The following is a 72,089-nucleotide window of genomic DNA, read 5'->3' on the forward strand; positions in this document are numbered from 1 at the left end:
CGGAACTTTGGAATGCAGTGCTGTGGCTTCCAAGGTGATGCTCCTCGCCTTGCACAGAGCAAGACTCTGTCAAAAAAAAAAAAAAAAAAAAAAAGAAAAAGAAAGAAAGAGAGAAAAAAAAGAAAAAAAAAATTAGTACACTCATCGTGGTTGTGAGTCATTACCGGGGGGCCAGGAGAAGTGGCTCAAGCCCGTCATTCCAGCACTCTGAGATGCTGGGTCAGAAGGATTGCAGTGAAGTGATGAGACTCTGTCTGTAGGAAAAATTTAAAAATAATCTGGGCACAGTGGCGCATGCCTGTGTTCCCATTTACTCTACTCTGGAGGCTGAGGAGGAAGGATCGCTTGAGCTAATGTGTGTCCAGTCTGCAATTCATGAGCTATGATGGCACCACTGCACTCCGCCAGGGTGACAGAGTGAGACGCTATCTCTGAATCAATCCATCAAATCACTGAAAGGACCTCTCTATTTCTTATTTTCAATGGATATCTCTTTAGGTCAGATAGGCATGATGGTTCACCCCAGTAATCCCAGCATTTTGGGAGGCCAAGGCGGGAGGATTAAAATAAAGAAAGGAAAAAAAAAGAAACAGGTGGGGGGAGGTGTATCTCCTTGACTGGTGACCAAAATTACACAAACCCAACAAGGTAAGAACGTGTGTAGGATTTGATAATCGCATCCTGTTTCCTTAGACTAGTGTACAGTGTTGTCATCTTAAAGATGAGTGGGGCTGGGGATGGGGGTGGCTCATGCCTGTGATCCCAGAACTTTGGGAGGCCAAAGTGGGCGGATCATGAGGCCAGGAGTTCAAGACCATCCTGGCCTATACAGTGAAACCATGTTTTTACTAAAAATACAAAAATTAGCAGGGTGCGGTGGTTGGAGCCTGTAATCCCTCTTACTGGGCAGGCTGAGGCAGGAGAATCAGTTGAACCTCGGAGGCAGAGATTGCAGTGTGCCAAGATCAGGACACTGCACTCTTGTTCCAGGTGACAGAGCAAGACTCAGTCTCAAAAAATATATATATATTAAAAAAAAAAAGAGGATGAGTGGACCAGCCTGACCAACATGGCAAAACCCCGTTCGTCTCTACAGAAAATGAAAATGTCAGCCAGGTGTGGTGGCACAAACCTGCGATCCTAGACACTCAGGGAACCTGAGGTGCAAGAATCACTTGAGCCTGGCAGGCAGAGGTAGCAGAGAGCCTAATTCGAACCACAGCACTCTGGCCTTGATGACACAGTGATACCATGTCTCAAAAAAAAAAAAAAAAAAAGGCCGGGCATGGTGGCTCATGCTTGTCATCCCAGCACTTTCAGAGGCTGAGGCAGGTGGATCATAAGGTGAGGATTTTGAGACTAGCCTGGCCAATATGGTGAAACCCCATCTCTGCCAAAAATACAAAATTAGCAGGCTTGGTGGTACACTCATGTAGTCCCACCTGTTTGGGTGGCTGAGGCAGGAGAATCACTTGAACCCGGGAGGCAGAGGTTGCAGTGAGCTGAGCTTGCACCAATGCACTCCAGCCTAGGTGACAGTGGGAGACTCCATCTCAAAAAAAAAAATGATGGAAAATATAGATCTCAGAATTGACAAATGGGTAGATCCAGTATGAGATGCATGTGCAATGGTGGCAAAGTTTGATTTGCAGTTTTCTTTTTTTATTTTTATTTTTATTTGTTTATTTATTTTTTTAGCTCTGTCACAAGGCTGGAGTGCTGTGGTGTGATCTGAGCTCACTGCAATCTTTGGCTCCCTGGTTCAAGCGATTCTCTCACTTCAGCCCCCCGAGTAGCTGAAATTACAGACAAGCGCCACCACACCTGGCTAATTTTGGATTTTCATTAGAGACAGGGTTTCACCATGTTGGCCAGGATGATCTTGATCTCCTGACCTCGTGATCTGTCCACATTTTACTCTTTCTTTCTCTCTTTCTCTTTCTCTCTCTCTTTCTTTCTTTCTAACTTTCATCTTTCCTTCTCTCTTTTCTTTCTTTCTCACAGGATTGCCCAGTTTAGAGTGGGTCATGACTGACTGCAGCCTCAACCTTTCAGGCCTCAAGTGATCTTCTCCTTATCTCAGACTCCTGAGTAGCTGGGAATACTGGCATGCACCACCACGCCTATCATATCTTTTTATCATTTTTATTATTGTTATTATTTTGAGACAGGATCTCACTCTGCCACCAAGGCTGGAGTACCGAGGCACAATCTCAGTTTACTGCAGCCTCTGCCTGCCTGGTTCAAGTGACTCACTGACTGCAGCCTCCTGAGTTTTTGCCATGTTGGTCAAAGCTGGTCTCAAACTCTTGGCCTTAATTTGATCCACCTTCCTTGGCCTTCTAATGTGCTGGGATTACAGGCATGAGCCACTGCACCTAACTGAATTTTATTCACTCTATCTCATATATATTCAAATAAATTATTTGGAAGTTGATGCTAGCATAATCCCCATTGTGCACATATTTCAGGACTGTGGAGACCTGAAACACAGTGATTTTTTTATAGTCACAGAAATGAGAAAAAAAGAATATTCTAATCCAGCTCTGTTCCCTCAAACCTGGGGCGCTGGCTGCATTCGATGTTTTCACACAGTAAGGGGCTTGTCTTTGCATAATTGTGTACAGGAGAAGAATTTACATGGGAGAGGAAGGTGAGTAATCAGCAGCTGCACAGGGACTTTGCATACATTTATACAAGAAAAGTGCTCAGAAGATGATGGAAACTTGAAGAATTAACACACTCCTCTTGTGACAGAACCTGACAGGATTTACAAGTTTGAAAACTAGACATATTCTAGAGACATGTTCTAGAGACAGTCCTGTACCTAGCTCATTTCATGGGAGATGCTTAAGAGGACACTATGTTCTTATTGTATGGTGACATTCCTAAACTGTTGCTTTAGAAGGGTCCAAAGTGAGAGCCTTTTTGAATAATACAGACATTGGCTGAGCCCACATCCTTGATACTTGTGTCCATTTGGCAAAAGGCACCCACAGATAATGCACTGTAGCCCAGGGCAGGCCTGTCCATTCCAGGCTCCTCTTGTCTTCTAATCTGGGAAGCCCCATCTGACCCACCATAACTATGTGTTGCAGGGGGAAAAGGAAAGGTGGGCGCTTTTCCTGACAGTTGTAGGTTGTCAGGTATTGGAACTCTGGTGAGCCTGTCATGTTCACACCCATGTCATCGCTGGTTGAATAAAAAGTTGAGTGTTGGGGACCAAGTGTGTCTACTCAGATGTGAATCCCAAGGCCTTAATCTGTCCTCTGGTTTCCTCACAGGCTGTGGGTCTATGCAGATGCTCCTGTGTGCCCGATATGGGGAGCAGAATTTTTTTTTTTCAGACAGAATCTCGCTCTGTCACCCAGGCTGGAGGTCAGTGGCTCAATCTCCGCTCACTGCAAGCTCCGCCGACTGGATTCACACCATTCTCCTGCCTCAGTCTCCCGAGTAGCTGGGAGTACAGGCTCTTGCAACCACATCCAGCTAATTTTTTTTTTTTTTTGTATTTTTAGTAGAGATGGGGTTTCACCTTGTTAGCCAGGATGATCTCGATCTCCTGACTCCGTGATCCACCCTCCTCGGCCTCCCAAACTGCTGGAATTACAGGTGTGAACCACCATGCCCAGCTGGGAGGAGAATTTCTAATGGGAATATCATCTTGTAGTAAATAGAAGGGAGACCATTAATATTTTTAGGGGGAGAAGTTGGCTTGGCTGCTGGACATTCTCTTTACAGAGCTGTATTAAAATCAATGAGCAGCCGTTTGATAAGTTCAAGTCCCCATCTCCTTGGATAAGGGGCAGGTTTTCCATACCACCAAGCATGTCCCACAGTGAGCTATGGTGAAGGCAGGCACATGGGAGTCTCTACAGACAGGGGTCTCACAAGGACATGATGGGTCCAAAACCCAGACCCAAATATGGACTCTCTCTGGACTCTGTCTTAGAGCTTTTTTCTCAGAGTGACCCAAAGTTCTGCCGCCAAAAACTCTAGCCTTCATTAGTCCCAATGGCAACTTGGTTAGGTGTAAATTCCCTGTTCACATACTTGTAGAAATACCAGAGGAGGCCTTTGTGTTGTTTTTACTTTGCACTAGGTTGTATTTGTTCATGTTGCTACAGTTCGCATTGTATTTACCCCAGGTATCTTCTGTATTTATCCCAGATATCTCCTGTATCTTCTGTATCTTGTGTAGCAGGCAGCTTCACTGTATTGCCAGACTTTCTCTGAGACTTAAAAGCCACCACTATTACTAGGGAGGTTTTTACATAAAAATAGGGAAGAGGTTACATGAAAAAAAGTTTATGTTGTTCCCGGCATTTGTCTGCAATATGTCACCTCAGAGAACTCATCCCTGTAACCCACCAGGGTACAAGCTGTGACCTCACATGCCTTTGTAATGTTCTATAAAAGAAAGTCATTTACCAGAGTGGCTTAGCCTTTCAATAATGGTGGAGCCTGCCATGATAACATTCTATTTCCATTTTAGCTGTAATGCCACAATCCAGTAACATGTACTGAAAGTCTCAATGTAAACTGAGTTTCTCATAATTCTGGAGGCTAGAAATTGAACAACAATCTATTGGCTGAAGTGGTTTCTCTAATGCCTCTTTCTATTTGAGATTAATTGAACACCTTCTATCTCTGTTTTCACAGGGTCTTCTCTTGAGCCTCCGTGTCTTTATTCTTCTTAAAAAGACTCCAGTCATGTTAGATTAGGGTCCACTTTACTAAATTTACTTAATCATAGTTACCTCTTTAAAAATGATATGTCCAAACACACTCTTACTCACAATTTGAGGCTAATTACATTATATATGCCTTAGAATGTCAACATATAAATATTAGAATATCAACATATAAATTTGGGAGAAGGGACACAATTAAGAACATGATATGCATTAATAGTAGATTGCCAGGAAAGTGATTACTGGGTAAAAGAATGTACATGCGTAAAACTTTTAAAGCTACAGCCAGATGACTTTCCACAAGGTCTGTGGCAAGTGCATTGTCATCAAGAGTCCCTGAATAAAGCTGCTTCTCTGAACCCAGCCTCCCCTGGATATTAACTTTTTTTTAAATTTTCTGACAATCTTATGTCTGTGGGGCCAAGAAAAACACATTGTTCCTTTTATTTCCATTTTTCCAACTGATATGTTTAAGTCACTTGCTAGTTGTTACTTTAAATATAGATATGGATTTTCTGTACCTCTATTTATCTCCTCAGATCTTTGACTCTGCCATTAATCCTGGAGTCTCCCAGCATTCATCTTCTTACCAGGTCTGAAAATGTTGTGTCTCTTTCTTAAGACTTTCTTTAACATTAAAAAAAGAAAGGCAAGGCACAGTGCCTCACACCTGTAATCCCAGCACTTTGGGAGGCTGAAGCAGGTGAATAACGAGGTCAGGAGATCGAGACCATCCTTCCTAACATGGTGAAACCCCATCTCTAATAAAAATACAAAAAAATTACCCAGGAGTGGTGGCCGGCTCCTGCAGTCCCAGCTACTCAGGAAGCTGAGGGAGAAAAATTGCATGAACCCAGAAGGCTGAGCTTACAGTGAGCCAAGATCCTGCCACTGCACTCCAGCTTCGGTGACAGTGTGAGACTCTGTCTCAAAAAAAAAAAGGAAGAAAAAAATGTTGATTTAATTCTTTCTAAGATGTCTTGCCCTGTTCACTGTCTCCAAAATGGAGAGGAAATATGGCTTCTCAAGGTTCTTGCACTCAATGTCAGAAGCTTCTGTGTTTCAGGTAATTTAGAGGAAATTTCATGCAGCCCTCTCTGGAAGGTTCTTAGGTCTGACCCATGTGTTCAGCAGCCATTTGAAATTGTGTAGCCTGTGTTTTCTCATCTCTACACTGAGGACGTTTTGGGGGAACTCAGTGGGAAAATGCACTGCATACAGGCTATTAATGCTAATGGATGCTGTTGCTTCACAGTTGACAAAATTACATGAGGATTTCTTGGAGCTAGTAGTGGTTAGATTACCCCCAAACCCATATCAAACTTTTTAAAAAGTCTAAAACTTTTTTTATCAAGGACATGCATGTCCTCCACATTCATGAGAATGAATCTTTGTGGCCAGGTGCAGTGGCTTATGCCTGTCATCCCAGCATTGTTGGGGGTCAAGTCAGGCAGAGCACTTGAGGTCAGGAGTTCAAGCGCAGTCTGAACTACATGGAGATACCCCATTTCTACTAAAAATGCAAAATTAGGCACAGAGGCACATGGCTGTAATCCAAGCTACTAGGGAGGCTAAGGCAAGAGAATCACTTGAAACTAGGAGGCAGAGGTTGCCATGAGCCTAGATCATGCCATTGCACTCCAGCCTGGGCAACGAGAGTGAAACCACATCCCCCCCCGCAAAAAAAGGAAAGTTTGTTACATTTACACACGATGGTTCTTTCTCCTTCCCACTACAACATGGTGCATCTAGGAGTGGACTCCCAACTCCTGGCTTCAGAATGCTCAAAGACATGGTGGTGTACTTTAAATGACAGATTGGTTTGGCTGAGAACAAGTGTAATGAAAGAAAATGACTCTTGAGAAAACGTTTGAGAGAACTTCAGAATTTCTAAGCCCACCAGTTTGTGTCAGACTCTCTCAGAACAAAGCCTCTATGTAAAACCTATGACCAGTGATTATTTTAAATGGACAAGTTTAATGGACATATAAAATATAATATAATCAGCCAAAAATTACAACATATACAAAATATTAGGGTAATACAACAAAATAATAATTTTAAAAAACAAGATAAATACCCAGAAATCTACCCTAAAGAAATAGGTATAAATTACCTAAAAAATTTTAAAAGAATTATCTAAATGGTGCTCAGTGAGCAAAATGTGATCACAGACAATGAAATAAAATCAGGAAAATTAGAACATAATAAGAAAAAAATTAAAGAGCAAATTATGGAGTTGAAGAATATAAAAAGAAAAAAATGCCTGAGAAATTATCAAGCCTAAGTAAAAAAGATAAAAATTAAAATGTTCAACCAATTTTGACTAGGATAAACACAAAAAGATTCCTAATGAGAAAAATTATAAGCAAAGTTTTAAAAGTCACAGAGTAGCAGATAATCTTGAAAGCCAAAAAGGAAAAACTATGTGTCATTTATATGGATGCTTCTATGAGATAATCAGTGAATCTAGCTGCAGAAATCTTGCTGGCCAGAAGGGACATGGGTAATATTGTCAATGTGCTGAAAGAAGAAAAAATTTTAAGCAATAATACTATATCCAGATATACTATTTATCAAAATGAAGAAAAAGTAAATTCTTTTCATGATGACCACATAGTGCAATAGCATATCACCACTAGGAGTGCACTACAAGAAATGCTAAAGAGAGATTTTCTCATTATAAAAATAAAGTGATGATAAATAGCATCACAAAATTAGATGAAAATCCATAACTCTCTGGAAAAGAAATATTCAGGCGCAAAAATAAAATTGTGATGAATTCAAATGATGGTTCATAAAACATATGAAATTATGTAATATAATTAAAAAACAAAAGCCTAAAAATATGCAAAAACAGTTGTTAATGTTATATAATATAAAAATATATTCATGACATCAGTAATATTAAGTTGAGGCTGATAGAAACAGAAAGAATGTTTGCATGCAATTAAAATTAATTTGTTACTGGCCGGGCATGGTGGCTCACGCCTGTAATCACAGCACTTTAGTAGGCTGAGATGGGTGAATCACAAAGTCAGGAGATTGACACCAGCCTGGTCAACATGGTGAAACACCCCATCTCTACGAAAAATACAAAAAATTAGCCAGGGATGGTGGTGGTCCCCTGTAATCCCAGCCACTGGGGAGGCTAAGGCAGGAGAATCATTTGAACTCAGGAATCAGAGGTTGCTGTGAGCTGAGATCACACCATTGCACTCCAACCTGAGCGACAGTATCCGACTCCAACTCAAAAAAAAAAAAAAAAAGGTTTTATGAAATCCCCATGTAATCCCAACATTTTGAAAGGCCCAGGTGGGTGGATCATGAAGTCAGGAGATGGAAACCATCCTGGCTAACACGGTGAAACCTCATCTCTACTAAAAATACAAAAATGTAGCTAGGAGTAGTGACGGGTGCCTGTAGTCACAGCTACTTGAGAGGCGAGGGAGGAGAATGGCATGAACCCAGGAGGTGGAGCTTGCAGTGAGCTGAGATCGTGCCACTGCAATCCAGCCTGGGCGAGAGTGAGACTCCTTCTCAAAAATAAAAATAAACTTTTAGTCTAAACTGTCACAGGAGACAAAGAAGGCCATTAAATAATAATAAAAGGTCTCATTCACTTAGAACTTATGAAATGTTATTATATATGTGTATGTGTATATATGTATACATACATTTTTCACACCAGTGTTTCCAAATGCACAAAGCAAACATTGAAATAATTATTACAATAGACAGAAAAATAATAATAGTAGAATAGTTTAATTCAAACTTTTAATAATAAATAGTAAAGCCAGCCTAAATATTAATAAGGAAACAGAAATTTTGAAAATACTAGAGAAAAATTAGATCTAATGAGAATATACAGAATACACAACAACAGAAGAACACAATTTTCTCAATAGTTCATAAAACATTCTCCTAGATAAACCACCTATTAGGCCACAATACAAGACTTAACAATTTCTTAAGAATAGAAATCTTAAAGACTATTATTTCTGATCAAAATGGAATAAAACTAGAAATCAATAACAGAAGAAAACAAAAATATTATCCTATATGGAAATTAAACAACTCACTTCTGAGCATGCTTGTGTTCAAGGGTTGTAAGGCTTAATATTGTAAAAATGTTCTTAGTTCCTAGTGAACTACAGATTCAATGCAATCCCTTTAAATTAACTTTTTTTTTTTTTTAGAAATAGAAAAACTAACCAACAATTTATATGGAATCTCAAGGGACAAAAAAGGGTCCAAAAATGTTTAAAAAAAGAAATAATGTTATTGATGTCACCTTTTCTGATTTCAAAGCACATTACAAAGCTTCAGTAATAAAAACAGTTTGGTTCTGGCATAAAAACAGACAAGGTTTCCAATAAAACACAATGTAGCACAGATGAAAACCTTGCACATATGGGCAAACGGTAATTGGAACATCTATACCATTCCAATATATCTATTGGAACATCAGTACTCATTGAAGCATTATTCACAAAGGCCAATATTTGAAAGCAAAACAAACTTTCCTCATCAAATAAATGAATAAATACAATCTGTGATATAAAAGTAATGGAAAACTACTCAGCCTTTAAAAGGAATAGAAAATGGAATGGTTTTCATCAGGAGTCAGGTGTTAAAAAACCTGGGTATTATTAGTTTATATTGAGTTTTAGTTTTGCAAAAGAAAAAAGTTTTACAGATATGTTGCATAGCAATGTAAATACACTTAACGTGGCTAAACTGTATAAGAAAAAATAAGATTTTCAATTTTATATTATGTATTTTTGCTACAATTAAAATTAACAGTGACAGCTGAGGGCAGGTGGCTCAGGCCTGTAATCTCAACACTCTAGGAGGCCAAGGTGTTCAGATCACTTGAGATTAAGAATTCAAGACCAACCTGGCCCCATTTCTACTAAAAATACAAAACTTAGCCAGGCATGGTGGTGCATGCCTTTATTACCGGCTATTCAGGAGGCTGAAGCAGAAGAATTACTTTAACCTGGGAGATAGAGGTTGCAGTGAGCTGAGACTGTGCCACTGCACTTTCAGTGAAACAGAGCAAGAGTCTGTCTTAAAAATAAATAAGACAGCTAACAGAAATAGAGTTACAAACTTTCTAAAAAGTTACCTTCAAACTACAAAAAAGTTTCTTTCACACTAAGATATTATAAGATAAAGATGTTGAAATTAAGACAATTTCCATGAATACTCACCTAGACAGAATCAATTATTGGTCACCAGCCAAGAAGAAAAATATACAAATCATAAACAAAATAGGGGTAATGTTTATAAAAGCAAACAAAAACTTAGATAATTATATTGACAAAGGAAGTAGGGCTGATTCATAGTTGACTTTTGCCTCACAGTGTATTAAGATGTACAGAGCTGACAATTGTCAAACAAAATTATAATATATAAATTAAAACTAAAAACAGTAAACTGATTTAAGGTGGCCTACCCTAAAAAATGAAACAAACAGATACAAAATTGCAAGCAAAGTTAAAATTAACATTAACACCCCAAATTCTGATTTGAATACTGCAAATCAAAACTGTAATAAATAGGTAGAAACTAGAAACACAACTTATGTGAAGCAGCCTTCTCTGAAAAATACAGAAATATAAAATACAAAACTTAATGAAGAGCAACTTTAACCCATAAAATCCTCAATAAACGAGATAAAATTCTAGATAACTACAATTTTCAACTCTAACTGTGCATCCACAAAAAACATGAATTTTGAAATGTTTGGTACAGTTAGGGCAGTAACATTTCAAAGAAAACACATTATAATTATTCATAAAGAACTTTGTTGAGAAAGTTTTAAAAAATAAACATTTAAGTAATACTAGAGAAACTTTTAAATTATGCTAGTGATACTTTGATATATTGCTGCTTTGTTTTCCCTTTTTTTTTTTTTTTTTTGAGACGGAGTTTTACTCTTGTTTCCCAGGCTGCAGGGCAATGATCTTGGTTCACCACAACCTCCACCTCCTAGGTTCAAGCTATTCTCCTGCCTCAGCCACCTGAGCAGCTGGAACTACAGACATGTGCCACCATGCTCAGCTAATTTTGTATTTTTAGTAGAGATGGAGTTTCTCCATGTTGTTCAGGCTTCTTGTCTCAAACTTCTGACCTCAGGTGATCCACCTGGCTTGGCCTCCCAAAGTGCTTGGATTACAGGTATAAGCCACCATGCCCGGCCCATTGCTGCTTTTCTTACAAAATATTAAGTCTGTAATTTAGCCTTTAGAAGAAAAGTCTTACATTTCTAAATACAATAACTATATATATTTTACATACAGTATAATAAATTGATACATAAAATAAAATTGGTAATAAGTTGTGCTATTATTCAGGTAAAAGTTGAGGAAACTGGTAGAAAATGCTAATAATAACATTGTGCCTAAAGTCGATGAAACATACAAGACAAATATTTTAATAAATTTTATAATTTATATGTAACATATACATTTGAGGATGTTGTATTATTTTATTTATGTATTTATTTTTTGAGGCAGAGTATCACTCTGCTGACCAGGCTGGTGTGCAGTGGAAGGATCTTGGCTCACTGCCAACTCCACCTCCCAGTTTCAAGTGATTCTCTTTTTTCAGCCTCTCAAGTAACTATGATAACAGATGCATGCCACTACACCTGGCTAATTTTTGTACTTTTAGTAGAATTGGGGTTTCACTATGTTGGCCAGGCTGGTCTCAAATTCCTGGCCTCATTATCTGCCCACCTCTGCCTCCCAAAGTGCTGGGATTACATGTGTGAGCCACCATGCCAGGCCTTGAGCACGCTATTGTAGAACTTCTGAAACCAAGATTGCAGGCAAATTACAGACATAGGACAATTCAGAAAGTGAAAACACAGTCATGATAATCTTCATGTTAAAGAAGACAGAATCACAAAATAATAAGTGAGAAATAAGGTAATAATTGGAAATTCAATGTATGTAGAGCAATGTTTTAATTTCCCCTATGGTAAAAGTTTTTGTAAGGAATCCATAAAATGAGTACATACAATAAGCCACCCTATAGTAGATACTGTTGGCATATAGCGTTTAAATTTTTAAGATTAGGCCCTGATAAGGAAAAAGAATTCTCCATAAAATAATTTTTTATATTTAACAAGATACTTTTGCACATAAAGATTTTCCATCAAATTTTTTTTGTAGAATTATGTTTTAAACCTTCATAAGATGAGAAATTATAAAGCAGGAAACATGTGCCATCTCTCTCTGTGGTATTCCTGAAATTTCTTTTTTTATTGTGTAATCCCATTTATATGAAATATCCAGAATATACAAATCCATAGAAACAGAAAGCAGACTAGTAACTGCAAAGTGAGGAGGAGGAAAGTATAGAGAGTGACTGCTAAAGGGTATAGGATTTTCCTTTATCATCACTGCTTTCCTCACAGTGGTGACAGTCATAACCCTGTTAATAAGTTAAAACCAATGGAATGTATAATTCATTTATGTTTGTTTTTAGAGTCTAAGGTCTCACTATGTTGCCTAGGCTGTTCTTGAACTCCTGCCTTAAGCAATTCTCCACCTCAGCCACCCCAGCTGCTGGGATTACAAGCATAAGCCACCATATCCAGTTCTGATTATACACTTCAAAATTGTAAATTGGATTGTATGATATGTATATCTCAGCTAAAAAAAAAAGGGGGCAGTTCTGTACTGATATGATATAAACTCCAAATATATTAAGTAAAAAAAGAGAGGTACAGAATAGTGTGTGCAATATACTATTATGTTCTAAAAAAATTGTACACCCGTATATATACACTGTGCAGACATAAAACCTCTTAAAAGATATACTGGAAACCAGTAACATTATTTCCTAAAGTAAAGGATCCTGGATTGCCTGTGGATATTGTGTTCTGGAAGGGAAACCTAACTTTTCAACATGCTCTTTTGTACCTTTTAAATTTTCTATAGGGTACAACACTTCCCTTATTTTCTACTTTCTAGAAAGAAAAAAGGAATACTTTGATGCTTTCTCTTTAGTCTTTAGTTTATTTTAAGAGATCATCTACATTTTTTTCTGTAATAAACTTAAAACATATCCACCCATTTTGTCAGATTTATTTATTCCTTAGCAATTTGTTTTAAAATTACAGTTTTTGTCTCAATCCTTAATTATACTATATTCATTATATTTCAGATGTATAGGTTTCTCATGGAGAAAAAGATACACAGGCATAAACCTCTATACTATCCACCTGCTAGTCCTGCAACATGATTTTAATAAAGTGTTACTGATACTTGAACAATTTCTATGATGTCAGCAGAGTAATATCAACAAGAATGATTGTAAGGTAGCTGGTCCTATAAGTCAAGAGTTGTGATATTTGATCCACTGTTCAATCCATTTCTAGATCTAATCTATATTATTTTCTTATTTATTTATGTATTTATGTATGTATGTATATATATATTTGTTTATTTTTGTTTATCTTGAGATGGAGTCTCGCTCTGTCGCCCAGGCTGGAGTGCAGTGGTGCGATCTCAGCTCACTGTAAGCTATGCATCCCAGGTTCACGCCATTCTCCTGCCTCAGCCTCCTGGGAAGATAGGACTACAGGCACACACCAACATGCCCCAGCTAATTGGTTTTTTTTTTTTTTTGTATTTTTAATAGAGATGGGGTTACACTGTGTTAGCCAGGATAGTCTTGATCTCTTGACCTCGTGATCCACCCACCTTGGCCTCCCAAACTCTCAGGATTACAGGCGTGAGCCACTGCGCCCAGCCAATCTGATCTACATTATTTTCTAGCTCTTCCCGTATATTGCTGGGCAACTGATGCACGATTTCTTCCTTGTGGGATATTGTGGCTTCTTTATAAAGAACTTGAATAATCTCACAATGAGTATTGTCTGTTAGAGTCTTCTCATTATAACCCCTTGTTTCAAGTCTTTCGTACAATACATTGGTATCTGTCCTCAGCACAAAAACTATGTGAAACCAGCGTTTAAGGAAGAAATCAAAACCGTGGTAATCAAAAATAACTCCACCTTCTCTCATTTGGTTATCTAACTCATCAAGTACTCTGTCTTCATCTAAAATGGCACAGTCATACTCTTCATCATAGACATCATACAATTGCTCTTCTCAAGATAAATCACCCACATCAATGTATTTCAGTCCTGATACTGATGCAAGTTCTTTGCCTAGTGTGGTTCTTCCAACCCCTGGTGTACCGGTGAGTAGGAAGTTCACAAGCAATGACAGCTTGCCACGACGTCTCCGAGTGCCTTGCTCACATGTCTTTGCACTACTGTTCTTGGAATTTCTAAACCAAATCCCAATGCCTCCACTACTCCCTTCACATACCTTTGACTTGAGACACCACACATTTATTTAAAAATTGCATAACATAGAGGTCTCCAGAAATGCGCATAGATTTCCTCAGATTCCCAAAACTAATGAAAACTAGTCAGACCATGTAGGTTCTTACAGATTCTGAAAGGACTTTGGTTTTCAGTGTGAATGCACTGGAAGATTCTGGGAGGGAGAAAAGAAGCCATAGAAGATTGAAGAGCATAGTAAGCATGCGACAGGAACATGTTTCTCTGTGACAGCAAGAAAAATAAAATTAGGCTTTTTAAAAACAATTTCCATTGGAACAGAGGTGAACAAACCATATTTAAACTCTGGCTTTCTCTAAGACCTTTGGACCTCTCCCATGTGTTACATGCTCATTTATTTTCACCTTGCTTTGTACATGGCTATTGCCTCCTCTCTTTCCACACTGCAGGAATTTTGCTACAGACTATCCACCAGAGATATTTTTTTCCTTCCCCACAATAGTAATTGGGCTCACCATAAAAAGCCTAACTCCCAGCATCTTCCTCAGGACAGAATTAAAGCTGTAGTGTATGTGTTGAAATGTCTGTCCTTTTGAGAAGTTGCCTAATGAATAGATTATTTCCTGACATGGAATGCTGAAGGACATGATGGAGTCATACAGGTGAGAGTTGTGTCTGATGAGAAGAAAGAAAATTGCAGCACTAGAGAAACTGCAATACCACAGACAGTCAACTGGGAAATAAAATAGGTAATCAATCTAAAAACAATGGAAAAATTTCTCTTTAACTGAGAAATACACACAGATCCAGAGAAGACATATCTGAGAATGCATCTGTGAAGCAGATGCATAGCCTGTTTGATTTCTGTCAATATCACCCTTTACTAAGCCAGTTTTTTTTTTTTTTGAGAAATAGTTTTGCTTTGTCCCCCAGGCTGGAGTGCAGTGGAGCAATCTCAGCTGACTGCAACCTCCGTCTCCCGGGTTCAAGCAATTCTCTTGTCTCAGTCTCCTGAGTGGCTGGGATGAGAGGTGCACACCACAATGCCCAGCTAATTTTTTTTTATTTTCAGTAGAGACAGGTTTTGCTATGTTAGCCAGGCTGGTCTCAAACTTCTGGCCTCCAGTAATCTGCCCATCTCGGCCTCCCAAAGTGCTGGGATTACAGGCATGAGCTACCGTGCCCTGTCATGCCAGCCTTTAAATGCTAGATTTGATGGATGTTGTATAATTTTCCAGATCTTATAAAAAATTACAAGGCATATGGAGAAGGTGTAAAATACACTTCACTGGAAGAAACAGAATAAATATCCAGAAGTTGAATCTTAAGAAATGAAGATTTTTTCATACCTGATAAAGAATTAAAAATAATTAAACGTTCTCAGTGAACAAAGATAAAACAAAAATAAACAATTGAATAACATTTAAAAATAATAAATGAATAAAATGTGATATCAACAAAGAGATTAAACTTTTTCTAAAAACCCAACAGAAATTGTGGCATTGAGGGATCCAATAACTGGCATTTACAAATTCACTACAGAGACACAATAGCAAACAATGGAGCAGAAAAAGAATCAGAAAATTAAACATACATTATTCACAAATATTTAGGCCTGGAAATCAATTTTTGAAAAAAAATAGAAAAAGTAAGTGTGAAATATGAGACTTACTGGACATCATCAAGTAAACCAATATATTTAGAGAAAGAGTCTTATAAAAAGAACATACAAAGAAAATGACATAAATGTTATTTGGGAGAAAAAGAGGGCATGCTGAGAAACTTATACATTGCATTGATGAAACAAAAAATACTAATAACCAAGAATAATTGATCTGGAAAAAACTGTACTTCAAAAATTAGAAAAATAAAGCCTTTCTAACTTTAAAATAAAAAATCTAAGGTTGCTTACTACTAGAATGACCCTAGAAAAAAATGCAAATGAGAGTCAATTATGTTGAAACATTAAATGATGCTGGACAGCATCATAAAACCATATGAAAATATAAAGCTCTCTGTTAAATATAAATACATACAAAGATATAAAATTTGCTATTGTAATAATAATTCTGCATAAAATTCTTAAATCTCTGGAAAATACACACAATATATAGAGATATAATTTGTAACATTAGTAAGAGAGTGGGGGAAGTAAAAATGAATATATTTTGTAAGCTGTTAACTTGAAGTTGAAGGCAAAAGCTGTTTGCCCTGGGGACCTTAGCACTGGGCAAGGGATGAGGCAAAGTTACCATTTTGTATCCCTTAGTTCTTCCATCTCCCCCTACTCTGCATAGGGATTTTTCTTGGTCTGCAGGGATAGTCAGTGTGACCAGGCTCTGTTCTACACACAGAGACAGGTGTAGGTAGGCATGACAAATATAGAGGCGGCCTGGGATTCTAAAAAGAATTAAATATTCAAAAAGTGGAAAATTGACAATTTTGGGCATGATTCTCTGGGCTTTGGGTTGGGGAAATGGTAAGTCCTTGCTTCCAGCCATGCAGTTTCTCATCATAGTTGTTGGGGCCTTCTCCCTGTAGGTGTCCCTTAAGGAGTTGTTGCAGGAGATTTAGCCGGTGCTGATGGTCCATGAAGAAATGTGTTACTGCCCCTGCGTCTCACTGCACCTGGACAGCAACATGCCAAACAGCTTCCCTGGGCTGCAAAACAGTGAGGAGCTGCAGGGGGCTCAGGGCTGTGTATGAGGGAAGGCTGGTTTCGAAGTTGGGTAGACTGTCTTGGGGAGGGGCCCCAAAAGAAGGGCCAGGCAGCACTTCCCTACTCCTCGGAGATCTTTGTGTCACAGATAAGAATGTCCATGTAGGATTGGACCACAGGCTTCCTTCTCTAGCCTGTCACACCAACACCTTATAACTTCACAGCCCACAAGTTAAAGAACTGACTTTTGATTCTAAAATATCAGGCAGTACAAAGCCAGGCTTGATATCAGCCCAATCAAACTCTTTAAAGCTAAATGATGTCTTGGAAAAAAAAAAAAAAACTTAAAAAGATTCACAGTGTTTGAGTGGGGAAATCTTCCCAGTGCAGCACCAACTGCTGTGTTGAGATTCACCTGGTTGTAAAGCAAAATCTCTCATGTACTCATGTTCCCTGGGAAAAAGCCACTCATGTTCTCAGGGTCTACCTGCTTGCTAAGAGCAATTATGGAAAAGATTTGTAGCTCAATGGTGCCCATAGTTGATCACAGAACCTTTCCTCTTTCCCAAAACAGCCACCATTAACATTCAATGAGACACACACTGGAAGATGGTCCTGAAGTTGGAGACCCTGGGGAGTCCTCAGCACACCCCTGCATGAGGGCTGCCCAAAAAGGCAGCTGTAAATGCTCCATCTTCCCAAGACACTAGTGCAAAAAAAGCAGTTAGCCTTGTCGGCTCCCCAAGAACCATGTGTGCTTCAGAGGCATTTGGCAGAAAATTCTTCATAAGAAAGGATCTCTGCCCACTAGCAGACAGGAGTGTGTGTTTGTGTGAGTGTGTATGTGTTGAAATTATGAACCTTTTGTGTTCATTATGGAATTTGAAAATAGAAACCTAAAGTTGAAAATTAAAATCACCCATGAAAGCATCTTGCAAACTATTTTCTGTTCTAAATGTGATGTTTTAGGGTACAGGGCCCTCGTAACATCCTACTTCCCTCTCCCTGAAAGAGCTGCACACACTATTCAAGGCCTGCTTCCACATGAACCACATCCAAGAGCAGCTTAAGAGCCTTGACCCATCTGCCACCTTCAGCAGGGCTGACTAAAGCTGCTTGTTCTTCTCGAACATCTTCTCCAATGACCTGAGAGGTGGGAGAGACATTGGGGCCAGGATTGAAAAGAGGGAAGGGGAGCATGGAGACCAGAGGCTGAGGACCAGGTTTTCTCACATGGAGGGGTCTGGCCTAGAGGCCCTCAAACCAGGGTAAAATTTAGGTGGAGACAACTGGCCTTGGGTGGCCTTTTGCTGACCACCAGCCTCGAGTCCCTTAAACAGTAGAAAGTGAAAGAATGGCTTGGAGATGAGCCTCATTGACTGTGTGCCACCTAAGTACATCTTGCCAGGGACCCAGGAGGGACCATGGTGTCTCCAGAGCCATGACTGGAAGGTGGAACTCACAAAGGGAGCAAAGAAGAGGGTCCTCAGTGAGATGAAGAGCTTATTTTTACTTTACCACTCCTGAAGCGCTTTCAGTGCCTAAAAGTGCCTAGCATGAACAGCTGGAAACCACTTCCTGGAAACTGCAAGATGCAAGAGGCCTTCATGTACCTCTTTGTAATTACAGACAAGGACAAGAAGGGCCCCATCACTGCATCCTCATGGGGCTTTTACTGGATCCAGTAAGTCTCTGCCGGCTTCCCAAAGACTCCTGGGATGTCACTTCTTCTGGGTCTGTGAACAGACAACTAGGGCACTTCCTCAGTGCCCACTTCCTCCTTGTAGGCCTACAGCCTATTGCTCACCAGCCCTTGCTTCCTAAGCCATTCCTCACTGGAGCTGCTCGAGTACCACAGTCTGAACTTCACAAAACTCTTTGTCATACCATGAAAGAAAAAGTAGGGTTGCTGGGCATGGTGGTTCATGCCTGTAATCCCAACACTTTGGAAGGCCAAGGCGGGCAGATCACGAGGTCAGGAGTTTGAGACCAGTCTGGCCAATGTGGTGAAACTCCATCTCTACTAAAAATTCAAAAATTAGCTGGGCGTGGTGATGCATGCCTGTAGTCCCAGCTGCTTGGAGGCTGAGGCAGGAGAATTCCTTGAACCCAGGAGGGGAAGGTTGCAGTGAGCTGAGATCACGTTGATTCACTCCAGTCCAGGTGACAGAATGAGACTTCTTTTCAAAAAGTAATAAAATAAAATAAAATAAAATAAAATAAAATAAAATAAAATAAAACAATACAATACAATACAATACAATGCAATAAAATAGAAAATAAAATGTAATGTCACTGTTTCATCTCCCCCTGACTTGTGTCATGTTACAGGAGCTTATGGGATGAACCAGCTGGCCAAATCTCAAGAGCTTCTGCCCAAACAATCTGCCCCCACTGCTTGAGTCCCCTCTAGGGAGCTGACAGTGTGACAGGGGGTATCCCTGGGAGTGGAGGCCATTTGCTTCTATCTGACCTCAGGGCAGATTCTCAGGGCAAGAAGATCCTAGAGCAGATGGAAGTCTCAGAGAAGAAGCCTATGGCAGGGTTCTGGGCTCACTGGTCTGTGTATCTCCCTCTCCCCTGCTTGTCATGAGGTCCAGCACCACACACTCACCCAGGTCACTGCTCCATTCCAGGTGTGCAGCTGGATGGCTCCCCAGGCAGAGGATGCCATGGACTGTGTGCATACAGAGAATGCCTACAACTTGAGGCTGTACTATGAGGAGAACATTCCTGAACAGGGTCATGCAGACTGCTCCTGGCCTCAGTGGGAACGCCCTTCCTCCTGGGTACTAGACAGAATTTTGTGCACTTTCCTGAAGGCTCCATGCTGGGTCTGTTCATTTGGAAGTTTGAGGCTGTCCATAGGGAGGTAACAAAAGAGACTTCTCCTCCATCTGGGGAAAAAAAAAAAAAAAAAAAGAAGAACGAAAGAAAAAGGATGCTTCTCAGAGCACGTTGTGGGGCACAGGCTGAGACCTTGCCTCCCTCCCTGGTCCTTCTATGGTCCCAGGACTGAAACAGTGAGCTGAAGACAATGACGGAACTGCTCTGCAAGAACTGGCCTGAGTGGCTGCTTCAGGAAGGAACCACAGTCAATGTGCCCACAGCCCGTAGTGACTGATTGGCAGCCTCAGGCCCACTTTCAATCTGCAGGCAGGTTTTCTTGCTGACAGAGTGAAAGCAAGGAAGGCAGGAAGGAGCCCAGCCCTCTCAGTCACTCTGAAGGCTGTCTGGGGTTCCCTGCAAGGCCTTCTAGACTTCTGCTTCTTGGCAGACCACACAAGCATCTTTTTCTGGTCTTCGAGACTTTGATTATCTGGAAGGAGAAGGTCCTACTTTTCACTAGGCTAAGAGGCCAGGGCCATCCAGCTCTCCCTCTTCAGTAAAAACCTATGGGCTCTCACCTGGGCACACATTGCCCAACCTTGGCCCTTCTAAGGCAGGAGCTCATTTGTCTTACAGTTCACCTTGGTAGGACTTAAAAGTTATCGGTGCTGTTATTAAGATAGAGAAATTAGGGGGAAAGTGTTGCCTTAAAATATTTCCCCTAATCTTACCTTGGAGAGCATGAGCACAGGTGACAGCATAGGCAGGGCCGCTGAGGATGCTGGGGGAGAGTGCCCAGCCTGTCCAGCCAGCTGGTCCTTGCCAGAGGTGGCTCATGACCCAGCCCCTGAGAGAAGCAGGCAGACATCCCAGCAAAGAGCTGGAGTGTATAGATCAGGGCAGCCCAGGCACACTGATGGTGGCTTGGCACTACCTCTCATCAAGAGGTGTCACCACAGCTGACCCTTGGAGCCAAGGAGTGATTTTCAGTATGTTCAAGTCAGTCAGCTCTATCAGCTGTACAGCCTTCAATACTCACTTCACCTTGGACATCTCACCAGAAAGCAGTGGAGACTGGCCAATGCAGAAGCTCTGTAAAGTGGGATGGAGCATCATGGGGTGGGGATCTGGGTACTGTCTACTCATCTGGCCATTGCTTCCTGAGGGTGTGCTCTGCAACCAAACAGTGACTGTTTTCATGTTTGTCTGTTTATTTATGGGTTTAAAATACCCTAATATTTCATTTATAGTAGTTTAAGGTTTGTATTTGTAAAAATTTTATTAGAAGAAAGAGGGCTTAGGACAACAATATTTTAGAAGGTCTTGAGGGGGCATAGACTTTCATGTCACAACAGGTGCTGTTGACCTCTTTTTGCTACATTTGTGCACACAGAAAGTGCACAGAAAGTATACACAGAAAGTGCATAAAGAAAGTATACACAGAAAGTGAAGCCACAGGTGATAGGCCAAATGTCTAGAGCAGAGCTTCCTGGGCTTGCTTACTGGTCTGCAGTCAGGTGGACTTTGGCTGTGAGGCAGTGCCCACCCTGGATCTACACCCCCCACCACCTCTCCTGAGTAACTAACACAAGGCAGTGCTAATTAGCAGGTGAGTGATGGGCATCGGGCACCCCAATACCATCTGGGAATATTTGAATGCCATCTGGGCTAGGGCTGTGGGGGGGCAGGGGCTGTGGCTGCCTTAGCTTGTTATGGCACCAACCACAGATGCATCTGCCCTGTGCTGCTTCTCCAGCAGTCAGCTGCCCATGGTCCTGAGCCTGTCATGCCACGCCTGCTACCTCATACTGCTTTCATTTGAAAAAAAAATCCTGAGATGGTGCTGCTGGATGTGAGCATTGGCAAGAGGACAGCACCTTTGTCCTGGGGGATTAGGAGCTGGCCAGATAGCTCCTGACTGCCTCTACAACAAGAGGGGGCTGGTGCTGCAATTAGCAATGCCTCCCAAAAGATGTGTTTGCAATGGCTCAATGAATATTTGATGCAGAGGCCTAAATGAAGACACATGAATGGAGTGTGTGGACATCAGGTAACAGCTGGGAAACAGGTGCCTCCCAGTCCTCATCCTTCAGCAACTGTGGAACATGCCCAAGCCATGAGTGGATACACCTAGAGTTTATACATCTGGCTTCCGCTTTTGCTGCCACTATCTCCAGGCTCAATGTTGCTTAAAATCTGGATTTTAAATAGAAAAGATGAGAGGCTTTTCTGTTCCCTGGAATAGGAAGCCAGAGATCTGTGTAGGGCTGGCACTGGGTGCACATTAGTTTTTTGACAGGATGAGAGCTGCAGTGGTTTTTTTAATCATGATAGGCCTGGCCTGGTTTTAGCTCTGAGTGATGAGGAGAGAGACAGCAGTGGTGGTCAAGTACACATCCACGTGCCCAATCCTGACCTTCCTGCCTTCAGACGTAGCAAGAGGCAACACCACAGTCCCGACTTTCCTCCCTACTCCCTGCATGCCAGATGGGAGCACCCAGAAGATACAATCTGAATGTATTATTCTCCCATTTTGACCTGAGCTGGCTAACACACACTGGGGGTGGGTGGGTGAAGGGCCTGGTGGAAAGCAGGGCTGAGTCACGGATCCCGGTGGAAATTTAGAGATACAGGAGTGGTTGTCACCTCTCTGTGGAGCCCAGCTCCCTACGGGATCCTTGCCACACAGCCCTGTCTACAGAGAACAATTCTGGCAATTTTGGGGATCCTTAAGGCCCTGGGCTGTTCCCTGTCACCCCCTGTCTGTGCTCCTTACTTTCCTGCTGGCAGAGCCCAACATGGAGGAGGAGGTTGCCACCCTGTGAGCCTGAGGGAGCTGTGTCTGACTAGGGCTTCTGTCTGGGGTTTTGCAAAGTGCTACTTATGTGTATGGTCTGTCCAGATACCTTGTCTCAAAGGAAGTGAGCATGAACTAGGAAGATCAGCAACCCCACACTTGATAAATAACTTTTTCTTGTCTTTAAACCATCACATTTTCATTTCACATTGGAATAAAAGTAAATGAAACCTGCCACACGAGCCTCGCCCATGTGTTCTGTACCCAGACTCATTTGGTTCTGAGGGCCGTTGTCAGAAATGTTATGAAAAGAAGAGTATGTATAAATTAGATCAAATGTAAAATTATGCTTATAATGTCATTTGTGTGGGAGATAAGAGGGTGGAGTAACAGGCACTCAGTTGGAGTTTTCCCACCTGTCACTTACCAGGCTCATGCGTGTCCTCTGGTGAACATCACCGACATTGGTGACAGAAGAGAAAAGGCCCGTGTGAAGGCTAGGTGGAGGAGAGGTGCCAGGCTGTGGGGCTAGGCCCTGGGCATGCTGGGCCTCTTAGGTCACTGGACATCTAACTGCCTGGGCACCGGCCATTGACACATAAGTTGACGTAAGAGGATTAGGCAGCACTCTTCGGAAGTCACATTGTGCTGGGAGAATGGAGGGGAATGTACAACTGGCCATCATAGGGTAGGTTTTAGAGTTATCTGGACACTCTTGGAGAGCTAATGAGATGAGAGGAAGGCAGTCCGCCAGGTGCACCTGACGACGGGAGCCTATGGTGCTTGGGGCGGAGGGTGGTTGTGGGGGTGGCCTGTCCCTATGAGAGGAAGAGCTTACAGCTTTTACACTTGGTGGCTGCTGCCCAGCAATCCCTCTGCAGAGCAGGCAGATCGTCAACTGCATGTATAGCTGAATGTCTTTTGAAGTGTTTAGAGAGTGCTCTATGTCTTAGAAATTCACTTCCCCTGTCCTTGTCCAGTGAACACTGTTCACATGGCTAACACCACTTCTTGAGAGGTCTTCACCATGCAAAGATGAAAATGGATTGGGTTTAGTTACCGTTGTGCCTCCTCCTCTCCTGAGAGGCCTATTTTCCTAGGTTGATTCCTTAAGTGTATTAGTGCTGTCAGTCACCTTTGGACAACCCAAATGACAAGTGGCTGTAGTTTCATAAAAAAAAAAAAAAAGAAAGAAAAAAAAAGGCTTTGAATGTGAAACCCTCTTTTTCTCCTCTCCTTCTCATATGTGAAAGATTTTATTTTTTTAAAAGGGTACATAGTGGTATCCCACCAGGTGTAGTATGGGAACTGGCTTGAACTAGGCTATGGTTTCAGTGTGGATGGGCAATTCTTCAAGATGGAAAACCATGTCTCACTGAGTTCCTGGAGCCATACTCACTTTTCTCCACATCCCCCACCATAGGCTTTCACTTATCTCCCGTGCTTGAATTTTTTATCATACATTTATATATATATATACATATATGTGTATATATACACATACATATATACATATATACGTATATATACACATACATATATACATATATACATATATGTATATATACACACACACCCCTACATACACACACATACAGGTCTCACTCTGTCACCCAGGCTGCAGTGCAGTGGCTGAATCATGGGACACTGCAGCCTCAAACTCTTTGGCTCAAGTGATGCTTCCACCTCAGCCTCTCAAGTAGCTAGGACTATAGGCAAGCAACGCTACACCCAGACAATTTGTAAACTTTTTCTAGAGACTGAGCCTACTTATGTTGCCCAGACTGGTCTTGAATTTCTGGGATCAAGCAATCATCCCACCTTGACCTTCCAGTGTTTAGATTGCAGGTGTGAGCTACCAAACTCAGCCAAAAATATGTTTTTTAAAGAACCGTTATAACCAAATTATGAGTTATGATGACACCACTGCTCTCCAGCTTGGACACCAGAGCAAGACCTTGTATCCAAAAACAAAGCAAAATGAAACAAAAAAATACTTAAAACCAAGTTAAACTTTGAAGATTGTGTCATCTGTGTCCATCCCTGCCCTCCAAGCTATCAGAGTTAAATATAATGGTTACTGAGAAAAGGGTTAGATATTATTAAGAAAATTTTTTTTTTTTTTGGAAACTGAGTCTCGCTCTGTTGCCCAGGCAGTAGTGCAGTGGCGTGATCTCCGCTCACTGCAAGCTCTGACCCCGGGTTCACACCATTCTCCTGCCTCAGCCTCCCCCGTAGCTGGGACTACAGGCGCCCGCCAGCACGCCCGGCTAATTCTTTGTACTTTTTAGTAGAGACGGGTTTTCACTGTGTTAGCCAGGATGGCCTCGATCTCCTGACCTCGTGATTCGCCCACCTCGGCCTCCCAAAGTGCTGGTATTACAGGCGTGAGCCACCGCGCCCGGCCAAGAAATTTCTGTATGTCCTTCAGCTAAGAACGAGGTAATCTAAATGTGATCCAGGTATTTTCTCACCTTCAGAATCTAAACTAGCACTACTTTCAGAATCTAAACTAGCAAATCAAATCAGGGCACCTGCAGAGGATAGTTTGTCGTTTTCAAATAGAAAGAGAATTACCCCCGTTAATAAGAGTAATACAGTGATTTTCAAAAGCAGAAGTCAGACTGAGATGCAGCACAGTCAGGGCACAACTACCCTGGAATAACCTTCTCACATAGAATTGTTGAGGAGGCTTTCTTAGATGAGCAAATTTGGGCAATATAATTCATGCTTATTTATTCCCAGCTCTTGCTTCTCGCCTGATTCCTAATGGCCACCTCACAATATGGTCAGCAGTGGGGTGCACTGTGGTGAGAGTGGGGCTCAGGGATGGAACGAGAGTCCTTCCTGCATTATCAAAATGCATAAAAGTTGTGAAAACGGTGTTCAAATGTTCTACTTCCTACCTTTAAATAGCTGTTAAGATGCATTATACAACAGACTCAGGAAAGGGAAAGAACAAGTGCATTTCAAGTCTCAGCTCACTTCTTTATTAGCTTTGATACTTTGGGCATGTGACTCCAACTATTTGAGCCTGTTTGCCTGTTCACCCAAGACTATCTTAAGGAAAAATAACAAAGCTTGAGTCATCATGCTACCCAACTTCAAACTACATTACAAAGCTATAGCAGCCAAAAGAACTTGGTGCCAGTACAAAATAGATATATAGACCAATGGAACAGAGCAGACACCTCAGAAATAACACCACACATCTACCACCATCTGATCTTTAATAATCCTGACCAAAACAAGCAAAGGGGGAAAAAAAAATCCCTATTTAACAAATGTTGCTGAAAAAACTGGCTAGCCATATGCAGAAAACAGAAACTGGACCTCTTCCTTACATCGCATAAAAACATTACCTCAAAATGGATTAAAGTTTTTTGGTTTTGTGGGTTTTTCTTTTTGAGATGGAATCTCACTTTGTTGTACAGGCTGGAGTACAGTGGATTGATCTGGGCTCACTTCAACCTCCGTTTTCAAATAGAAAGGCAAACACCTTTCTAGCAATTCTACTACCCCAGCATCCTAATTACCTCAGATTACAGGCACCCACCACTACATCCAGGTAATTTTTTGTATTTTTAGTAGAAATGGAGTTTCACATGTTGGCCAGGCTAGTCTCGAACTCCTGACCTTGTGATTTGCTTGCCTCAGCCTCCTAAAGTGCTCAGGTTACAGGCATGAACCACTGTATCTGGCTGGATTAAAGTCTTAAATGTAAAAACCCAAACCATAAAAACCCTAGAAGAAAACCTAGGTAATACCATTGAGGACATAGGCATGGACAATGACTTCATGACTAAAACACTGAAAGCAATTGCAACAAAGAAAAATTGACATATTAGATCCAATTAAACTGAAGAGCTTCTGCACTGCCAAAGAAGCTGTCATTAGAGCGAACAGGCAGCCTACAGAATGGGAGAAACTTTTTGCAATCTGTCAATCTGACAATGGTCTAATATCCAGAATCTAGAAGGAACATAAACAAATTCACATGAAAAAAACAAACAAAAAACACCATGAGAAAGTGGGCAAGGGATATTAACAGACTCTTCTCAAAAGAAGACGTTTGGCTGGGCGAGGTGTCTCTGGCCTGCAGTCCCAGCACTCTGGCAGGCTGAAACAGGAGGATCATGAGACCAGCCTGGCCAACGTGGAGAAACCTTGTCTGTACTAGAAATACAAAAAATTAACTGGGCGTTTGGGTGGGCCCCTGTAATCCTAGTTTCTCAGGAGGATGAGGCAGGAGAATCGCTTGAAGCTGGGAAGCGTACATTCCAGTGAGCTGAGATCCTGCCACTGCCCTGCAGCCTGCATAACAGAGCAAGACTTCATCTCAATAAATAAATATATAATAAGACAGACATTTATGTGACCAAAAACATAAACCTTATTTTCACTGGTCCTTAGAGAAATTCAAATCAAAACCACAATGAGATACCATCTCACGCCAGTTAGAATGGCAATTATTAAAAAGTCAGGAACCAACAGATGTTGGTGAGGCTGTGGAGAAATACACAAACTTTTACACTGTTGATGGGAGTATAAATTAGTTCAACCATTATGGAAGACAGTGTGACAATTCCTCAAGGATCTAAAAACAGAAATATCGTTTGACCCAGCAATCCCATTACTGGGTATATACCCAAAGCATTATAAATCATTCTACTACAAAGACAGATGCACAAGTGTGTTTATTGCAGAATTGTTTACAATAGCAAAGACTTGGAACCAACCCAAATGCCCATCAATGATAGACTGGAGAAAGAAAATTAGGCACAGGTACACCATAGAATATTATGTGGCCATAAAAAGATGAGTTCATGTCCTTTGCTGGGTCATGGATGAAACTGGAAATCATCATCCTTAGCAAACTAACACAGGAACAGGAAATCCAATAGTACATGTTCTCATTCATAAGTGGAAGCTGAACAATGAAAACACATGGACACAAGGAGGGAAACATCACACACTGGGGCCTGTCTGAGAATGGTCAAGAAGAGGGACAGCATTAGGAGAAAAAGCTAAAACACGTGGGGCTTAAAACATAGATGGCGGATTGATAGGTGCAGCAGAGGGGCACGGTGGCTTATGTCTGAAATCCCAGCAATTTGGGAGGCGGAGGTGGGTGGATCGCCTGAGGTCGGGAGTTTGAGATAGGTGCAGCAAACCACCAAGGCACATGTAAACTTATGTAACAAACCTGCAGGTTTTGCACATGTATCCCAGAACTTAATTAAAAAAAAAAAAAAAGGCACTAAGGCTGAGGGGGAGTAGGGGTAGGGGTGAGAGTGCGTGGGCCCTGGAACTTTATCCAATCAGTGGCGATGGCGTGGGAACCGCCCAATCAGGCACCCAGTTGTAGATGAATGGAGAGCGTGGCTTCCAGCGTTTGGCGGGAACTTTTTCTCTCCCTTGCGCCGGAACTTGGGAACCATCTCTCCTCTTCCGCCTTTTCCATGTTGGGAGCTCCAGGCGACTTCCTCACAGCCTCTGTTAATAGCCCTGTAATCTGCAGGTACTTGCCGATGCATAGCTAAGATACCAGGACATCCTGCAAGCTGGGAAATGGTGAGTACGGGGTTCAGCATCCCAAGAGAAGAGAGCAGTCTGTGAAACCGGCAGGACCCGCCTCTCCATGGTTATCTCCGAGTCTCCTGTGCAGCTTGGCGGTCAGTCCCCTGAGGCCGCAAGATGGTGGCTGGGCCAGCAGCGGGGATCCCCGCTTCCCACCTCGTGCAGTCCTGTCCTCTCCCTGTGCGGCTTTCTGCTGTGCGCCCACAGCCCCGAGTACTTTCCAGATTGTTCAGGGATGCCAGTGGGTCATAAGGGCAGAAACGCGACTCGGAGTGTGCGTGGTAGAAGCTACGGCCCCAGGGGTCCCCATTCTCTCTTGTTAAAAATTAAAGGGAGTCCAGCCGGGCGCGGTGGGTCACGCCTGTAATCCCAGCACTTTAGGGGAATAAGGCGGGCGGATCACGAGGTCAGGAGATCTAGCCCATGCTGGGTAACACGGTGAAACCCCATCTCTAGTAAAAGTACAAAACAATTACCCGGGCGTGCGCCTGTAGTCCCAGCTACTCCGAAAGCTGAGTCATGAGAATGACGTGAACCTGGGAGGCGAAGCTTGCAGTGAGCCGAGATCGCGCCACTGCAGCCAGGGCAACAGAGCGAGACTCCGTCTCAAAATAATCATAATAATAATAAAAAATAAAAATAAAGGGAGTCCATGTTAAAACGTTTACCAGTTTATTTGAGCAAACAGTGATTAGTGAAATGGGAAGCACCCAGACATGATTTGTAGTCCACACGAGGAGCATGCAGGAAAGGCTTTTATAAGGTACATAGGAAAGTAAGTCAAGTTGAAGAATTGGTTAGAGTTGGCTGGCCACGGTGGCTCATGCCTGTAATCCCGGCACTTTGGGAGGCCAAGGCGTCAAGACCACCTGAGGTCGGGAGTTCAGCCCAGCCTGACCAACATGGTGAAATACTGTCTCTACTAAAAATAGAAAATTAACCGTGCATGTTGGCACATGTCTGTAATCCCAGCTACTCAGGAGGCTGAGGCAAGAGAATCACTTGAGCCCAGAAGGTAGAGGTTGCGGTGAGCCGATATTTCGCCATTGCACTCCAGCCCGGACAAGAGCGAAACTCCATCTCAAAAAAACACAAACAAACAAACAAAAAAACCACAGGGCTAAAATACATGAACTAAATGGCTTCCAATAGTTCCTGCAGCTTTGCCATGTCCATGTTAAAAAAATTACATGTATGGGGCCTGGCATGGTGGCTCACGCCTGTAACCCCGGCACTTTGGAGGGCTGAGGCAGGCGGATAACAAGGTCAGGAGATCGAGCCCATCCTGGCTAACATGTTGAAACCCCGTCTCCACTAAAAACACAAAAAATTAGCCAGGCATGGTGGCAGGCACCTGTAGCCACAGCTACTAGGGAGACTGAGGCAGAAGAATGATGTGAACCCAGGATGCAGAGCTTGCAGTAAGCGGAGATCGTACCACTGCACTCCAGCGTGGGCGACAGAGCGAGACTCCATCTCAAAAAAAAAAAAAAAAAAATATATATATATATATATATATATATACACATATATATATATATGTGTGTGTGTGTATGGATATATTTCCTGACCCTTAATTCTATTCCATTAATGTGTATATATTGATCTCTTCTTCTACAATGTTCCAGAATATGATTATGAGTGTTAACAGTTTTATTATTACTTGGGGTTTTAATTATACATATAAAATTATAACATCTCTCTGTAGAAATAAGCCTATTTCTTTTCTAATTGGAATGTTTCTTTTCTTGTATTGCTCAATTATTCTGACCTGATTTGTATTGCAATTTTGATCAGAAGTGATGAACGCAACTATCCTTGTCTTGTTCGTGATCTTAAGGAGGAAGTTTTTAGTCTTTCCCCATTGCATGTAATGATAGTTTTGAGTTTTTATAGGGGAATGGGTGGGTCGCCCCTCCACACCTGTGGGTGTTTCTCGTTAGGTGGAAGGAGAGACTTGGAAGAGAAAAAGACAGAGACAAAGTATAGGGAAAGAAATAAGGGGACCCAGGGGACCAACGTTCAGCATATGGAGGATTCCCTTGGCTTCTGAGTTCTCTTAGTATTTATTATTTGTCCGTGTTTCTCAGAGAGGAGGATGTGTCATGGTCACAAGACAATAGTGGGGAGAGGGTCAGCAGACAAACACATGAACAAAGGTCTTTGCATCATAGACAAGGTAAAGAATCAAGTGCTGTGCTTTAGATATGCATACACATAAACATCTCAATGCTTTGCTAAGCAGTATTGCTGCCCACATGTCTCACCTCCAGCCCTAAGGCCGTTTTTCCCTATCTCAGTAGATGGAATGTACAATCAGGTTTTATACCGAGACATTCCATTGCCCAGGGATGGGCAGGAGACAGATGCCTTCCTCTTGTCTCAACTGCAAGAGGCATGCCTTCCTCTTATTCTAATCCTCCTCAGCACAGACCCTTTATGGTCTTTCCCTTCCCAGGAGGCCATGTTTCAGACTGTCACATGGGGAGAAACCTTGGACAATACCTGGCTTTCCTAGGCAGAGGTCCCTGCGGCCTTCCACAATTTTTGTGTCCCTGGGTACTTGAGATTAGGGAGTGGTGATGACTCTTAAGGAGCATGCTGCCTTCAAGCATTTGTTTAACAAAGCACATCTTGCACAACGCTTAATTCATTTAACCCTGAGTTTGAGACAGCACATGTTTCAGAGAGCAGGGGGTTGGGGGTAAGGTCACAGATTAACAGCATCTCAAGGCAGAAGAATTTTTCTTAGTACAGAACAAAATGGAGTCTCTTATGTCTACTTCTTTCCACACAGACATAATAACAATCTGATCTCTCTTGCTTTTCCCCACATATAGGTATATTTTTTATGTTGAGGAAGTTTTAGTCTGTATCTAGTTTACTAGGTGCTCTTATAAAAATGTTTTGGATTATTTCTAATTTTTTCTCCATCAGTCGAGATGATCATTTTTTTTCCACAAATCGTTCTACTGACGTGGTATATTGCATTGACTAATTGCAATTGTTAGAGTGAGAAAAATTGGATTTACATCTTTTAATGTTTAAAACAATTCATCAGTGAAGCCATCTGATTCTCGACTTTTCTTGTTAGTATCATATTGATAATTTATGCAGTCTTTTGCTAGTTACAGTTTGTATTAGACTTATACAGAGAAATAGAAGCAATAGAACAAATATCTACCTCTATGTCAATATCTATGTGTCTGTGTTAATATATGGGACAGAGCCCTTTTGGGTTGTCATGGCGGTGTCTGTGCATGGGGCCTTTCTCAGCCATCTCTGGGTGGGTTTAGAGAACCCTCTGTTCTTCCACTCACCTCATTTCAATGCTGGCCCTTGTTGGCAACAGCAAGCTTCTGCACTGCCCCAGAGGAAACAGAGTGTGATCCGATTAAAACCTTTTTGTCAATCTCCTTTGTGGAGCTCTGCAAAAACAGTAACTGGCAGCCAGAATTGGAAGACTAAGAGCTATTTCTGGCCATCACCGCTGCTTCTTATACCCCATGCAACTTTCTGCTCCCCAGATGAGGCATAGAATTATGTCTGCACAGACCTTCAGCCTTGGAAGGCACCAGATAACAGCTCCAGAGCTTAGAACAATCAATTCAGGTGGATGGGCACCACAGCAGCATTTGCCTTCCTGCTTTGTCAACCGTGACCTGGTTTGTAAACATGAGCCATCAGTATTCTAACATCCCAACAATCTGCTCCTCCTCAGAATGGGCCAGCCTCATATGACATTCCCCTACACACAAAATTTGACATTAAATATTTATCCTTTTCTATTTGGCTTGTTTTACACACTGTAATGTTTTCAAGTTTCATCCATGTTGTAGCATATATGAGCATTGCATTTTTTTTTTTTTTTTTTGAGATGGAGTCTCTTTTTTCACCCAGACTGGAGTGCACAGCAATGCAATCATGACTCACTGCTGCCTCAACCTCCCTGGGCTCAAGTGATCCTTCTGACTCACATGGACCTCCCCTGTGGCTGGGAATGTAGGTACACACCACAAAGGCCAACAAATTTTTGTACTATTTGTAGAGATGGAATTTTTCTATGTTACTCAGGCTGTTCCCAAATTCCCAGGCTCAAGATATCTTCTCATCTTTGCCTCCCAAAGTCCTGAGATTATAAGCATGAGCCACCATGCCCAGCAGCATTGCATTCATGTTTAGGCTAAATAATATCCCATTGTGTATCTATACCACATTTTCTTCATCTGTTTATCTGTTAGAAGATATCTGGATTTGTTTTTACATTTTGTACTGTAAATGATGCTGCTATAAAAATAGGTGTGAAAGTATCAGTGCATAAGTGAATATAATGTAAAAACCCGAACACACCTGTGCATGTGTTCTTAAATTGAATAACAGAAGCCAGGCATGGTGGCTCACACCTGTAATCCCGAAAGTTTGGGAGGCTGAGATGGGCACATCACTTAAGCTCAGGGGTTCAAGACCAGCCTGGGCAACATGGCAAAACCTTGTCTCTACTAAAAATTTAAAAATTAGCTGGGCATGGTGGTACATCCTTGTAGTCCCAGATATTCGGGAAACTGTGGGACAAGAATCAGAGGCAGAGGCAGAGGTTGCAGATTAAGTCCTTGCATTTAATTATTTTGGATACACCTGAAGTTGAAACATATGGAAGTGTTCCACCTGTTGCTGAAACATACAGTAATTCTATGTAGAAATTTCTGATATACTGCCAAATTATTGATCACAGTTGATAAACTATTGTTCACACTCGATAAACCATTCTCACCAGCCATGCACCAGGGTTCCACTTCACCCACATCCTAGCCAGTACCTGTCTTTTTCATTTTTGTTGTTTTGGTTTTTATATTGCCACCCTAATAGATGTAACGTGGTACCTTATTGTGGTTTTGATGTGCATGTCCCTCGTGACTGATGATGCTGAGCATTTTTCTGTAGGCTTATTGACCCAATATAGATTCAAGTCCTCTTCCTTTTTATAAATACTGTTGTTGTTTTGTTTTGTTGTTGAGTCTTAGAAGTTCTTTATATATTCTGCTTATTATATTACACCTTATGTACCTAGTCAGATACATGATTTGCAAATCTTTTCTCCCATTTGCTGGTTGTCTTTTCACTCTGTTGTTCAGGCTTTTTGTACCAAATTTTAGTAGAAGTGAGTTTTTATTTTTGGTATTAAAAAACATGAACAACAGTGTGTTTTTCATATGAAAAAAAGATTCACATTTTAATCAAGTCCAATTTATCTGTTTTTCATTTTGTAGCCTGTACTTTTGGCATAACAGTCAAGAAACAATCAGCAAATTTAATGTTATATGATTTTTGTATATGCTTTTTCCTAAGAGATTTTAAAGTTTAACTTTTGAAAACTTTTACAGTAGGTTTGGGGGTACATGTGAAGGTTTGTTACATAGTAAACATATGTCACAGGGGTTCACTGTACATATGATTTCATCAACCAGGTTTTAAGAACAGTACCTGATAGCTATCTTTTCTGTTTCTCTCCCTCCCCCCACCCTCTAATTTCAAATGGACCCCAATGTCTGTTGTTTTCCTCTTTTAGTTCCTAAATTCTTATTTAGTTCCTAAGTGAACATGCGGTATTTGGTTTTCTGTTCCTGTGTTAGTTTGCTAAGGATAATACCCCCCAGCTACTTCCATGTTGCCACAAAAGACATAATCTGTTTATTTTATGGCTGCATAGTATTCCATAATGTGTATGTGGCACCTTGTCTTAATCTAATCTGTTACTGATAGTATTTAGATTGATTCCGTGTCTTTGCTATTGTGAATAGGGCTGCAATGAACATTTGCATGTATGTGTTTTTATGTTACAATAATTTCTATTTCTCTGGGATTACACGCAGTAGTGGAATTGCAAGCAGAACTATTGAATGGTAGTTCTGCTGTTAGCTCTTTGAGGAGTTGCCAAACTGCTTTCCATAATGGTTGAACAAATTTACACTTGCACCAACAGTGTATAAGTTCCCTTTTCTCTACAACCTCGCCCACATTTATTGTTTGACTCTTTAACTATAGCCATTCTGACTAGTGTGAGATGACATCTCATTGTGGTTTCTTTCTGTCTTCTTTTTTTTTTTTCCTCTCTTTTTTGACATGGAGTCTCACTCTGTGACCAGGCTGGAGTGCAGTGGCATGATCTCAGCTCACTGCAATCTCTATTTCCTAGGTTCAAGCGATTCTCTTGCCTCAGCCTTCTGAACAGCTGTGACAACAGGTGCATGCCACCACACCCAAATAATTTTTGTATTTTTAGTAGAAACAGGGATTCACCATGTTGGCCAAGATGGTCTCGATCTCTTGACGTCATCATCTGCCTGCCTCAGTCTTCCAAAATGTTGGGATTACAAGCTTGAGCCCCCAAACCTGGCCGTCTCATTGTGATTTAAATTTTCATTTCTCTAATGATCAGTGATGCTGAGGTTTTATTCACACACTTGTTGGCGATATGTATGTCTTCTTTTGAAAAGGGTCTATTCATGTCTTTTGCCCATTTTTAATGAGGTTTCTTTTATTGTAAATTTAAGTTCCTTACAGATGCTGGAATAGTAGATCTTTTTCAGATGCATAATTTGCAAATGTTTTCTTCCACTCACTAGATTCTCTGTTTACTCCGTTGATAGTTTTATTTTCTGCTATGCAAAAGCTCTTTAGTTTAATTATATCTTACTTGTCAATGTTTGCTTTTCTTACTATTGCTTTTGGTGTTTTTATCATGAAATTTTTGCATGTTTCTATGTCCAGGATTGTATTGTCTGGATTGTCCTCTAGGGTTTTATACTTTTTGGTTTTATATTTAAGTCTTCAATCAATATTGAATTAATTAATTAATTAATTAATTAATTAATTGTATATGGTGTAAAGATGCGGTCTGGCTTCAGTCTTCCACATTTGGCTAAGCAGTTATCCAAGCACAATTTATTTATTAAGAAATCATTTTCTTATTGCTTGTTTTTGTCAGCTTTGTCAATTATCACATGGTCACAGATATGGAGCCTTATTTCTGGGTTGTCTATTCTGCTCCATTTCTCTATGTGCCTGTATTTGTTTCAGTATTTGTTTCCACCTCCTGGGTTCACGCCATTCTCCTGCCTCAGCCTCCCAAGTCCTTGGAACTACAGGTGCCTGCCACTATACCTGGTAATATTTTGTATGTTTAGTAGAGACGGTGTTTCACCATGTTAGCCAGGATGGTCTTAATCTGACCTCACGATCCACCTGCCTTGGCCTCCCAAAGTGTTCGGATTACAGGCATGAGCCACCACTCCCGGCATTTTGGTTTTATATGAAATTTAAAGTAGTTTGGTCTAGCTCTGTAAATAATTTCATTGGTAATTGAAAGGAATAGCATCGAATCTGTAAATTACTTTGCCCAGTATAGCCATTTTAGGCATATTGGATCTTCCTATCCGTAAGCATGGGATGTCTTTCCATTTGTTTGTGTCTTCTCTGATTTCTCTAAGCAGTGTTTTGCAATTCCCATTGTAGAGCTCTTTCACCTCCCTGGTTAGTTGTATTACTTGATATTTTATTATTTTTGTGGCAATTGTGAATGAGATGACCTTTCTGATTTGGTTGTCAGTATTGCTATCTTTGGTGGAGAGAAATGCTAGGGATTTTTGCACATTGATTTTGTATCTTGAAACTTTGCTGAAGTTGTTCATTGACTAAAGAAGTTTTAGAGTTGTAACTACAGGGTTTTCTAGATATAGAATCCTGTTATCTGCCAACAGAGATAGTTTGACTTTCTCTTTTCCTATTTGGATGCTCTTTATTTTTTTTCTGTTGCGTGATTGCTCTGGTCAGGACTTCCAATACCATGTTGAATAGAAATGGTGAGAGAGGGCATTCTTGCCTTGTACTGGTTTTCAAAGGGAATGTTCCCAGCTTCTGACCATTCAGCAGAATGTTGGCTGTGGGTTTGTTAAAGATGGCTCCTATTATTTTCTGCATCTATTGGGATAATCATGTTTTCTTTTTAATTCTGCCTATGTGATGAATTACATTGACTGATTTGCATACGCTGAGCCAAACTTGCATCTTAAGGAGGCAGCTTACTTGACCATGATAACTATCTTTTTGATGTGCTGCTGGATTCAGTTTACAAATATTTTGTTCAGAACTTTTGTGTTGATGTTCATCAAGAACATTGGCCTAAATTTTCTTACACTTGTTGTGTCTCTGCCAGGTTTTCATGTCAAGATAATGCTGGCCTCATAGAATGAGTTGGGGGTAAATTCTCCTCACTTTTTGGGGATAGTTTCTGTAGGAATTGTACCAGCTGTTCTTTGCACATTTGGTAGAATTTGGCTGTAAATTTATAAGGTCCAGGGCTCTTTTTGATTTACAAGCTATGTATTACTGATTCAATTTCAGAACTCGTTATTGGTCTGTTTAGAAAATCAATGTCTTCCTAGCTTAGTCTTGGGAGGGTGTGTGTGTCTAGGAATGCATCTATCTCTTCTAAGTTTTGTACATTGTGTGTATAAAGTTGTTCATGGTAGTACTGACCCCAGATAAATAAAAACAACCATCAGAAACCACTAAAGTTTTAACAGTCATTTTTATGTCTTGAATCGATTTTTATTTAAGTTTTTACATAAAACATGATAAAGATTTAAACTTACTGGTTTAAATTTGGACTTGTTTTCCCAGCACCACTTGTTGAACAAACTGTCATTTCCTTTACATAATGGTTTAGGCACCCTTGTCAAAAGACAATCAACAATTTATGCAAGGTACTTTTTTTTGGAGTTTTCTATTTTATTAATTTTCTCTCTATCATTGCTTTTAAGCCAGTATCAAACTCTTAATTATAGCAACTTTTTATGTTCTGAAGTTTAAAATGTGAGCCACCTAGCTTTGTCCTTTTTTTCAAGATTATTTTGGATATTCAGAGCACCTTCAAATTTCATATGAATTTTAGAATGGGCTGTTTGGTTTTGGCAGAAGAAAAGTTGGGAAAAATAAAAAATTGGGATTACAGTAGCTCTGTAACACTACTTTGGCTAATATTGTCATTTTAACTTTATTAAGGCTTCCAGTCCATGAACATGGAATTCTTTGCCACTTATTTAAGTATTTTTTAGTTTATTTCATAAATATTCTTATCTTGCAGTTTTCATTGTACAAGTTTTGTACTTCCTTATTAAATGTATTGCTAAGCATTATATAATTTCAATGTTGTTGCAAATAATTGTTTTCTTAATTTACTCTCAAATTTATTGTTGGTATATGGAAATGCAGTTTATGTTTCTGTGTGGCAAAAATGCTGATTTTATCTCTCAAATCTAGATTAGCAATTCATTCAGAATAAATATGCTATTTACACTGGTAGTCATTTAAGTATTTCCAATAAGCCAACTAATTTCACTGTGTTCTAAATATGTTCAATTGTGTTTTATTTTCATTTCCTCTCATCTGTCATTCACCCAGCCAGAATTACATCAATTCGCACATAGAGCTTTTATTTCTGGTACTTGGTGCAGTGGTTTATGCCAGTAATCCCAGCATTTTGGGAGGCCAACGTGGGTGGATCACCTGATATCAGGAGTTTGAGACCAGGCTCACCAATATGGTAAAACTCTGTCTTTACTAAAAATTAGCTGGGCAGGGTGGCAGGAGACTGTAGTCCCAGCTATGATGCAGGAGAATCAATTGAACCTGGGAGGCAGAAGTTGCAGTGAGCTGAGATCGCGCCATTGCACTCCAGCCTACAAGACAGAGAAACTCCATCAGAAAAAAAAAAAAAAGGAAAAAAAAATCCAACAACTTCCATTTCTCTAATGTCCCTATACTCCTTGGTAATTGTATTTATTCCTGTCTCTTACAATCCTTAACAATCTCACAACACAAAACAACCAAAGTTAGTCTTCATTTCGAAAATCTTCATTGGATCTTTTACATCAGAAGATTGCTTAGTGTAATATTTAATGGAATGGATGCACGCTGCTGAGATATAAGTCTCCAAAAGTCTTTTAGAGTTTGTTGTTTTGTTATTTTTTATGTCACATATCTGTCCTTTTCCAGGTTATTTTTCAAATATTTTTGTACAGAAATAGCCTGGGAAAAAGGTAGTAATTTTTCTTTTCAGGTGAATGGCAGATAAATTACTCAACCAATAAAAAAAAGACAGTTTTTCTCTGTGAGGCAAATGTTGGACAGGTTTGCATATAATCTACTTTTAAAAGATTGAGGTTTCTTAACTTGAGTTTGCTCAGCTGTGATACAAATCTTCCACATGTGCAATGTGCACCTAAGGCTTTTGAAATCCCTCCAAAAATTGTAGTATGAACAAGGAGAACTAATACAAATATGAAGATTTTGCCTCCAGTTCTGCAGTCAATCATAAGTATTTTTGTCATTGAAACCATTTGTTTCTCAACTACCTATGACCTGGAAGTCCCCTCCTCGCTTTGAGAATTCCCGCTTTTGCTTCAAGTTGTCCTGCCTTTGCAGACAAAACCAATGTTAATCTTGCACACATTGATTGATGTCTCCTGTGTTCCTAAAATGTATAAAACTAAACTGTTCTGATGACTTTCAGCACATGTCCTCAGAACCTCCTGAATCTGTGTCATGGGCATGTGTCCTCAAACTTGGCCAAATATATTTTATAAATTCACTGAGACCTGTCTCAAGTTATTAGGGTCCACAATGGAGAGTGCATTATAGCTCCACCCTGGGACTCCTCGTTAACAAGAACTGTCCTGAATCTCTCCAGATGCAGCGAAACCAGATATATATAAATTGTAAGAAACTAAATGGCACTTTCTAGAAGTATATGAATGAGTGTTGAGGAAAAACCACAAACCACTCACCTTTCAAAGAAGCAATAACACTGAATTCTGTGACATTTTCAGAGTGAACTTGTTTCCTGAGTCATCTCCACCAAATTTGGAAACATTCCAGGGTGAGCTATTGTCCCTCCAGCCTTTGGCCCCTGCTTTCAGTCATCTGTGCTGTCCCCTCAACCCTTGCAGCTATCACATTTTCTGATTCTGCAAAAGCAGATGGGAGCCCTGAACTCTGCTCACTTCAACCTCCACCTCCGGGGTTCCAGCAATTCTCCTGCCTCAGGCCTGTGAGTAGCTGGGATTACATGCAGGTGCCACCACATCCAGCAATTGTATTTTTAGTAGAGATGGGGTTTCACTATTTTGGCCAGTCTGGTCTCAAGTGAATGGACCTTCTCGGCTTTGCAAAGTGCTGGGATTACAGGCATAAGCCACTGCACCTGTCCAGGGAACAATGGCTTTTTAATGATTTTTTTGAGTCATGAAGTCCTTTGAGAATATTATAAAAATTAGGAGCTCTCTCTCCAGGAAAATGCACACACACATACAGAATGTTCCCAGAGCCTCTGAAGCCGTGCCATGCAACCCTGGCTAAGAATCTCTTGTCTATAGAATATATTCTACTTATAGTGCTATTCATCACAAAACAAGTTGCCCGTCATGACCTGATGTTGAAATGCACATGTGGAATCTTGCAGTCACATAACCTCAAGTGTTCGCTCAAGAAAGACAGATTCCTCCCACAGCAATGTGGCAAAAACTTTACATAGTATGCCAGCGCCTCCTTCTGGACTGTTTATGGTTCCTCCATACACTTGAGCACGTACACAACAATCTGAGATGTGAAATGCACAGAAGCTGGTCTTAATCTGAGCAAATCAGCAGCTTTCAGAAGCTGCAAGGAAATGAAGCATCAGAGAAAATGAAAATTGTCCCTAACGATAGCTCAGAAAATAGGGCTGATTAGGCAAACTGTAGCCCCGAGTTTCAGTGGATCCCACATGTCATGGATCACCAATCACTGTTACCATCCTCCTAGGAGCATCCTGCTTACCTGTTTGCCAGCCAACTCTGTAGAACAGATTTTAGGGTCACGCAGGCCTGGATTTAAATGCTAGCTTTCTTTACTGTATAAATTTGTAGAGGCTGCTTAGCTTCTCTTAAACTTGGTTACCTCACTGTAAAATGGGACTAACAAGAGAATCTACCTCATAGGATTATTGTGAACATTAAATGAAATAAGACATGTAAAGTGCTCAGCACCCTGCTTAGCAAGTGGGAAGTATTCATTAATATGGCTGTTGCTATGGACAGTAGCAGAGGGCAATAACAACATAACTCCATAGTTAGGAAAACTTGATTCCAGGCCAGACACGGTGGCTCATGCCTGTAATCCCAGCACTTTGGGAGGCCAAGGCGGGCAGCAGATCACTTGAACCCAAGAGTTCTATACCAGCCAGGACAACATAGTGAAACCCTGTCTCTATAAAAAATAATAATAAAAAAAAGCCAGGTGTGGCCGTGCATGTTTCTTGTCTTAGCTACTCAGGAGGCTGAGGTAGGAGGATCGCTTGAGCCCAGAAGGTTGAAGCTAAAGGGAGCTGTGATTGCACCACTGTGTTCCAGCCTGGGAAACATGGCAAGATCCTGTCTCCAAAACAAAAAATAAACAAAAAACCTTTGATTCTACATTTTGACTCTAATACTTGCAGGTTTAACTTTGTGCAGGTTACTAAACTCTCCCATTTTTAGTTTCCTCAACTGAAGCAAAGGGTTAACCCCTGACTTCAAAGTATAGTTCAGCCAGGCACAATGGCTCAAGCATGTAATCCCAGCGCTTTGGGAGGTCGAGGTGGGCTGATCACTTGAGGTCAGGAGTTAAACACCAGCCTGTTCAACAGGGTGAAACCCTGTCACTACTAAAAATATACAAATTAGCCTGGTGTGGTGGCACACAGGTAGTCCCTGCTACTTGGGAGGCTGAACTAGGAAAATTGCTTGAACCTGGGTTGTAGTGAGATGAGAACACACCACTGCACACCTGTCTGAGTGACAGAATGAGACTCCATCTCAAAAAACAACAACCCCCCCTTCAAAAACAAACAAAGTTAAGTTCAATGAGCTAATAATGCACGTACTATATGTGCTTAAACATGTCTGGAACATACTAAACACCAAGTAAACAGTGGCAATAAAGATGATGATGACACTAACAATAGTTAATGCTCACAAAGCTCTTACTAAATGCCAGGAACCGTTTTAAGCACTTTTCATGTATTATTTTTTATTTACCTGTCATAACCCATAACGTAAGTCCAATTATTGTCTTTGGATGAGGACTGCAAAACTCAAATAAATTGTGCTAGATCATAGAGCTGGTAAAGTTTTTTTTTTTTTTTTTTTTTTTTTTTTTTTTTTTTTTTTTTTGAGGCAGGTTCTTGCTCTGTTACCCAAGCTGCAGGGCTGTGGCATGATCACAGCGAATCACAACCTCAACCTCCTGGGATCATTTGATCCTTCTACCTCAGCCTCCTCAGTAGCTGGGACTACAGGAACGTGCTGCCATGCCCAGCCAATTTTTAAATTTTTTGTAGAGATGGTGTCTTGCTATGTTGCTCAGACTGGTCTCAAAATTCTGAGCTCAAGCAATCCTCCTTCCTTGACCTCCCAAAGTGCTGGGTTTACAAACGTGAGCCAACATGTAAGACAGAATTTCAACCTAGATAGAGCTTGAGACCATGCCCTAAACCACTGTTTTCTTGAGAATAATGTGTCAACATCAGCCCTGTATACAGCGATTCAAGATTACTTCCTATCGAGGAATCTGCCCTGATATTCACGTAGGTTCTTTTCTAACTTCCTTAAGCATCAGCCAGCTTGAGAAATAAAGGGACAGAGTCCAAAAGAAATTTTAAAGCTGGGCTTCCAGGGGAGACATCACATGTCGGTAGGTTCCACGATGTTCCACAAGCCGCAAAAACCAGTAAGTTTTTATTAGGGAGTTTCAAAAGGGGAGGGAGTGTGCGAATAGGTGTGGGTCACAGACATCAAGTACTTTACAAGGTAATAGAATATCAGAAGGCAATTGGAGGCAGGGTGAGATCACAGGACCACAGAACTGGGGCAAAATTAAAATTGCTAATGAAGTTTTGGGCACCATTGTCATTGATAACATCTTATCAGGAGACAGGGTTTTGAGATCAACCAGTCTGAACAAAATTTATTAGGTGGTAATTTCCTCTTCCTAATAAGCCTGGGAGTACTGTGGGAGACTGGGGTCTATCTCACCCTGCAGTCTCGACCATAAGAGATGGCCATGCCCGGGGGTCAGTTCAGAGACCCACACCCAGGTTCACATTCTCTTTCACAGGGATATTCCTTGCTGAGGAAAAGAATTCAGTGATACTTCTCCCATTTGCCTTTGAAAGAAGAGAACTATGGCTCTGTTCTGCCAGGCTCACCGAGCATTGCTGTTATCCTGTTCTTGTTTTCAAGGTGCCCAAATTTCATATTGCTCAAAAACACATACTGTACAATTTGTGCAGTTAATGCAATTATTGCAGGGTCCTGAGGTGATATACATCCTCCTCAGCTGACAGGATTAAGAGATTAAAGACAGGCAAGGAAATCACAAGGTTATTGATTGGGGAAGTGATAAGTGTCCATGAAATCTTTACTATTTAGGTTTAGAGATTGCAGTAAAGACAGGCATAAGAAATTACAAAAACTTTAATTTGGGGAACTAATAAATGTTCATGAAATCTTCACAACCTATGTTCTTCTGCCATGGCTTCAGCTGGTCCCTCCATTTGGGGTCCCTGACTTCCCACAGCATCTCTCCCTTTCTTTTTATATAAATGTGTCATGGCAATGAAGTCTTGTTCATTCTCTTCATTTTGGCACAGGATGCTTTGACTCGTCTGACACACTAAAAACAAGCAGATTAAACAGAGAAACGTAATTCTAAAATTTGCTACAGTGGGGCCCCCAATAGATTTATGGATTTATGGATTAATCCAAGTCATGGGGTTTAATCCATAAGTATTTTCTGCCACCTGATCTAACACCTCAGCTCTAGGCACAATGGATAACTGAGCTTGAGGGGCTTCAAAAATTTGTTTTTTTAATTTAGTTGTTGTCAGGCATCTGAGCCCAAGCTAAGCCATCATATCCCCCGTGACCTGCACATACACATCCAGCTGGCTGGTTCCTGCCTTAACTGATGACATTCCACCACAAAAGAAGTGAAAATGGCCTGTTCCTGCCTTAACTGATGATATTGTCTTGTGAAATTCCTTCTCCTGGCTCATTCTGGCTCAAAATCTCCCCCACTGAGTACTTTGTGACCCCCACTCCTGCCCGCCAGAGAACAACACCCCTTTTATTTTTACCTACCCAAATCCTATAAAATGGCCCCACCCCATCTCCCTTCGCTGACTCTCTTTTTGGACTCAGCCCACCTGCACCCAGGTGATTAAAACTTTATTGCTCACACAAAGCCTGATTGGTGGTCTCTTCACATGGATGCACATGAAATTTTGTGCTGTGACTCACATCAGGGGACCTCTCTTGGGAGATCAATCCCCTGTCTTCCTGCTCTTTGCTCCATGAGAAAGATCCACCTACAACCTCAGGTCCTCAGACCGACCAGCCCAAGAAACATCTCACCAATTTCAAATCTGGTAAGCAGCCTCTTTTTACTCTCTTCTCCAACCTCCCTCAGTATCCCTCAACCTCTATCTCCTTTCGATCTCAGTGACACACTTCAATCTCTCCTTTCTCTTAATTTTAATTCCTTTCATTTTCTGGTAGAGACAAAGGAGACATGTTTTATCCGTGGACCCAAAACTCCGGCGCCAGTCACGGACTAGGGAAGGCAGTGTTCCCTTGGTGTTTAATCATTGCAAGGATACCTCTCTGATTATTCACCCAGGTTTCAGAGTTGTCAGACCACGAAAGGATACCTGCTTTTGTGCTTCACCCTTAGCAGCAAGTCCCACTTTTCTGGGGGATTGGCAAGTACCCCAACCCCTTCTCTCCATGTCTCTACCACTTCTCCACCTTTCTAGGGGGCAAGAAAACCCCGACCCCTTCTCCTTCACTCTTAGGGGCAAGTCCCACTTTTCTGCAGGAGGGGCAAATGCCCCAACCCCTTATATCTCTTTGCCTGATCCCTTATTTCCGTGACCCAACCTCATATCTCTGTGCCCCAATCCATTATTTTTGTGCCGCAACCTCTTATATCTCTGCACCCCAATCCCTTATTTCTGCACCCTGACCTTGTATCTCTGTGCCCCAACCCCTTTCCCATTTTTCTGGATGGTAAAAACCCCCTAACCCCTTCCCTCCGTGTCTCTACTCTCTCTTTTCTCTGGGCTGGCCTCCTTCACTATGGCAACATTCCACCCACCATTCCTCCTTCTTCTTCCTTAGCCTGTGTTCTTAAGAACTTCAAACCTCTTCAACTCTCAACTGATCTAAAATCTAAGCATCTTATTTTCTTCTGCATTGCTGCTTGACCCCAATACTAACTCTAGAGTTGTTCCAAATAGCCAGAAAATAGCACTTAGAATTTTTCCATCCTGTAAGATCTAAATAATTCTTGTTGTAAAATGGGCAAACGGTCTGAGGTGTCTGACGTCCAGGCATTCTTTTACACATCTGCCCCTCACTAGACTCTATGCCCAGTGCAACTTGTCCTAAATCTTCCTTCTTTCCCTTCTGCCTGTCCAATCAGTCCCAACCCCTAGCATTGCTGATTCTTTCCAATCTTCCTTTTCTACAGACCAGTCTGATCTTTCTGCTCCTCACCAGGCTGAGCTAGGTCCCAATTATTCCTCAAACTCTGCACCTTCACCCTGAAATCTTTTTATCACCTCCCCACCTCACACCTGGTCCAGTTTACAGTTTCATTCCATGAGTAGCCCTCCCCCACCTGCCCAGCAATTTCCTCTTAAAAATGTGGCTGGAGCTAAAGGCATAGTCAAGGTCAATGCTCCTTTTTCTTTATCTGACCTCTTCCAAATCAGATAGTGTTTAGGCTCTTTTTCAAATATAAAAACCCAGCCCAGTTCATGGCTCATTTGGCAGCAACCTGAGATGCTTTACAGCCCTAGACCCTAAAAGGTCAAAAGCCTGTCTTATTCTCAATATACATTTTATTATGCAATCTGCTCCCGACATCAAATAAAACTCCAAAAATTAAATTCCAGCCCTCAAACCTCACAACAGGACTTAATTAACCTCACCTTCATGGTGTACAATAATAGAAAAAAGTTGCAATTTCTTGCCTCCACTGTGAGACAAACCCCAGGCACATCTCCAGCACACAAGAACTTCCAAACGCCTGAATCGAAGTGGCCAGGCATTCTTCCAGAACCTCCTCCCCCAGGAGCTTGCTACAAGTGCCAGAAATCTGACCACCCAGCCAAGGAATGCCTGAAGTCCAGGATTCCTTGTAAGCTGTGTCCCTTCTGTGTGGGACCCCACTGGAAATCAAACTGTTCAACTAACTTGGCAACCACTCCCAGAGCCCCTGGAACTGTGGGCCAAGGCTCTCTGACTGACTCCTTCTCAGATCTTCTCAGGTTAGCAGCTGAAGACTGACACTGCCCGATCACCTCGGAAGCCTACAGGACCATCACAGATGCTCTAGGAAACTCTCACAGTAGAGGGTAAGTCTGCCCCCTTCTTAATCAATACGGAGGCTACCCACTCCACATTACCTTCTTTTCAAGGACCTGTTTCCCTTGCCTCTATAACTGTTGTGGGTACTGACAGCCAGGCTTCTAAACCTCTTAAAACTCCCCACCTCTGATGCCAACTTAGACAATACTCTTTATGCACTCATTTTTAGTTATCCCCACATGCCCAGTTCCCTTATTAGGCCAAGATATTTTAACTAAATTATCTGCTACCCTGACTATTCCTAGGCTACAGCCACACCTCATTGCCGCCTTTTCCCCCAGTTCAAAGCCTCCTTCACATCCTCCCCTTGTATTTTCCCAACTTAACCCAAGTATAAGACACCTCTACTCCCTCCTTAATGACTGATCATGCACCACTTACCATCCCATTAAAACCTAATCACCCTTACCCCACTCAATGCCAACATCCCATCCCACAGCATGCTTTAAAAGGGTTAAAGCCTGTTATCACTGGCCTGCTACAGCATGGGCTTCTAAAACTTACAAACTCTCCTTACAATTCCCCCATTTTACCTGTCCAAAAAGCAGACAAGTCTTACAGATTAGTTCAGGATCTATGCCTTTTCAACCAAATTGTTTTGCCTATCCACCCCATGGTTCCAAACCCATATACTCTTCTATCCTCAGTACCTCCCTCTACAACCCATTATTCTGTTCTAGATCTCAAACATGCTTTCTTTCCTATTACTTTGCACCCTTCATCCCAGACTCTTTTCGTTTTCACTTAGACTGACCCTGACACCCATTAAGCCCAGCAAATTACCTGGGCTGTACTGCTACAAGTCTTCACAGATAACCCCCATTACTTCAGTCAAGCCGAAATTCCAACCTATCTTGGCATAATTCTCATAAAAATACACGTGTTCTGCCTGCTGATCGTGTGTGATTAATCTCCCAAACCTCAATCCCTTAGAAAGCAACAACTCCTTTCTTTCCTAGGCACGGTTCATGCGGTCAGAATTCTTACACAAGAGCCAGGATCGCACTCTGTAGCCTTTCTGTCCGAACAACTTGACCTTACTGTTTTAGCCTAGCCCTCATGTCTGCGTGCAGCAGCTGCTGCCGCTTTAATACTTTTAGAGGCCCTAAAAATCACACACTATGCTCAACTCACTCTCTACATTTCTCATAACTCTATAATCTATTTTCTTCCTCATACCTGATGCATATACTTTCTGCTCCCCAGCTCCTTTAGCTGTACTCACTCTTTGTTAAGTCCCACATTACCATTGTTCCTAGCCCGGACTTCAATCCAGCCTCCCACATTATTCCTGATACCCCACCTGACCCCGATGATTGTATATCTCTGATTCACCTGACATTCACCCCATTTCCCATATTTCCTTCTTTCCTGTTCCTCACCCTGATCACGCTTGATTTATTGATGGCAGATCCACCGGCCTAATTGCCACACACCAGCAAAGGCAGGCTATGCTATAGTACAAGCCACTATCCTGCCTTTTAGAACCTCTCATTTTCTTTCCATCATGGAAATCTATCCTCAAGGAAATAACTTCTCAGTGTTCCATCTGCTATTCTAATACTCCTCAGGGATTATTCAGGCCTGCTACCTTCCCTACACATCAAGTTCGAGGATTTGCCCCCACCCAGGACAGGCAAATTGGCTTTACTCAACATATCCCAAGTCAGATAACTAAAATACCTCTTAGTCTAGGTAGACACTTTCACTGGATAGATACAGGCCTTTCCTACAGGGTCTGAGAAGGTCACTGCAGTCATTTCTTCCCTTCTGTCAGACATAATTCCTCAGTTTAGCCTTCCCACCTCTATACAGTCTGATAAGAGACCAGCCTTTATTAGTCAAATCAGCCAAGCACTTTTTCTGGCTCTTAGTATTCAGTGAAACCTTTATATCCCTTAAGGACCTCCATCATCAGGAAAAGTAGAATGGACTAAAAGTCTTTTAAAAACACACCTCACCAAGGTCAGCCACCAAATTAAAAAGGACTGGACAATACTTTTATCACTTTTGCTTCTCAGAATTCAGGCCTGTCCTCGGAATGCTACAAGGTACAGCCCATTTGAGCTCCTTTTTATTAGGCCCCAGTCTCATTCCAGACACTAGACCAACTTGGACTGTGCCCCAGAAAACTTGTCATCCTTACAATCTTCTGTCTAGTCATACTCCTATTCACCGTTCTCAACTACTCATACATGTCCTGCTCTTGTTTACACTGCCAGTTTACACTGTTTCTCCAAGCCAGCACAGCTGATATCTCCTGGTGCTATCCCCAAACTGCCACTCTTAAACTCTTAAAGTAAATAAATAATCTTTACTGGCAAGGCTATGATGAACCTCCTTAGGCACTCTCTAATTAGATGTCCTAGGTCCTCCCAATTCTTAGTCATTTAATACCCATTTTTCTCCTTCTCTTATTCCGTTTAGTTTTTCAATTCATACAAAACTGTATCCAGGCCATCACCAATAATTCTAAATGACAAGTGTTTCTTCTATCAACCCCACAACATCACCCCTTACCACAAAATCCTCCTTGAGATTAATCTCTCCCACTCTAGGTTCCCACACTGCTCCTAATCCCACTTGAAGCAGCCCTGAGAAACATTGCCCATTATCTCTCCATACCACCCCCAAAAAATTTTCACCGTCCCAACACCTTACCACTATTTCATTTTATTTTTTCTTATTAATATAAGAAGACAGAAGTATCAGGCCTCTGAGCCCAAGCTAAGCCATCATATCCCCTGTGACCTGCACATAGACATCCAGATGACTGGTTCCTGCCTTAACTGATGACATTCCACCACAAAGGAAGTGAAAATGGCCTGTCCCTGCCTTAACTGATAACATTGCCTTGTGAAATTCCTTCTGGCTCATCCTGGTTCAAAAGCTCTCCCACTGAGTACCTTGTGACCCCCACGCCTGCCCGCCAGCGAACAATCCCACTTTTTCCTTTAGCTACTGAAACCCTATAAAACAGCCCCACACTATCTCCCTTAGCTGACTCTCTTTTCGGACTCAGCCTGCCTGCACCCAGGTGATTAAAACCTTTATTGCCCACACAAAGCCTGTTTGGTGGTCTCTTCAAAATGGATGTGCATGAAAGTTATGTCCAATGATAAATTATCTTCTCTACCCAGAAGGTATCCTTTGACCATTTCCCATGAATGACTGTTATAGGAATACCGGGTGATGCAGAAATCCAAAGTATTCCAATTGCACTGCATTTGCATGTGATGCTCGAGACTCGCTACCCGGTCTCCAAGCCAAATAACAGACTGTCTTAAATCATTAATTTGATTTGCCAATTTTTGATCGAGGCGTTGTTGAGAATTCCACATTTGGGTGGAATTGGCTTGTCAATCATTAACAAAATGAGCCATTTGAATGGATTGGTGTAATGCTATTCCAGCAGTGGTGGCCATTGTAGTGACTGTAATTAGGCCCATGATAACAGTGATTAAAATGAAAACAAATCTCTTAGATCTTTTTAGAATTCGCTGTAGCACTTCTTTAATTAAATGTATTGAGGCAGAGGATTTCAAAAGTCTAGGTAAAGTTACCAGAATCCAGATTCCTTCTCGAGCTTGAGCCAACATTACACTTTTCCTGGAGTCAAAATGGAGTTAATACAAGTGTACTGATAACAATTAATGCATTGGACAGTTTTAGTACTCGTCCCAATCTTGATATTTCCTACTAACAGCATGTAAGAAGGCTTAACACAATTCTGTATGGGAACACTCAGGTTGGAGGTAAGTAAAGCAGAATGTCTGAGTGTACGTTGATACTGAGAGAGTGGGACGGTAGTGGGAACAACAGTCAGAATAGTCTTCTTTTCCCATACTCGCAGTCCGGACATGGCAATAGCCGATTTCCAAAGTTCTGGGTGTTCTGAGCTCAGAATGCGGAGTATCATATGAGGCCTAGGGAGGGTAACGTTTTATCTTCCCATTTTAAGGGAAAGAATGAGCTGATCCTCCTATGCAAAGTAGAATGATGATCCTCATTCTCCTCATAAGAAATAAAATAAGTAGCCTCCAGGAATTCCCTTCTGCCAGAGGAACAATAGTTTTTTAAATAGCCCTTTGGTGCCCAGTCTATTACTAAACAGTATGAGTCATTTTTAATATTACTGCATGTGAGTTAACAAAGTCTTTCCAAATTAAAATTTTGTATGGGCCCTCAAAATGTTTAGTGCATGGTTTTCCTGCAGTTTTATATTGAATATATGGGTATCTCCCATTACTCCTCCTTTCATTTGTTTTAAAGGAGAAAGGGAGACGCCAGAGATCAAATGTCCCATTTTATCTTTAGCTCATCTTTCCGGAAGATAAGCAGCCCAGAACTGAGTTTCTAGATGGATGCAATCAGGTGCAGGTCCAAGACACAGAGGTGGGTATTTATAACTCATGGTTACATTGAATGCGGTGACTTCTTCTCCTGGTTGAGCAGGGCAATGTTCATCTGTGGTTCCAGGCATCCACACACTATCTTTAGTGTAGATTTCTGTAGGAGCGTCTATCCAGCTGAGAGTCGAATAAGTGGAGGAACAGTCACATAAGCCCAATAAAAATAGTTATGCATTGCAGGTAAATCAGTGTGAGAGGAAATTGTTGAGACAGAAAGTATAAGGAGGAGAATCATTAAATGAAACCTAGTGTAAGCAAGATTTAGTGCTGAACGATGAAGAGAAGAACAGAGAATATTATTTTCAGGCTAATAGAAATGGTGAGATTTTTAGGTTTGTAAGGAGAAAAAGAGGTAATCAGGAGAAGTGTGATTAGTTAGATGGGTCTCCATTGCCATCAGGGAGGATTGATTTACACCCATTGTGATTTGGTGTAACTGTTTCTGAGGCGTCGCACAGATCTCATCACGTCTGATGGCAGTCTCTGACAAAGTCATCTTTTCTCTGAGATTTTTCTTATGAGTATTCACCCAAAGCTTGACTCTTCTGGTGGGTACCCAGACAGGGAATTGATGATCTCCAGGTGAAACACAATCATATCGTCTTCCCCACGTTATAATTTTTCCAGGTTCCCAGGTATTGGTTTGGGAGTTTTGCCATAACACTGGCTTGCCTCCTTTTAAGGAAATTTTTTTGCCTGTATAATCACGTTCGGCTGCAGTTAGAGTATTATCTTTAGGAACATTGAAAAAACTTAAAGTAAACAATGTCAAATGTAATTGGGAGTGTGGAGTAGTTAAATCATATTTTGGTTGTTCAGACTGTTTGGACAATTGGGTTTTTAAAGTGTGATTGGCACATTCCACCACAGCTTTTCCCTTAGGATTGTAAGGGATTCCAGTAATATGGGAAATTCCCCACTGTTGCATAAATGAACCAAAAGCCTTGCTAACATATCCAGGGGCATTGTTGGTATTTATTTGATATGGAATACCCATAACTGCAAGGCAGGAATACAGATGTTTTTTAACATGGGCCGTGCCTTCCCCTTTTTTGGCAAGTAGCCCAGATAAAACCTAAGAAGGTATATACAGAGACATGCACATGTGACAGTCTGCCAAAGGAGCTAACATGAATCACATCCATTTGCTATAAAGCATTTGGAGTTAGGCCTCCGGGATTAACAAAACCAAATTTATCTTTTAATCCAGCGGCATTGACATGAGTAAGATTATGGAACTCCTGAGCTTCTTGGGTTGTAAAAGAAACCAAACAGTAGACTTTATGGTTACCGGCAGACATGGGTCCTGGTGAAGTGGTTTGAGACCTACTATGTGCAATATAGAAAGGGTGTCTACATTGGTGAACCGCCTTTGTAACCTTGAAAATAAAGAAGCCAATTCAGAATTATCAGTATGTTTGATAGTAGCAGTTTCTATATTTTTAGTGGCATGTACAACATAAGTAGAATCTGAGATAATATTTAAAGCTTTGGGAAAATCCTCTGAGGCAGTAGTCACAGCAATTAACTCCGCCTTTTGAGCAGAAGTATAAGAGGTTGAAAAAGGTTTGTCTGTAGGACCTATATAGCCAGCATTGCCATTACTGGAGCCATCAGTGAACACTGTAATAGCCTCAGGAATGGGTTGATCTTTGGTTAATCGAAGAACCACCAAAGACGTCATTTTTATAAAATCAAACAATTTGTTTTTTGGATAGTGATTGTCAACACCAATAAAATCAGCCAAGTGCATTTGCCACAGTACAGAATGTTGAAAGGCAGCTTGAACTTCGAGCCAATTTAAAGGAAGTACAATTATATTTGGATCAAATCCAGAAATTTGAAGTATTCTGCACCAAGCCTGTCCAATTAATATGGCTATTTGGTCTAGATAAACAAAGTTTTTGACACAGAATGAGGAAGAAAACACCACTCCACTAAATCATTATGTTGAACTATTAGTCCAGTAGGTGAGTGAAATTAACCAAAAATCCGAACCTGGAGAGGCTGAAACAGCTGTATTCTAGATAACTGGGTGGTCTGAATTCTTTCTTCTACCAATTCCTGTTCTAGTAAAGCCTCAGGGGTCAAAGTTCTGGTGCTACAGAGATCAGAATTTCCCTGCAGCATAGAGAAAAAGTTAGACGGTGCATAGGTTGGAATGCCTAAAGTAGGTCTTAAATAATTAATTTTACCCAAATGTTTTGGAAGTCATTTAGAGTTTTTAAAGAATCTCTCCTAATTTGAACTTTTTGACGTTGAATACCTTGTTTGTCACAATTGTTTATCGACATTGTTCATCCAAATAGAGTGACCATATTTTTCATAGTTACTCAGACACCACCCTGTTTTAACAGGAGTCTAATATACCAGAGAGAAGCATGATACTTAGACTCCTCATGACCCATAGTTAAAACAGACCTTACACAGACTGCTCACCACTCGTAAGAGAGTCTAACACGCATATCTGTGGACCAAGCCGATTGACATTTCACCGCACTTACCGAAGGGAATCCTGTTTCCTCATGCACTTAGGAAAAAAAAGACCACGTGGGCACCAGATATTGGGGAATCTGCTCCGATATTCATGTAGGTTCTTTTCTATTTTCCTGAAGCATCAGCCAGCTTGAGAAATAAATGGGCAGAGTACAAAAGAGAGAAATTTTAAACCTGGGCATCCGGAGGAGACATCACATGTCGGTAGGTTCCACGATGCCCCACAAGCTGCAAAAACCAGCAAGTTTTTATTAGGGAGTTTCAAAAGGGGAGGGAGTGTGTGAATAGGTGTGGGTCACAGACATCAAGTACTTTACAAGGTAATAGAATATCACAAGGCAAGTGGAGGCGGGGCGAGATCACAGGACCACAGGACCGGGGCAAAATTAAAATTGCTAATGAAGTTTTGGGCACCATTGTCATTGATAACATCTTATCAGGAGACAGGGTTTGAGATCAACTGGTCTGACCAAAATTTATTAGGTAACAATTTCCTCTTCCTAATAAGCCTGGGAGTGCTATGGGAGACTGGGGTCTATTTCACCCCTGCAGTCTCGACCACAAGAGATGGCCATGCCCAGGGGTGCCAGTTCAGAGACCCACCCCCAGGTTCACATTCTATTTCTCAGGAATATTCCTTGCTGAGAAAAAGAATTCAGTAATATTTCTCCCATTTGCTTTTGAAAGAAGAGAAATATGGCTCTGTTCTGCCCAGCTCACTGGCAGTCAGAGTTTAAGGTTATCTCTCTTGTTTCCTAAACATTGCTGTTTTCCTGTTTTTTTTTTTCAAGGTGCCTAAATTTCATATTGCTCAAACACATATGCTGTACAATTTGTGCAGTTAATGCAATTATTGCAGGGTCCTGAGGTGATATAGATCCTCCTCAGCTGACAAGATTAAGAGATTAAAGTAAAGACAGGCATAGGAAATCACAAGGGTATTGATTGGGGAAGTGATATGTGTCCATGAAATCTTTACAATTTATGTTTAGAGATTGCAGTAAAGACAGGCATAAGAAATTACAAAAGTATTAATTTGGGGAACTAATAAATGTTAATGAAATCTCCACAATCTATATTATTCTGCTATGGCTTCGGCCAGTCCCTCCATTTGGGGTCCCTGGCTTCCCACAACAACTTCACTAATATTTGAGACACTTCCTATTTCTGGCTGGAGTTCCGCCACCTGCCCTTCAGTTTTCATGGCTTGTGGGGGAACCACTGTCCCAAAAACATGTGCACCACTAGGGCCACAAGCTGTTCTAAGAGAACAAAGACAGCCTTCTCCAAATCCTTCCAGATCTACTGTTAGTCTCAGTCAGCAAATGGCCACTGACTGCTCTAGTATGAGAGGGACAGCCCTTCTCCCTCAGCACACCAACAGAAAGCATTCAGGCTTTGCTTGATGATTTCATGAGGGGAATATATTGGGGTGCAAGAATGTTCCCTACATGCTTGTTTTGCAACTTCCCAACTCGGGCAGGCTCCAGTGACAATCGTGTGATTAGGGAGCCCAGACTGATGGCAGATCCAAGGCCCACTACTCTCCTCCAAATTCACAAGGCTTTCATTGTCACATCTCACAGGAAGCCAAGAAGAGCACCAGGGACAGGTGGAAGATATCCTGACATCATGAAAAGTATGGGTAATTGAACACAGCTAGGTTACCTTAATCACCCAGGGTCAGAGAACACAACCAGGAAAGGAGAAAGGGGAGAAATCAGTCCAGCCTTTCTGGTCAGTTGGCACAGGAGCAGTGGCATAAAATGGGTTTATGTGGGTGATTTAGCTCACGTAATATCTATCAGGGCACCCCCTCCTTGCAAATTGTCCCAAATATACATACAAATTAAATTCAAGGCCAGCCTCAGCCTCTCCTCTGATGAAATTGCTGCCCTGACCACTTCCTTTGTAGAAATGCTGGCAACACCATGGCTACTAAGCCACCTATGGTTTAGGGGGGCCATAGAGGCTTGCATTTGCACTGCTGCATTCGGAGGCAGAGAGCTCTGAAGCCCAGAGGTAGTTTCCTAGATTTAAGTATTTGCAGGGATTAACTGGTCATTATCTCCTCTGGTATTCATGTTCTGCAGACCCTGCTTTCTGTTTATACCTCACATCTGGCCCTACCCAGAGGATTGGTTTCAGCAACCACAAATTTGGAGGGAGCTGCCCATCTTGGAAAAGATTCTGGAAAGGAGACCTGAAAGGGTGGAGGAAACATGTTTCCCAGGAACCAAACACAAACAATGTTCAAATACAAATCATTCCTGACCACTCCTAGGCTTCTCTGAGTTGGTTACAAGACTACAGGCTCAAGGAGCTTCAGAAGATGTGTACCATTCAGTCTCAGTGAGCAGAATCTTTAGGGAGTTGCCACATGGCCTCTGACCTTGTGTATGGTCTAGGTGAAGATACATATTTTTCTCACAATATGACAGACAGCATGAAGCTAGAAGCAGATACACTTGAGATGACAGAACAAGAAATCAAAAATATAGTGTAAAATAAGGGCAAAGTGCTGACTAAAAGATGAAATTTATGAATAGCAGGAACAGATGCAGTCTTTCACTTCTGCCAACAACATAAACAAAACCAACCAAAGGACCCTGCCGAGGTTTGGATTCTTGTCACTCTTACCCTCGGCACAAAACATAATCTTGTGAAGTCCCACATTCTCACTTATAAAGCTGGGATAATAGCCCCTACATTATGACATTATTATGATAATTAAATCAGTTAATGTAGGCAAAGTGCACACTTATCATGGTGATGATGATGGTGATGGTGGTGGTGGTGGTGATAATGGGGATGGTATGATGATGGTGGTGGTGAAGTTGATGGTGGTGATGGTGATGGGTGATGGTGCTGGTGATGATGGTGGTGGTGATGTTGGTGATAGTGATGATGGTGATGGTATGATGATGTGGTGGTGACAGTGATGGTGATGATGATGGTGTTGACAGTGATGATGGTAGTGATGGTGGTGATGGTGATGGATATTGTGTCAATGATGGTGGTGGAAATGATGGTGATGATGTTGGTGATGATGGTGATGGTTGTGTGATAGTGGTAGCAATGGTAATGATGGTGATGGTAATACTGGTAGTGATAGTGATAGTGATGGTGATGGTGTTGATGGTGATGTGATGATCTTGATGGTGGTGATGGTGATGATCATGATGGTGATGATAGTGATGATAGTGACAGTGATGATGGTGATGGTGATGATGGTGGTAATATTGATGGTGATAATGATACTGATGGTAACAATGGTAATGATGGTGATTGTGAAAATGGTAGTGATAGTGATGGTGGTGGTGGTGATGTGATGATGGTGATGGAGATGTGATGATGGTGATGGACATGATGGTGATGGTGATGACGATGGTGGTGATAGTGATGGAAGATGATGATGATGATGATGATGGTGATATATAACACATGGTGCCAATCATAGTGCTTCCCACAAGGCAGTCTCATTCCAGAGCCTATGTTCTTAACCATCTTGCTACACTAATTTTCATAAGTGTTAAGTATAATTATTATAGTTATACTGACTAGGAAGAAATGTGGCTGATCCACAGCATGTGCAAAAATGACTTTAAGGATGACGACTGACAGCAAGTACAAGCTGAGTCAAGTAAAGACTATCTGTAATGAGGTGGTGACAGTCCCAAGCTACTTTTGCAGCATGGGTATCACAAGAGGAGAGGCCTAAAGACACACAGAGCAGGATCAGAGGGAAATTACTATGGCTGGGTGTGGTGTCTCAAGCCTGTAATGCCAGCACTTTGGGAGGCTGAGAGAGGTGGATCACCTGAAGTCAGAAGTTCGAGACCAGCCTGGTCAACATGGTGAATCCCTGTCTCTACCAAAATACAAAATGGTGGTGCTGGGCATCTGTAATCCCAGCTACTCAGGAGGCTGAAGCAGGGGAATTGCTTGAATCTGGGAGGCAGAGGTTGCAGTTAGCCCAGATTATGCCATTGCACTCCAGCCTGCGTAACAAGAGTGAAACTCCATCTGAAAAAATAAATAAATACATAAATAAATAAACAAATTAATTAATTAGTTAATTAAGTGAAAAGAAAGAAATGACCAGAATGAAGAAACCATTGCTTAAGAAGATTAGCGAAGACCAGTTATGGTGGCTTATGCCTCTAATCTCAGCAATTTGGGAGCCTGAGGCAGGAGAATCACTTAAGCCCAGGAGTTTGAGATCACCCTGGAAACATGGTGAAACCCTGTCTCTAAAAAAAATTAAAAAATAATAGCCAGAGGACCTGGCATGTTTTGCCTGAAGAAAATACTTGAGGGACATTCCAGCCACTTTCTAAGGCCTTAAGCCTGCTACATAAAATCCAAGTTCCAGAAGCAGGCCAGGTGAATGTGGGATCTAGGTAGACAGATCTCAGCTCAATATAGGAAGTCCTTTCTGACGTGTTGACCCAAGATGAACAGGAAGCATCCTGTCCCAGAAGCATCTGAGTGCTGGCAGAATCTAGAAGTCTAGGACTCAAACACTGGATAAGGGAGTAGCTATTTTATAGGCTCTAAATAGCTCCTCCTAGTGTGGGACTAGGACCATCTGACGACCACATGCATCACCCGGGGGCTTATTAGACACACTGATCCAGAGTCTCCACCCCAGACACTAAGTCTGAATGTGCATTTTCACAAGTTGCACAGCTGATCTGTGTGCACATGAATGCTGAAAAGCACTGATGTGGAGATCATCTGAAAAAGTCCCAGATCCAGGCGGGCTGCAGCTATGAAAAGTAATAGAGGGGAGAAACGCTGGGGCAAGGAAGAGCAAGTAGTTCTAGAGTCTGGTCTCTATGGGGGTGGCCCAGCTCTGCTTCCAGCCCAGCTGCTCCAATTATGTCTGTTTTTTTATCTAGTGGGGCTCAGAAGAGTCCGTCAAGTTTGCATAAGGAGGCCTGAGGTAAAGGGGCTTGTGGGTACAGGTACTCATCTGACACCTCATTAAGCCATCATGGTAAACCATCTCTAGAATGCTTGTTGTTATTTTAGGAAACAACATAAAGGGAATGATAATTAAAAGTAACACCCTGAGTGGGAATTTCTACCTCCTTCCAGTGGTTGGAAAGTAAAGCACTTTGGGAATTTTTTGGTAAGGTAACATTTCTATACATTTTCACAGATCACACAACATCAAAGCTTGTCTATATTGAAGGTTTTTTTCCCTTTCATTTCCTGATGCTTAGGGTTTGCAGCTTTATCCTATTGCTGTTTTTATGTCTTCTGTTTTTTTTTTTCTTTCCACTGAACATTTTCTGATTTTACTTTGACTTGCAACGGGAGAGGGTGTTGCTTCTAGATGTTACATGACATCCGAAGCATAAAATGATAAACGAAGCTGCAGGCCACTTTCAGCTGAAAAGGCAATTTTACGACTCATAGTTACGACCATGTAAGGCATTTTCATGGCGGAGTATTTTTTATCTTAGATCTCCATCGGGATGGCATCCAGGGATTTGTTTTCCAGTAGAAAGTTCACCTTCGAATTATCCACCCTCTGCAGCCTCCTAGCCTTGCTGCTTTCCTTCACAGGTGCAAGGGCATTCTTGTTAAACCTTCTCCCTTCCTGGAACTGCCAGGACCCTGGTTTTGCCATATTCCCCTGGTTTTCAAGGCCCTTTGCCATGCATCTTCCCTATCCCTCATGACCCTCATTGCCTACCTGCTCGGCCCATGTTCTAGGGCCTGATCCCCTTAGTAACACTCCTTGATCTGCCTTCCACATTCTCCTCCTAATCCTCCTTTCTGATAAAACCCAAACTTCGAGTCATTCCACCATCTGCCTTCTCTGCTTCTGACTCCACCCTGCTGAGAGAGGAGAAAGCACACAGAAGCACCAGCTGAGGCCACCACAGTTTCATGGTCTCAAGCCTTCCTTAGATTCTTGTGCTCTCTGACAACCATTTTAGTTGTCCTAAATCAGCTCCTCAAAAAAAAAAAAAAAAAATCCTGTCATTTGGCCCCACTTCCCGGCCTCACAGAGGAGACTTCTGTTTGTCACAGCATGTTGACAGCTCTTTCAATACCAGTACTTTTGTTAACTCACTGAGGCAGCATTTTAGGATACTGGAACAGGTTCCATGGCCCTGTGATGAAGCAAATAAATTTGAATCTTTCAGGTGGGGCCCAGGGCTCCTTTTTATTTATTTTTGTTATCATTTTTTTTAGAGACATCATCTTTCTCTGTCACCTAGGCTGGAGTGCAGTGGCGTGATCATAGATCACTGCAGCCCCTAAATCTCTAGGCTCAAGACATCCTCCTGCCTCAACCTCCTGAGTAGCTGGTACTACAGGTGCAAGCCACCATGGCCAGATATTTTATTTTATTTTTGAAACACAGTCTTGCTCTGTTTCTGTAATAAACCTCGAATACTATCTAGGAGGGACCTACCATACAATAAACAGCTCTGGGGAAACACATTTCATAAGGTCCAATGTCATGAGTTTAACTTCTTTACTGTTATCCAAGTACTTTCTTACCTGTAGCTTCTTTTTTTTTTTTTTTTGACACTCTTGCTGTGTCACCAAGGCTGAGTCCAAAGGCACAATCATAACTCAATGCAGCCTTGAACTCCTGGGTTCAAGAAATCCTCCACCTCAGGTCATAAGCGGCTGGCACTACAGGTGAATGCCACTGGGCCCAACTAATGTTTTTATTTTTTATTTTTTTCATAGTAGAAATGGGGTCCCCATATTTCTCAGCTTCTTAAACTCCTGGATCCAATTAGTCCTCTTGCCTTGGCCTATCGAAGTTCTGGGATTCACAGCATGAACTACTGTGCCCAGCCTCAATTTTTTTTTTTTTTTAATTCACTGAGCAGGGTTGGGTGTGCCTATGATCCTACCTACTTAAGAGGCTGAGGTGGGATGACTGCTTGAGCCCAGGAGGCCAAGGCAGCAGTGAGCTATAGACTATCATTTCCTTGTTAAGAGGAAAAAAAGATAAAAAAACCCCTCTGTGGGCCAAGCTGATGCAGCCAGCTGACATAGAATTTTACATATAATAATTTCATTTCATTTGTTTGTTTATTTATTTATTTATTTTTTGGGACAGAGTTTCTCTTTGTCTCCCAGGCTGGAGTGCAGTGGCATGATCTCAGCTCACTGCTACTTCCTCTGCCTCCAGAATTCAAGCAATTCTTGTGTCTCAACCTCCTGAGTAGCTGGGATTACAGGCATGCACCACTACACCAAGCTGATTATTTTGTATTTTAATAGATATGGGGCTTCACCATGTTTCCCAGGTTGGTCTTGTACTCCTGAGCTCAGGCAATCCGCCCATCTCGGCTTCCCAAAGTGCTGGGATTATAGGCGTGGGGCACAGCACCCGACCTTGGATTTTAGATAGAATTTAAAGAGCTCATGGTCCCTTTGAAGTTCTTTCACCATCTTCCCAGACATACAAGGAGCCTAGTTAAAAACATCTGGGTTAGAGGTCCTCTGCAGTCTTTGAGTCAAGGTGAAAGAGATGGACAGGAGGACCTCAGAGTTCAATGAATATAATCCTTATTAAAGTCAGATATTATAATTCAGTCAGTGAGACCCAGAGAGTTTTCCTGGCTGACTCACAGCATAGCTGGAGGAGACTTGTATCTTGGTTTTCTGAATCCCAGTCCTCACACAGTGTTGTGTTAATATACTGTGTTTAAAACAAATATAAAGAAGGAGAGAGTACAGTGGAAAGAATGGCTGGGGGCAAAAATAAAAAGCAATAGTTATTCCTAGGATGTATAGGTTGGCTATTACTTGGTTTGTTTTGCATTCAACATAGATTAGTTTTCTAGCTTCAACCCAGAAGAAAAACCAAGCCTGAAGCTCCCTTCTAGATCCTTACTTTGGATCTGTGACTAAATCCTGATGGATTATCTGAGCAAGACATGTGGAGAGACGGATAGCGGGGCCTAGGCACATCATGAGTTCTAAAGGGCTGATGTCATTACAAAAACCATAAGCAAGAAAGAATCTACTGTTTCCAGGAAGTGGTGGGAAAAGTTTCTAAGGAGAAAGTATGATTATTGAAGAAGGAGGGTAAGGGTTATGCAGCAAAGAAGAGGTTATTGGGTGGTCCCTGTAGGCCAGGGGTGGGAGAGGGTTGCACAGCAGGGTGGGGTATGAGTGAGGTATGCTCAGAGATCATTTTTTATTTTGTTTTTTGGCCAATAACATGTTCAAAATTTTTTAGTTTTAAAATTTTAAAATTTTATTTATTTGATCAGTGAAATGAGAGATGGTTTTGGGGATGTCTTGGAATCATCTAAGAGGTTTATTGAGCTGCAGATTATCAAATTAAGATTTGCATTTTAGACAGATGCTTTTACATGGATGGTAGATCTAAGATATTTTTTTCAGTTAAGTGTTAAAATGCAGATGCCAAGATTATGAATCATTCATTCACTGATACAACTTTGCGAAGCTCATAATATAAGTCAGGCACTGATCTAGACAAGAAAATATAGTCCAAAACAGCACAGTGACAATGGAGATGGAGTTATATAACCAACAACACATACAGAGAAGACAGATTTGAGAAATACTTAGGAGATAAAAATCAGTAAGACCTGATAACTAATGAGGGCAGTGGGAAGTGGAATGAAAGGAGTAAGGATATTGACAGATGCTTGAAACAAATATGTCCAATATTTTAGAATTATATAATAAATTTAAAGGAATTTTCTGTAAGGAGCCTCAGAAAGATTAAAACCCAAATACTAATACATAAAGATCAAAACAGCCTTCATTTGCAACATCTTTGAATGAGGAGACTACTTTGGACTTTGTTATTTCTCCAAGGCAGAGATACAGGCCTGCCAAAGAGAGGTAATAATATCAACTACCAAACTGTAGGTTTAACCAAGAGAGGTTGAAATAAAGAGTACTAAAGTCTTGCTGGGCTTCTTTCAACAGCCTCATGGTAAGCCATTTCTACCAGAATTCTGATTTTGTCAAAATGCAGTCGCTTTCATGTAATTTTGGAATAAGCTCTTAAAAACTGAGAGCAGCAAGAACAGCATGTGAACACAGATATGCTGGGGGGCAGAGTGAATTGGGTAAAGTTTATACAAATACAAAAGAAGAGGGAATTTTACTAATGCTACTTTCAAAGGCAAAAGACCTAGTCAAAGCACTTATTTTTGCTTTCTTAATTCCTTACCTGCTAGTACAAATAAAGGGCAGCAAAATTAAAAGAAAAAAAAAAAGCTGTGTGCCGTAAATGCCTTTAAAGACACTTCCTTAGTAGTTCATTGCGTTGTATACATCATAATATCTTGTTGGGCAGGCTGCCCAGCTCAACTTCCAATCTCACGGTTCTGTGAGATGAAAAGTGAAATGTCATATTTACAATCCTGGGAATGAATTAATCCCTGGCAAAACAGAAGGGTTTGATTTTCTCATCTGCTCATATCTAGCTCCTTTTTACCTAAGCAAGGTACCAGGGATCCGTTTCTACTTGTCACCAGTGGGCAGGGAACTAGAATCAGTTCCTGAAGCTAAATGCCTGAAATGTCTCAGACAAGCAAAAACTGACAGAATTCATCACCATTAGACCAGACTTACAAGAAATTCTCGAAGGAGTCCCACATCTGCAAGTGAAATGATAATTACTATCAAGAATACACAAAACATGTATAAAACTCACTGGTAGAACACATACACAAAGGAGAAAGAGAAAAGAATCAAACTTTGTCACTACAGAAAACCACCAAATTACAAGGATGAACAATTAAGAGGGGAAGAAAGGAACAAAGGATATATAATATATATATACATATATAGAAAATAATTAACAAAATGAGGGAAGTTCTCACCTATCAATAATAGTCTTGAATGTAAACTGATTAAATTTCCCCCCTTGGAATAGATAGACTGGCTGAATGGATTGAAAAACATGGCCCAACTATAGGTTGCCTACCAGAAACTCACTTCATCTGTAAAGGCACACATAGACTGAAAGGGTGGAAAAAGATATTCCATGCTAACAGAAACCAAAAGCAAACTGGGTGGCTGTACCTGTATCAGATGAAACAGACTCGAAGTCAAAAATGATTTTAAAAAGACAAAGGTTATTATATAATGATAAAGAGATCAATTCAGCAAAAGGACATAACAATTCTAAATAGATATGCACCCAACACTGGAGCACCCATACATATAATATAAACCAAATATTATTAGATCTAAAGGGAGACATAGAGGCCAATACAATACCTGGAGAATTTAACACCCCATTCTCACACTGAACTGATCGTCTAGATAGAAAATCCACAACAAAACACGATTTATACTGCACTTTAGGCTGGACACAGTGGCTCACACCTATAGCCCCAGCACCCTGGGAGGCCAAGGCAGGCAGATCCCTTGAGGCCAGGAGTTTGAGACCAGCCTGGCTAACATGGTAAAATGCTATCTCTACTAAAAATACAAAAATAAGCTGGGTGTAGTGGCGGGCATCTGCAATCCCAGCTACTTGGGAGGCTGAGGCATGAGAATTGCTTGAACGTGGGAGCTGGATGTTGCAATAAGTCAAGATCATGCTACCGCTCTCCAGCCTGGGCAGCAGAGACTGTCTCAAAAAAACAAAAAAGCAACTGCATTTTAAACTGATAAAGAGATATTTACAATACATTTCATCCAACAGTTGCAGAAAACACATTCTTTCATCAGCACAAGAAACATTTTCCCTATTCTGGTCTATTCTACCACATGTTAGGCCAGAAAACAAGTCTCAACAAATTTAAAATTATTGAAATTATGTAGAGTATCTTTCCTTACCACAATGGAATAAAACTAGAAGTCAACAACAAGGTGAACTTTTGAAATTGTACAAATACATGGAAATTAAACAGTATGCTCCTGAATGATCAATGAAGAATATTTTAAGTTTTCTTTTCTTTCGTTTTCTTTTATTTTTCTTTTTTCTTTTTTTTTAAGTAGCTAAGAACAATTGTTCTGAAGATGCAACGCTAAACTAACTACTAAAGTTCTGACACACGCTGACAGTGTAACAGCAAACTTTGCTCCTGATCCGTGGGTAAAAGGAGCTCTCAGATTTGCAGAAGCCTTCTGTTTGTGCCGCCTGCCATGAGACAGAAAGGAAGCACCTGTAAGCAAGAGCCATACACTCAGTATACCACTGCTGATTCCTAAGTGCCCAGAATTTCATCCAGAGAAGTAGCTTTAGAAGTTAGGTGATGAATTCTATTCACTTATTTAAAAATTTATATATATAAATATAATATATATATATATTATATTTTTATATATTTTTAGGCAGAGTCTTGCTCTGTTGCCTAGGCTGGAGTGTAGTGGTGTGATCTTGGCTCATGGCAACCTCTGCCTCCTGGGTTTGAGCGATTCTTCTGCCTCAGCCTCTTGAGTTGCTGGAATTACAGGCATCTGCCACCATGCCTGGCTAACCTTTGTATTTTTAGCAGAGATGGGGTTTCACCATGTTGGTCAGGCTGGTCTCGAACTCCTGACCTTAAGTGATCCACCTGCCTCGGCCTCCCAAAATGTTGAGATTAAAGGTGTGAGCCACCGTAACTAGTCATTTTTTTTTCTTAAACAGAACAAAGATGAGGGAGTCTCCATCCTAACTATACACCAAGGATATTATCTGCCTGCATTAGGAAGATTCCAGGGCATACAGGATGGCAGGAACTTCCAATGGAGTGAATGAGAGTGACTTGGAGTTACTTGATGGGATCCCTTTGGATTTCTAATACTCCTACGCTTCCTGAGGCTTTGCAGCTGGGCTTGGGAAGAGGAGGACCCTTTAATATTTAGGAAAGCAGAGAAAGAGGGAGAATGGAGAAGCCACATACTACAGTCTTCTGTGTTTTACTGGCTAAAAGGTGTGCAGATATTTTACATGCCTGCCATATTTTCAACAGACCAGGCAAGGTGACTGACACCTGTAATCACAGCACTTTGAAAGGCTGAAGTGGGCGAATCACTTGAGATCACGAGGTTGAGATTAGCCTGGGCAGCATGGTGAAACCCCATCTCTACTAAAAATACAAAAATCAGCTGTCCGTGATGGTGCGCACCTGTAGTCCCAGCTAATTGGGAGGCTGAAACAAGATGATCACCTGGATCCGGGAGGCAGAGGCTGCAGTGAGCCAAGATCGCACCACTGCACTCCAGCCCGGTGACGAAGGGAAAGTCAGTCTGAAAACAAAACAAAACAAAACAAACAAACAAAAATGCTGGGCGCGGTGGCTCACGCCTGTAATCCCAACGCTTTGGGAGTCTGAGGCAGGTGGATCACCAGGTCAGAAGATTGAGACCATCCTGGCTAACATGGTGAAACCCCATCTCTACTGAAAATACAACAACAAAAAAAATTAGCTGGGCGTGGTGGTGAGCACCTGTAGTCCCAGCTACTCAGGATGCTGAGGCAGGAGAATGGCATTAACCTGGAAAGTGGAGCTTTAAGTGATTCCAGATCGGGCCACTGCACTGCAGCCTGGGTAACAGAGTGAGATTCCGTCTCAAAAAAAAAAAAAAAGAAAAAAAAAAACCCAAAACCCAAAATTGCCAACAAGAAGAAGGCAGAAACAAACAAACAAGGTACTCACGGTGCTCACAGCTGCCAGAGATTTGTGGGCCCTGCCTGGGGTAGAGGTCTAAATGCTGGCTCTGCATTGAAGACATGAGGGAATTTCTTTTTCTTTCTCTTGCTCCAGCTCCCTGTAACTACATACCATGGTATCTCTTTCCTTTCTGGGTGATAATGCCCCATCCATAAGCAGGTTACTAACAAAATGGAGGACAGGATTTCACTCTTCCCTGAACACCTACAGGGAGAAGGTCTCTTTTAATGAGCACCATGGTACAATTTTAACAATTACTGCAAAATAAAAGTTGCTACATTCTCATGATGATGGGTTTTCCTATCACCTGAAAAATTATTCACCAAGTCTCTGTAGCCAGGGTGAAAAACACTCTTAAAGTTTAGTATGCATAAGTATTTCCCTGAAAATAGCACAGGTTAAAACTTTCATAAAAAGAAAACTAAAATAAGGAGTTGAAAAACATGTAAGTATAAATTAACAGCCACAAAAGGGGGAAGCTAGAGACTATGAAATAGCATTGTCTTGAGGAAAGATACAATCTGAGAAGCAATTCTGCAGGACTTAGCTGAAAGTCAATGGGATGCTGATCAAATGATGTGGTAGAATCCATGTAATTTGTCACATGATGCATCTGTGACAAACCCACATCGAATCCAAGGAATGTAGGTGATCTGAAAAAAGGCCCCATGTTTAAAATTTGCCCTAAGTTTCCCCAAATCCTCCAAAAATTTCCCCACTTGAGCCACTTTTTCAGATACAGTTTAGCTGTCTGTTCTTGTGACACTAAGTGCATTTAGAGAGTTCTTGGGAGCCACGTGCGGTGGCTCACACCTGTAATCCCAGCACTGTGAGAGGCCACGGCACGTGAATCGCTTGAGGTCAGGAGTTTGAGACCATCCTGGCCAACATGGTGAAACCCCGTCTCTACCAAAAATACAAAAATTAGCCAGGCATGGTGGCATGCACTTGTAATTCTAGTTACTCAGGAGGCTGAGGCAGGAGGACTGTTTGAACCTGGGAGGCAGTGAGCTGAGAGTACACCACTGCACACCAGCCTGGTTGACAGAGCAAGACTCTGCCTCAAAAATATAAATAAATAAAATAAAAATTACTGGGGCTGAGTGCAGTGGCTCATCCCTGTATTCCTTGCACTTAGGGAGGCCAAGGTGGAAGGATGGTTTGAGGCGAGGAGTTTGAGACCACCCTGGGCAACATAGTGAGACATCATCTTTGCCAAAAAAGAAAAAAATCCATGTTGAGACATTTTTGTGTAGAAAAAGAAAAGAAAAATTACCTGGGCATGGTGGTGTGAACCTGTAATCCTAGCTCCTGGGAGGCAGAGACTGGAGGATTGCTTGAGCTCCAGGAGTTTGATGGTGCAAGTGAGCTAGGATTATGTCACTCTGTCTCAGCCTGGGAAATAGAAGGAGACACTATTTCAAAAAAAGAAAAAAAAGAAAAGAAAAAGCTAGACAGAGTGGCTCATGCCTCTGATCCCAGCATTTTGGGAGGCCAAGGCAGGTGGATCACCTGAGGTCAGGAGTTCCAGAATAGCCTCACCAACATGGTGAAACCCTGTCTCTACTAAAAATACAAAATTGGCCAGACGTGGTGGCACATGCCTGTAATCTCAGCTACTTGAGAGGCCGAGGCAGGAGAATAGCTTGAACCTGGGAGGCAGAGGTTTCAGTAAGCTGAGATCGGGCCATTGCACTGCATTCTGGGCAACAAGAGTGAAACTCTTACTCAAAAGGAAAAAAAAAAAAAAAAAGCTCTACTTTTTTTACTGTTACAATGACATTAACAGAGGCTTTTCTCTCGAGGAGCTCTATACACATAGGCTGGTTGCGATGGCTCACGCCTGTAATCCCAAAACTTTGGGAGGCTAAGGCAGGCAGATCGCTTGAGGTCAGGATTTAGAAACCAGTCTGGCCAACATGGCGAACCCCGTTTCTACTAAAAATACAAAAATTAGCACAACATGGTGGCATACCTGCCGGGTTCAAGCGGGAGGCATCCGCCTCCCGGGTTCAAGCGATTCTCCCACTTCAGATTCCTGGGTAGCTGGGATTATAGGCACCCGCCATCATGCCGGCTAATTTTTGTATTTTTATACAGACAGAGTTTCACTATGTTGGCCAAGATGATCTTGAACTCCTGATCTCAGATGATCAGCCCTCCTCAACCTCCCAAATTGCTAGGATTGCAGGCATGAGCCACTGCCTCTGGAGAGTTCTCTTTTCTTTGCGAAGGGCAAGGAAAACTGCAATGGATTCATCGGAGAGCGGTGCACATGCTCTAGAAAGCATTATGGTTAGATTCATGGGAGACAGGTTAGTTTTACTGTATGTATTCCCCATGTGTTGTTGCCCATGTGTTGCTCCCACGGTAATCCTGCTCAGTAGGAGAGAAATCACAGGTGCAGACATTTGGTGTATGTCCTTGGCTGAGGAGCCAATGGGGTAAAGCTACCATATGCGGGATTAGGACTGAAGGACTACAAGTTAGAATCCCGCCCAGGAGGACCGATACGGCAGTGCCGTGGAACCTTTGTTGGCCTCAGGTAGATGGTCTTCTGCAGTCCCCTCCGGGGGGCCGCTCTGCCCCGTGATGGCATGTCCCGCTGACCTCCGGGAACCGGAGCAGAGAGACCCTCATCCTGGGAAACCGGCTGCTGCTAGAAAGGCGGTCACCCCCTGACCTATCACATAACGTGTTTATGGGGAACTTGGTGCTAAACTATTCATAGATGTCTTGCTTCTGGGTCACGGTTTTCTATGGAGTAGAGCAGCTCCCTCGCTGCTGTCTATTGAAAGTCAGAGCTCCACACAAGGTTCTCTGCACCCGTGTGCCAGGGACCTGTTGATGTGGCGTGTCCTGTGTAATTCAGCCCTTGACATATACCTTCCCTCCCTTCTCCTGTTCCCGAGAACCTCGTTCCATGGCCCACTCATGCCCGCCCACCCACCCCAGAGCCCTGGAGCACGCAGTGGATGTCTCTCGCGAGAGACCATCGGAGCCCGCTATGCATTCGGGAGGTGCCGGTCCCCACCCTCGGGCTTTCTAAGGTGCCGCAGCAGGGATTGCTGAGGTAGGGGTGGCGCCCCTGCTCGTCTTTCCACCTCTCCGATTCCACCTCCTCTCCGCACCCAGCTGGGAACTCCTCCAGGGGCTGAGCTTGGATTCATCGAGCCTGGTGAGAATGACTGAGGAGTGGTTGTCGGAGGATGTGCCCCTGCGGTTCCTGTTCGAGAAGTGTTCACGCGTGCCCGGTGGTGGCCGTTGGGGTCACGGCCTCTTTCCCTATCCCAGGCGCGTGGGGATGGGATATGAACCAGTCACTCTTGTGCTTTCCTCCTCTCTCCGCTCTCCTGGTCAACCAGCAAACAGTGGGGAACTGCGGGCAGGTCGGCGGAGTTAGATGGCATCAAAGGTGGGCCAGCTTGCTGTGATAAGCTTCCAACTGGGTCAGTCCGCGAGCCCTGGGTCCATAAGATGTCGGTGGGGAGTGTTGGACTTGACCATCAACTTGGGATTTCTAAGGTAGAACGGATAACTCTGGTCAGCAGCACTACCACCTGAATCTACTAGATGTCACTCTTTCACTAAGTCGTTTTTTCCTGTCCAGTTGTTTCCACAGTATTTTCAGTTGCTCTTCATTTTGTTTTTCTTTTTCCTTTTACTTTTCTTACTTCTCTTTCTACACACTGAAGTTGCTGTTGTTTTACGTTTACTTCTTCTTTTTTTTTTTTTTTTCGAAAAGTTGGAGTGTGAGAATGCAGTCTCGGCTCATCTCAGCCTCAACCTTCCTGGGCTCCCTCAGGTGATCTTTCCATCTCAGCCTTCCAAGTGCCTGAGATTGCAGGAATGCCTTGATTCTGGGGTGTGGAAGCTTCAGTGAGCCATGCTCACGCCAATGCCCTCCAGCCTCAATGACAGAGAAAGACCCTGTTTCAGAAAGCAAGAGAGACAGGTTAAAGAAATAACTCGTTGAAATTACTACAATTGATTGTGATCTAAATTACCTTTTTTATTTTTATATTTTTCACTCTAATATGTTTATTATTATTGCTGTTGTTTGTTATTATTTCTTTGTGTTATTGTTTGTTATTATTGTTATTGTTTTTATTATTTAGTTATTTAGAGATGGAGTCTTGTTCTATCACCCAGACTGCAGTGCAGTGGCATGATCTTGGCTCACCATAGCCTCAAATTCCCAGGTTCAAGTTCGGGACCAACCTGGGCAATATGGCATAACAACCATGTCTACTAAAATCTGTCACTGATATCCCCAGGGCCGTTGAATATGGCAGATGCAATTTTGGAGGCTGAGGCAGGCACTTGGCTAGAGTTCCAGAGTTCGAGACCAGCCTAGACAACAGGCTGCAGTACATTTGCCTGACCAAGGCCCAACACAGTGTCCACCTCCCGAGCCCAGGTGATGCTCCCACCTCAGGCTACAAAGGAGCTGAAACTACAGGCGCCTGCCATCACGCCCTGCTAACATTTTATTATTATTTTTTTTAATGTAGAGACGTGGTCTCACTGTGTTGCCAGGGTTGGTCTCAAACTGCTGGGCTCAAACAATTCTTCCACCTCAACCTCCCAAAGTGTTGGCATTACAGGTGTAAGCTGTGATGCATTTCCCTCTTTTATTTCCTTCATTTTTCTTTTTTCTTCCTCTTTCTTTCTTTCTTTTTCTTTCTTTCTTGTGTTTTTCTTTCTTCTCTTTTTCTTCCTTCCTTCTTTCTATCATTTCTTATTCTCTTTTTCTGTGTCTCTGTCTTTCCATTTTCTTTATCTTTCTTCCCTTTACATCTCTGTCCTTTTTCTTTACAATTATTTTTCTTCATCTTTTTTGCTGCCTCTCTTTTCTCAATTCATTTCTTCCCATCCCTCCATCTGTCTGTCTTTGTTTGGATTCTGGAAGAGTCTCCTCATTCTGTATCCCCCTGTGTATCACAAGCCTCTGAGACTTTCACTTGGTTGTTTTTCCTCCTTGCTCCATAAAATACACTCACTCTTCTTTTATTTAGGTATTCTATGGATGGTCGAGGGCTGAAAAGAAAGAAATGACCATAAATTTGATTGGTTTCACAAGAGACATGGGAGACCGAAGAATGCATGATGAGTACTTTTCTGAATGTCCTGTTTATTCTCCCAATCGGGCTCATAAAAATATGGATGCATTCAGTGGGTTGAGAGATCTCTGTGTAGCCATGACCCGGCAATAATACTTGAAAAGAGTGGTGATGAAAGATGGGTGGCACAGAAACCGACCCTTCTTTGACAAGAATTGAGCATGGTGACAACAGATATAAAATGGCCTGTGTCTGAACTTGATGGTCCTGTTTTTCTGCTCTGGTCTTTAGGAATGAGTGGAGCCTTCCTGTGTTCCGCCATTTCCTTGCATTTTTTTTTTTTTAACATACATTCATTCACTTATTTATTTATTAATTTATTTTAAATAGAGTCTGGTTCTGTAGCCCAGGCTGTGGTGTTTTGTTGGCTGGCTGCAATCTCCACTTCCCTGGTTCCAGCGATTTTCCTGCCTCAGCCTCCTGAGTAGCTGGGATTAGGCATATGCTACCCTACCCACCTAACTTTTGATTTTTATTAGAGATAGGGTTTCACCATGTTGCCGAGGCTGTTCTTGAACTCCTGACCTTCAGGGATCTGCCCACTTCAGCCTCCCAAAGTGCTGGGAAAACAGGTGTGAGTCACCGCGCCCAGCCTAAATTGCAATTTTTTTAAATAAATATTTTTTTCAAATAAATAGGTCATCAGCTAGTGACCACTGTTATTGAAAGGCCACTGTTATTGAAAGTGGCCATTGTTATTGAAAGGTGGCACTGAGGGAGGCCTGGCCAACTTCACAGAGTCTGGGGCAACTGCTTTCTCTCCTTCCCTTCAGGAGGCCCCTCCCTCTCTCCCTCATTGCCTAGGGAAACTCCATCCTTGTGGGGACCCTGTTGTTCTTGTATCTCTGTAAGTAAAGTGTGTCTCATTATCTCGCCAAGGTGGTGGCATGGTCTCGGTTGGCTGCGATCTCTCTCCACCTCCTTGCTTCCAGCGATTCTCCCGCCTCAGCCTCCCAAGTAGCAGAAATTACAGGTGCGTGCCACCCTATCCAGCTAACTTTTGTTTTTTTAGTAGAGACTGGGTTTCACCATATAGACCAGGCTGATCTCACAATCCTGACTTTGTGATCCATCAGCCTTGGCCTCCCGAAGTGCTGGGATGACAGTTGTGAGCCACTACGCCTGGCCACCATCATTAGTTTTAACTGGAGATTCTAGACTTGAGGCATATCTCATTCTATGCCACAGAATAACTTCTTTATCCTCCCAGCCCAAGAAAGCCAGTCCCCCTGTGATTTATTTCAAACCGAGAGTCATTTCTTGTTTGGAAAACAGATCTGCTCCCAAGTTCAGTGGATGGATGTGGCATGTAGGAGGAGGGACTGTTCCTTCTGACTTAGTCTGCACGGTGGGGCCTAGTGCTGGAGCTCAGTGTGGGTGGATGGCTCCCTCTACCTTGGGTTCCATTGTCCCCACCCTGGAACACCAGCCTTGGCAGATCCTGGCCCTTCCTGGCCCTTAAGATGCTGTCAGAAACCATATCCCAAGCTTGGATGCCCTGAATGACTGTGGCTCACACCTCTCTGGAAACATTTGAAATCTATCCTCTATGCGTGGCCACCTAAAACCACAGAAGCACAGGACACTCGACGACCATCCACTTCACTGGTTTGTGGAGAGAATGCTGAAAGTCTCTTGCTGACTCTCTCTTGACTCGTGTTCTTCAAGGGCATGTGGTCAGGACGTAGTGAGACCAGATGTATTAAGTCAGTGTGGGTGTGGTGACTCACGCTTGCAACTCTAACACTTTGGGAAGCTGAAGCGGCAGGATCACTTGAGCGCAGAGCTTGAAACCAGCCTTGGACGACATAGCCAAAACCTGAGGAGCATGCCTGTGGTCTCAGCTATTCAGGAGGCTGAAGTGGGAGAATCACCTAACCCTGGGGTGGTTGAGGCTGCAGTGAGCTGTGATGGTGTCACTGCACTCCATCCTGGGCTACAGATAGAGTGAGACCCTGTCACAAATGGAAAGACAGACAGACAACATCTATATTATGTCCTTCTCAGGGTAGGATGAAAAACTAAC

The 72,089-nt window shown here is 41.9% G+C and overlaps 1 pseudogene; it reads right to left on the reverse strand.

Moving 5' to 3' along the window:
- Positions 1-13,046: 13,046 nt before the first annotated feature.
- Positions 13,047-57,727, reverse strand: LOC134739078 (adenylate kinase isoenzyme 6-like; annotated as a pseudogene).
- Positions 57,728-72,089: the final 14,362 nt, after the last annotated feature.

The sequence above is a fragment of the Pongo pygmaeus genome, chromosome Y, assembly GCF_028885625.2.
Source record: "Pongo pygmaeus isolate AG05252 chromosome Y, NHGRI_mPonPyg2-v2.0_pri, whole genome shotgun sequence".
In the NCBI taxonomy this organism is placed as follows: domain Eukaryota; kingdom Metazoa; phylum Chordata; class Mammalia; order Primates; family Hominidae; genus Pongo; species Pongo pygmaeus.